At 42.8% G+C, this 72,089-nt stretch overlaps 1 protein-coding gene across 2 annotated transcripts; it reads left to right on the top strand.

Annotated features, from left to right (window-relative positions):
• Positions 1-60,790: 60,790 nt before the first annotated feature.
• LOC127336307 (uncharacterized) lies at positions 60,791-64,709 on the top strand. 2 transcript variants are annotated; one of them, XM_051363102.2, is made up of 3 exons: positions 60,798-61,338; positions 63,761-63,852; positions 64,378-64,709. In XM_051363102.2, exons 1-2 carry the CDS (start codon positions 60,888-60,890, stop codon positions 63,826-63,828), a joined length of 519 nt encoding a protein of 172 aa, XP_051219062.1. In that variant the 5' UTR covers positions 60,798-60,887; the 3' UTR covers positions 63,829-63,852; positions 64,378-64,709. The 2 variants fall into 2 exon arrangements, with proteins under 2 accessions (XP_051219063.1, XP_051219062.1); XM_051363103.1 differs by lacking the exon at positions 63,761-63,852 and having other exon boundaries at positions 60,791-61,338.
• Positions 64,710-72,089: the final 7,380 nt, after the last annotated feature.

Genomic DNA, 72,089 nt, shown 5'->3' with positions numbered 1-72,089 from the left:
TTCTAGTGCATCATTCATCGCTAGGAGCTTACATGGTATTGGTGCTTTGATCTCCCCACTGATACGTCCAAAACGTATCTACTTTCCCGAACACTTTTGCTATTGTTTTGCCTCTAATTTGTGTATTTTGGATACAACTAACACGGACTAACGCTGTTTTCAGCAGAACTGTTCTGGTGTCTCGTTTCTGTGCAGAAATCCAACTTTCGGGAAAATCCTCGAAATTTATGCAGAAGGCCCTATTTTCCCAGAATACTGACGGAGCCAGAAGGACAAGTAAGGTGGAGGCCCGAGGGCCCCGCACCATAAGGCGGCGCGGCCTAGGGGGGGCCCGCGCGGCCCTATGGTGTGGCCCCCTCGGCCGGCCTCCGACGCCCTCCTTCGGACTATATAATGCATTCGACCTAAAAACGCACGGGGAGAAGTCGAAGTCGCCAGAAAGCCTCCAGAACGCCGCCACATCGCGAAACTCCGTCGCGGGAGCCAGAAGTCTCCGTTCTGGCACTCCGCCGGGACGGGGAATTGGAGGAGATCATCGCCATCATCACCGCCAACGCCTCTCCATCAACCAGCCATGTTTCCCCCATCCATGTGTGAGTAATTCCCCCGCTGTAGGCCGAAGGGGATGGTAGGGATTGGATGAGATTGGTCATGTAATAGCATAAGATTGTTAGGGCATAGTGCCTAGTGTCCGTAATTGGTACTTTGATGATATTGTTGCAACTTGTTATGCTTAATGCTTGTCACTAGGGCCCGAGTGCCATGATCTCAGATCTGAACATGTTATTGTTTCATCATGATATTCATTGTTTATTGATCTTACCTGCAAGTTGTATACACATGTCGCTGTCCGGAACCGATGGCCCCGAAGTGACAGAAATCGGGACAACCGGAGGGAATGGTAGTGATGTGAGGATCACATGTGTTCACGGAGTGTTAATGCTTTGCTCCGGTACTCTATTAAAAGGAGTACCTTAATATCCAGTAGTTTCCCTTGAGGCCCGGCTGCCACCGGCTGGTAGGACAAAAGATGTTGTGCAAGTTTCTCATTGCGAGCACGTACGACTATAATTGGAACACATGCCTATTGATTGCTTTGTACTTGGACACCGTTTTATTATTATCTGCAAATGCCCTGCTATGATTGTTACATGAGTTTCTCTCATCCATGCAACGCCCGTCATCCGTCCCCGTGCCTACAGTATTTTAATCCTGCTGTTTACTAAAATCACTACTGTTGTCTTTGTTACTCTGCTGCTGTTATTTCACTACTGCTACTGCTATAAAACTGTTACTACTGATAAACTCTTGCGAGCAAGTCTGTTTCCAGGTGCAGCTGAATTGACAACTCCGCTGTTAAGGCTTCCAAGTGTTCTTTGTCTTCCCTTGTGTCGAATCAATAAATTGGGTTATACTACCCTCGAAGACTGCTGCGATCCCCTATACTTGTGGGTTATCAAGACCGTTTTCTGGCGCCGTTGCCGGGGAGCATAGCTTTATTTGGAAGTTCACTTGGATTAATATTGTTCGCTGCAAATTCTCCATCATGGGTAAACCTCGCGATTCTAAAGTCGCCATATTACCATCCACTACAAGAAAAGGTACAATTCTGAGTACCTCTGCTACACTTGATTCACCATCTGTGATAAGTCAACTTGTTTCACCGCCACAAGCTGGTACGTCTGCTGAATCTGAAAACTCTCATAATATTGATAATGTTTCTGTTGTGCTTGATGATAGTGGTTCATTGGGATCCTTTCTAGATGCTACAATTGCTAGGTCTAGACAAATTGAAAATGCTGAAACTCCTAATGAAAATGCCACTACACCTGTTAGTTCACCTGAACTTGATTATTCTAGTGATGATCCTGATGAAGATTATGTGGAGCTTAATGATGATTTTATTGATAAATGCAATTCTATTACTGATGCAAGAAACATTAAAAAGTTTCTCGCACAATATACTGTTAAACATAAGCTATTTCCTGATCCTAAATTTGCCACATCTCCTATATGCATTAAGGATAAAGATTATGATTTTTCTCTTGATCTATCTCATATAGCTATTGTAGAGAAAACACCCTTTTGTGGTACTGAAAAAGAAAGTGTTGTAGAACACATGATTGAACTTTCTTCTATGAGTAGCTTGTTTTCTGATGATGTCAAGATGCGTACTTACTTTGTCGCTAAAATTTTTCCTTTCTCATTAAAGGATGACGCTAAAACCTGGTATAATAATTTGCCTCCTGGTTCTATTAAAAATCCAACTGAGTTGCGTGATGTTTTCTTTCGAAAATACTTTCCTGCTAGTGCTCAACATGCTGCTTTACAGAGAATTTACAGATTTGATCAGGGAGATGAAGAGAAATTGCCTGCGGCATGGGCAAGATTTTGTTCTCTTATCAGAGCTAGACCTGGACATGATTTAGAAAAGAATGATCTACTTGATATATTTTATAGTGGACTAACCATTGAATCTAGAGCATATTTGGATAGTTGTGCTGGTTGTGTTTTCAGGAAAAGAACTCCAGAAGAAGCTGAAGATTTATTGGATAGAATAAGCCGAAATCATGATGATTGGGAAACACCTGAACCAACTCCAACGCCAATATTGAAGAAGAGGGGTTTAATTGAATTGAATGATGAAGATATGCGGGAAGCTAAGAAGTCTCTCAAGGAGAAAGGTATTAAATCCGAAGATGTGAAGAATCTACCTCCTATAGAAGATATATGTGAGATAATTCCCCCTTCACCCATGATTGAGGTAAACTCCCTTCAACGCTTTACTAGGGAAGATATTCCGTATTCAAAACCTCCTGCGCAATGCTTAGATGAGTTTGATAATTATATTGTTAAGCAAGAAAATTTTAATATGAGAGTAGAAAATCATCTAATGGAAAATTCTCAAGCTATTAGCAATTTGCATGATATTGTGGAGAGAACCTCCAATGATGTTAAGGTGCTTGTTAAACATTTTCAAATGATTCAAACTCAAATTGATCAACTCACTAAAGTGCAAAATGACTTGCTAAATAATAATTCTAAAGAGAAACATGCTTATGAAGTAACAACTAGAGGTGGTGTCTCTACCCAGGATCCTCTATATCCTGAAGGGCACCCCAAAAGAATTGAACAAGATTCTCAACGAATTGAACCTAGTGCTCCTTCTAAGAAGAAAACGAAGAAGAAACATAAAAATGTTGTAGAATCCTCTGAACCTGTTAATGATCCTAATAGTATTTCTATTTCTGATGCTGAAACTGAAAGTGGTAATGAACATGATAATGATAATGATAATGATAAGAATGATGCTTCTGATAAAGAAGAGGTAGAAGATGAACCTGAAAAGCATGATAAAAATAAAAAGTATACTAAAGAAGATTTTATTGCTAAGAAACATGGTAATGAAAGAGAACCTTGGGTGCAAAAGCAAATGCCTTTTCCTGCTAAGAAATTAAAATCAAAGGAAGAAGAACACTATAATAAATTTTGCGATTGGATGAAACCTTTATTCTTGCAAATCCCTTTGACTAATGCTATTAAATTGCCTCCTTATTCAAAGTATATGAAAGATATTGTTACTAACAAAAGGAAAATCCCCAATGAGGAAATTTCCACTATGCTTGCTAATTACTCTTTCAATGGCAAGGTTCCGAAGAAGTTGGGCGACCCAGGTATACCTACTATTCCTTGTTCTATCAAGAATAATTATGTTAAAACTGCTCTATGTGACTTGGGAGCCGGTGTTAGTGTTATGCCTTTTTCTCTTTATAAGAGGCTCTATTTAGATAAGTTGATACCTACTGATATATCTTTGCAAATGGCTGATAAATCTACTGCTATTCCTGTTGGTATATGTGAGGATGTTCCTGTTCAAGTTACTAGTAACTGCTTGATATTAACTGATTTTGTTGTGTTGGAAATGCCTGAAGATGATAATATGTCTATTATTCTTGGGAGACCTTTTCTTAACACCGCAGGGGCTGTTATTGATTGCAATAAAGGGAAGGTTACTTTCAATGTTGATGATAAGGAGCATACTGTTTATTTCCCCAAGAAGATTGATAAAGTATGTGGAGTCAATACTATTTCTAATGTGAGAACTATCAAAGTTGGAACTATTGATTGTCCTATATATGAGCCTAAAGAAGGTTATCAAAATCTTATGATTGGATCCATACCAATACAATTCAAGGTAACATGATTGATTTGAGGTTTATTTCTTCATATGCTATGTAAAATTTATTCGGTGGCAAGACTTGATCAACCTTGTTAACGAATACTTTTTATATGCATAGAGGCGGTAAACAACATCTCTTTCTCACTCCACTTGTCTTACTTGCTGTAGCACTTTTGATTTGCAAAGTTCCTTACTTAATTAGAGTTTCCAAAAAATTTCTTGGCTAGTAATAATAAACTTAATACCCAGAAATGTGCATTTTTCAAAGTTTTCAAAAATTCACAAAAATTATACCGTTGGTCCTATTTTTCGAAGAGGCACCTGGGAGCACCAGAGGATGACCTGTGGGGCACCCCAGGGTGCCACACCATAGGCCGGCGCGGCCAAGGAGGGGGGCGCGCCACCCTGTGGTGTGGGCCCCTCCTTGCCCCACTACTTCATCTCTTTCTCCCAGCATCTTCTTGATGTCTATGCCCCCCTCCTTTTCCTGTAGACAGTGTTGGGCCTCCAAGAGCAGAGGTTTGTAGAACAGCAGCAAGTTTTCCCTTAAGTGGATCACCCAAGGTTTATCGAACTCAGGGAGGAAGAGGTCAAAGATATCCCTCTCATGCAACCCTGCAACCACAAAGCAAGAAGTCTCTTGTGTCCCCAACACACCTAATAGGTGCACTAGTTCGGTGAAGAGATAGTGAAATACAGGTGGTATGAATAAGTAGCAACGGCACCAGAAAAGTGCTTTGCCCAGGACAGTAAACAAGCAGTAGTAACGCAGCAGTAGTAACGCAGTAAAACAGTAAACAAGCAGCGATAGCAGTATTTAGGAACAAGGCCTAGGGATCATACTTTCACTAGTGGACACTCTCAACATTGATCACATAACAGAATAGATAAATGCATACTCTACACTCTCTTGTTGGATGATGAACACATTGCGTAGGATTACACGAACCCTCAATGCCGGAGTTAACAAGCTCCACAATTCAATGTTCATATTTAAATAACCTTAGAGTGTAAGATAGATCAATACAACTAAACCAAGTACTAACGTAGCATGCACACTGTCACCTTCATGCTAAGAAAGGAGGCATAGATCACATCAATAATATCATAGCAATAGTTAACTTCATAATCTACAAGAGATCATAATCATAGCATATGCCAAGTACTAACACGGATGCACACACTGTCACCATTACACCGTGCAGGAGGAATAAAACTACTTTAATAACATCACTAGAGTAGCACATAGATAAATTGTGATACAAAACTCATATGAATCTCAACCATGTAAAGCAGCTCATGAGATTATTGTATTGAGGTACATGGGAGAGAGATGAACCACATAGCTACAGCGGAGCCCTCAGCCTCGGGGGTGGATTACTCCCTCCTCATCATGGAGACAGCGATGGCGGTGAAGATGGCGGTGAAGACGGCGGTGGAGATGGCTCCGGGGGCAATTCCCCGTCCCTACAGGTGCCGGAACAGCGACTTCTATCCCCCGAATTGGACTTTCGCGATGGCGGCGGCTCTGGATGGTTTTCTCTGTTTCCGTCGAACTTGTCGATGTTTTTAGGTCAGGGACGAATATATAGGCGGAGAGGCGGCGCAAGGAGGCGGCTGGGGCCCCCACACCATAGGCTGGCGCGGCCAGGGGGCCACCCGCGCCGCCTTATGGTGTGGGCCCCCTGCTGCCCGCCTCCGACTCTCCTTCGGTGTTCCGGAAGCTTCCGGGAATTCTAAGACTTTCGGTGTTGATTTCGTCCGATTCCGAAAATATTTCCTTACTAGGATTTCTGAAACCAAAAACAATGTTAGAAACCGCAACTGGCCTTTCGGCATCTCGTCAATAGGTTAGTTCCGGAAAACGCATAAATATGACATAAAATGTGAACAAAACATGTCGGTATCATCAATAATGTGGCATGGAACATAAGAAATTATCGATACGTCAGAGACGTATCAGCATCCCCAAGCTTAGTTCCTGCTCGTCCCGAGCAGGTAAACGATAAACAAAGATAATTTCTGGAGTGACATGCCATCATAACCTTGATCATAATATTGTAAGCATATGTAGTGAATGCAGCGATCAAAACAATGTATATGACATGAGTAAACAAGTGAATCATATAGCAAAGACTTTTCATGAATAGTACTTCAAGACAAGCATCAATAAGTCTTGCATAAGAGTTAACTCATAAAGCAATAATTCAAAGTAAAAGCATTGAAGCAACACAAATGAAGATTAAGTTTCAGCGGTTGCTTTCAACTTGTAACATGTATATCTCATGGATATTGTCAACATAGAGTAATATAATAAGTGCAATATGCAAGTATGTAGGAATCAATGAACAGTTCACACAAGTGTTTGCTTCTTGAGGTGGAGAGAAATAGGTGAACTAACTCAACAATAAAAGTAAAAGAATAGTCCTCCATAGAGGAAAAGCATCGATTGCTATATTTGTGCTAGAGCTTTGATTTTGAAAACAAGAAACAATTTTGTCAACGGTAGTAATAAAGCATATGTATCATGTAAATTATATCTTACAAGTTGCAAGCCTCATGCATAGTATACTAATAGTGCCCGCACCTTATCCTAATTAGCTTGGACTACCGGGATCATCGCAATGCACATGTTTTAACCAAGTGTCACAAAGGGGTACCTCTATGCCGCCTGTACAAAGGTCTAAGGAGAAAGCTCGCATTGGATTACTCGCTATTGATTATTCTCAACTTAGACATCCATACCGGGACAACATAGACAACAGATAACGGACTCCTCTTTTACGTATAAGCATGTAGCAACAATTAATTTTCCCATATGAGATTGAGGATATATGTCCAAAACTGAAACTTCCACCATGGATCATGGCTTTAGTTAGCGGCCCAATGTTCTTCTCTAACAATATGCATGCTCTAACCATAAGGTGGTAGATCGCTCTTACTTCAGACAAGACGAACATGCATAGCAACTCACATGATATTCAACAAAGAATAGTTAATGGCGTCCCCAGAAACATGGTTATCGCACAACAAGCAACTTAATAAGAGATAAAGTGCATAAGTACATATTCAATACCACAATAGTTTTTAAGCTATTTGTCCCATGAGCTATATATTGTAAAGGTGAAGAATGGAAATTTAAAGGTAGCACTCAAGCAATTTACTTTGGAATGGCGGAGAAATACCATGTAGTAGGTAGGTATGGTGGACACAAATGGCATAGTGGTTGGCTCAAGGATTTTGGATGCATGAGAAGTATTCCCTCTCGATACAAGGTTTAGGCTAGCAAGGCTATTTGAAACAAACACAAGGATGAACCGGTGCAGCAAAACTCACATAAAAGACATATTGTAAACATTATAAGACTCTACACCGTCTTCCTTGTTGTTCAAAACTCAATACTAGAAATTATCTAGACTTTAGAGAAACCAAATATGCAAACCAAATTAGCAAGCTCTAGGTGTTTCTTCATTAATGGGTGCAAAGTATATGATGCAAGAGCTTAAACATGAGCACAACAATTGCCAACTATCACATTTATCCAAGACATTATAGCAATTACTACATGTATCATTTTCCAATTCCAACCATATAACAATTTAACGAAGCAGTTTCAACCTTCGCCATGAAAATTAAAAGCTAAGAACACATGTGTTCATATGAACCAGCGGAGCGTGTCTCTCTCCCACACAAGCATTTATTCAAACAAAAACAAAAACAAAAGCATACAGACGCTCCAAGTAAAGCACATAAGATGTGACCGAATAAAAATATAGTTTCAAGAGAAGGAACCTGATAATTTGTCGATGAAGAAGGGGATGCCTTGGGCATCCCCAAGCTTAGACGCTTGAGTATTCTTGATATATGCAGGGGTGAACCACCGGGGCATCCCCAAGCTTAGAGCTTTCACTCTTCTTGATCATAGTATATCATCCTCCTCTCTTGACCCTTGAAAACTTCCTTCACACCAAACTTCTCATAAACTTCATTAGAGGGGTTAGTACACAATCAAAAACTCACATGTTCAGAGGTGACACAATCATTCTTAACACTTCTGGACATTGCTCAAAGCTACTGGAAGGTAATGGAACAAAGAAATCCACCCAACACAGCGAAAGAAGCAATGTGAAATAAAAGGCAGAATCTGTCAAAACAGAACAGTCCGCAAAGACGAATTTTTAATAAATACTTCCGTTGCTCAGATCAGAAAACTCAAAACTAATAAAAGTTGCGTACATATCTGAGGAAGACGCACGTAAATTGGCATATTTTTCTGAGTTACCTACAGAGAAAACAGCCCAGATTCGTGACAGATAGAAATCTGTTTCTGCGCAGAAATCCAAATCTAGTATCAACCTTCGATTAGAGGCTTCACTTGGCACAACAAAACACAAAACTAAGATAAGGAGAGGTTGCTACAGTAGTAAACAACTTCCAAGACACAAATATAAAACAAAGTACTGTAGCAAAATAACACATGGGTTATCTCCCAAGAAGTTCTTTCTTTATAGCCATTAAGATGGGCTCAGCAGTTTTAATGATGCACTCGCAAGAAATAGTATTTGAAGCAAAAGAGAGCATCAAGAGGCAAATTAAAAACACATTTAAGTCTAACATGCTTCCTATGCATAGGAATCTTGTAAATAAACAAGTTCATGAAGAGCAAAGTAACAAGCATAGGAAGATAAAACAAGTGTAGCTTGAAAAATTTCAGCATATAGAGAGGTGTTTTAGTAACATGAAAATTTCTACAACCATATTTTCCTCTCTCATAATAACTTTCAGTAGCATCATGAGCAAACTCAACAATATAACTATCACATAAAGCATTCTTATCATGAGTCTCATGCATAAAATTATTACTTTCCACATAAGCATAATCAATTTTATTAGTTGTAGTGGGAGCAAATTCAACAAAGTAGCTATCATTATTATTCTCATCAAGTGTAGGAGGCATAGTATAATCACAACAAAATTTACTCTCCATAGTAGGTGGCACCAAAAGACCACTATCATTATAATCATCATAAATAGGAGGCAAAGTATCATCAAAGAAAATTTTCTCCTCAATGCTTGGGGGACTAAAAAGATCATGAAAACCAGCTTCCCCAAGCTTAGAACTTTCTATATTATTAGCAACAATGGTGTTCAAAGTGTTCATACTAATATTACTACCAGCATGCAAATAAGATTCCATAGGTTTTTTAATTTTCGCATCAAACAATCCATGTTTTAAATCAGGAAATAGAATAAGAAGCTCATTCTTGTCCATTATGCCAAACTAGTGTAAACAAGAAACAAAAAGATGCAATTGCAGAATCTAAAGGAAATAGCTTCGAGTACTTACAACAGCGGAAAATAGCTTGGTAGCCGAGGTCCGGAGTGTGAGTACCTTTTACCTTTCCTCCCCGGCAACGGCGCCAGAAAATAGCTTGATGTCTACGCCCCCTCCTTTTCCTGTAGACAGTGTTGGGCCTCCAAGAGCAGAGGTTTGTAGAACAGCAGCAAGTTTTCCCTTAAGTGGATCACCCAAGGTTTATCGAACTCAGGGAGGAAGAGGTCAAAGATATCCCTCTCATGCAACCCTGCAACCACAAAGCAAGAAGTCTCTTGTGTTCCCAACACACCTAATAGGTGCACTAGTTCGGCGAAGAGATAGTGAAATACAGGTGGTATGAATAAGTAGCAACGGCACCAGAAAAGTGCTTTGCCCAGGACAGTAAACAAGCAGTAGTAACGCAGCAGTAGTAACGCAGTAAAACAGTAAACAAGCAGCGATAGCAGTATTTAGGAACAAGGCCTAGGGATCATACTTTCACTAGTGGACACTCTCAACATTGATCACATAACATAATAGATAAATGCATACTCTACACTCTCTTGTTGGATGATGAACACATTGCGTAGGATTACACGAACCCTCAATGCCGGAGTTAACAAGCTCCACAATTCAATGTTCATATTTAAATAACCTTAGAGTGTAAGATAGATCAATACAACTAAACCAAGTACTAACGTAGCATGCACACTGTCACCTTCATGCTAAGAAAGGAGGCATAGATCACATCAATACTATCATAGCAATAGTTAACTTCATAATCTACAAGAGATCATAATCATAGCATATGCCAAGTACTAACACGGATGCACACACTGTCACCATTACACCGTGCAGGAGGAATAAAACTACTTTAATAACATCACTAGAGTAGCACATAGATAAATTGTGATACAAAACTCATATGAATCTCAATCATGTAAAGCAGCTCATGAGATTATTGTATTGAGGTACATGGGAGAGAGATGAACCACATAGCTACAGCGGAGCCCTCAGCCTCGGGGGTGGATTACTCCCTCCTCATCATGGAGACAGCGATGGCGGTGAAGATGGCGGTGAAGACGGCGGTGGAGATGGCTCCGGGGGCAATTCCCCATCCCGGCAGGGTGCCGGAACAGCGACTTCTGTCCCCCGAATTGGACTTTCGCGATGGCGGCGGCTCTGGATGGTTTTCTCTGTTTCCGTCGAACTTGTCGATGTTTTTAGGTCAGGGACGAATATATAGGCGGAGAGGCGGCGCAAGGAGGCGGCTGGGGCCCCCACACCATAGGCTGGCGCGGCCAGGGGGCCACCCGCGCCGCCTTATGGTGTGGGCCCCCTGCTGCCCGCCTCCGACTCTCCTTCGGTGTTCCAGAAGCTTCCGGGAATTCTAAGACTTTCGGTGTTGATTTCGTCCGATTCCGAAAATATTTCCTTACTAGGATTTCTGAAACCAAAAATAGCAGAAAACCGCAACTGGCCTTTCGGCATCTCGTCAATAGGTTAGTTCCGGAAAACGCATAAATATGACATAAAATGTGAACAAAACATGTCGGTATCATCAATAATGTGGCATGGAACATAAGAAATTATCGATACGTCGGAGACGTATCACTTCTCTCTCCCGAAAAAACTCGAACCAGCTTTCTCTCACTCGCGTTTTTGCTCAAGAGCTCAGGATTTTTCGATCTCTTTGCTCAGCCCAGATTTCTGTCTGAAATTTGGCACATTTGCTCTCCGGTATGTGACTCCTCCGCCTATCCAAGTAGAATTTTGTTTGGTTGAGTATATCTTGAATATTTTGCTGCTGTAGGTAACATGTTTAGTGAGCTTGCATGCTTGTTCTAAGTTGTATAAACTAGTTTTGATGCATGATTAGTACTCTAGCAAGTTCCTATAGTAGTTCCCCTTGATTATATGTCACCAAATCAAGTTTTATATCACTTGTTGAAAAATTTCAGAAAAGAAAGATGAAGAAGTTCAACTTTGGATAATTGTTCAAGAGAGGAACAACCAGCACCGGGAGGCCTTCTAGGGCCGCCACCCGAATTAGGCGATCGTACAATGAGGACATCATTGCGCCTAGCTTCGCGCCCGAAGAGGACAACGGGGCTCCTAATGCTTCGTCTTTTCCATGCTATGATTTTCTGAGAAATGCAGGCATATTGGATGATTTCTTCACCCTTGTCAATAGGGCGGGCTTAACCACCTACGTGGGAGATGAAAGGGAGCAATACTACATGCTCACCAAAATTTTCATCGAGAGCTTCAAGTTCAACAACACGCAATACGAGCCGACAGTTGCATTCAAGATCTATGGTAATCCTGTTACTATGGAATTGGAAGATTTTTGTCGTGCATTGGATATTGCCCCTGTAGGTACAGCAAGGAGGATTGATGACAACCCCCGGGACTTGTTGGAGCTCTATCGAGGGATCACCGATGATGATTGTCGCACCATTCAGCGTGGCAAGATAAGGAATATTCAACTCCCCGCCATTAAGTATTTTGCATATTACATTGCTACTAGCATTCTTGGTAGGGAGAACACTAGCAATATTTCTAGTTACCATCTTGCTTTCTTGAATATTGCACTTACTGGACGGACATCTTATCATCTTGGTTCTCTTATTGCTCGCCGCCTGTCTAATAGGGGGCCTATTTTTGGAGGAACTATTGCACTGCGCGTTTTAACACATTTAAGACTTCCTCTTGATCCTAATGATGTGCCATTGACCCCTAGGAGACTCGATATTGCTGCTATGAAGAGTCATCATTTGTTACCGCCGATTCTACTTTAGATAATATGGTCTATAGAATGTTGTTTGCTGACGGGGATGAGAAGGAAATCCCTCTTCCCCAGCCAGGTTTGTTCAGTATTGACAGGCAATCATGGTCGCGCACTAAGGAGAAGGTGGATGAACATATGAAGATACAAGACTTCCACCAGCAACATGACTCCGAGGACACCGAGCCCTCCTACGACTACACCGTCACGTATCCAGGTGCTTCTTCTAGCACATGCCCGGAATATGATCCATCTTCGTCGTACTACGGAGATACTACCTCATAGTCTCGATGAGATTGAACTCCACTTAGGCCAAAAGCCTAAGCTTGGGGGGAGGTATACTAGCATCACTCATTCTTTGCATATTATGATTGCTGGATACTTGTATATACTTGTTTTGTTTGTTTGAGTGGTTTTCTAATGAGAGGAAGATGATATTTGGGGAAGTGCTGCCTGAAAACAGATTCTGGACTGTTACCGTAAAAATTCTCAAAAATAGCCAGAACAGTATTTTGCGAAGCTAATTTTTGTGCATGTTCCCCAGATTGTTATCTAACTTTCATTAGTTGAACACTTTTCGATTTGAGCAGTACAAGAATTTATTAAAAATCGGGTACTGTACTGCTGTCAAGTTTGACGAATTTCTGCTACTTTGTGTTTATGTGAGTTTTCTAGCTTGCTATTTCTTGTTTTTGCTTTGTTTCTTTCCCAAAACACAAAAAGACCAAAAATATTTCTGTTGTTTCTCTTTACCATTTGTTTGCTTTGGTTTCTTGCATTTGTTTCGCTTTATTTGCTATTGCTAGTTTGCTATAAGAAAACCCAAAAAGATTTTGCTTTGTTTGCTTGTTTCCTTTTGTTCTTGTTTCTAATTCGAAAACACCAAAAATATTTTCTGTTCTTCTTTGGTTTGTAAAGTTCATCATGAGTTCAATGGTCTTCGGTGGCTGGAGCGTGGTTTTCATTTCATATTATCCAAGCTACACAAGTGAAAGGCAATAATGACGATCTACGACAATTGGATTGTGGTGAGGGGCTGGTATGAACTCTATTTGTTTTCATTTTTGTACATATACTCATCCATGTGAGCATGCTTAGTTGGTTCATGTGAGGTATATGTTATTTGAGAAAGTCTAGTAGTTTATGGGTGTGTTTGGATCCCAGCCAAAACCAACCGTTCCAAAATATTGGCTTGCCCTTGAAATTTGGAAGGCATTTGGATTGTAGCCAACGATTGGCTCGCCCAGCCAGCCAACCAACTTCCCGTGTATTTCTCGCCAACGAGCGGGCAATTCTTGGGCGCTCAAAAGCTCCGCCAAAAAATTGGCAGGGTGGTTTGCCCTTCTGATTTGGTGGGTCCCATGTATTTTTCATTTTTTTATTGCTGCTAAGTGTCTGTGGTTCTGATTCTAATTAATTGCTGGCCTCCACACATTAGCGAGAGCACGCACCGTGATAGGCCGCGCGTGTCGCAACTTCCAGCCTGTGTTAACGTTTTGCTATTTTTTTTCTTTTTGACTGCGTATTAGTATAGATCTACTCAATTTCTACAATATATAGTTATACGGTGACAAAAGGAAAGATCTATGTCTACTAAATTAGGTTGCAAACCAATCACTGAGCTATTCTGCCAATATTTTGGACAATATGATGGCTACAATCCAAACAAAACAGCTAGCCAAAATTTTGGTCATGCCCTAGCATTGGTCATGCCAAAATTTTGGTGGGGCTAGTTTGGGCTCAAACCAAACATACCCTATGATCTCTCATGTTTAGCTCCAATTTATTAATATGAGTAGCATGGCATGGATGTTTGCTTGCATTGTTTTATTCATAAGTAAGTATGGCATTGTGGTATCCTCCTCTGAATAATTCATTTATATCGACTTGGCACATGCTCACGCATGCATATGACTGAACCAAAGTCAATTAAGCCTCGATGATTTATATTGCTTCAGAGTTCTTGTATCACTTTTATGCCTCAGTTAATTTATTTTGCCGCAAGCATGATTATGACAGTTACTGCTCTCTTGATTTGTCGCTCCCTAGTCTTTTGCTAGCCTTCACTTGTACTGAGCGGGAACGCTGCTCGTGCTTCCAAACACTTGAAAACCAAGTTGTTCCAAAGTGTCCACTATAAATACCTATGCATGGCATTTCAAACCATTCCAAGTAAATTCTCATGCGCTACCTTTAAAACCTTCAAAATGCTTCTCAATTTGTGTTTATGTTTCATAGCTCATGAGGAAGTATGTGGTGTTTAGCTTTCAACCTTGTCATTTACTTTTGACGGACTCTCATATGGACTAGTGGCACATCCGCTTATCCAATAATTTTGCAAAAAGAGCTGGCAATGGGATTCCCAGTCCCAAATTAATTAACTTAAATAGACACTCCTCCATGGTTTGTGATTGTTGGACGGCACCCGAAGGATTTGGTTAGCCATGGCTTGTGTAAGCAAAGGTTGGGGGGAGTGTCATCATCATAATAAAACTAAAATAAAAAGGTACTCCTTCATGGTATGAGATTGTTGGCAGGCACCCGAGGATTCGGTTAGCCATGGTTTGTGTAAGAAAGGTTGGAAGGAGTGCCACATAAACATGCAAATAATTCATGGGAGCCGCTCTTGAAAGTCCGGTTGGCGAGGTAGTTGGTGTACCCATTACCATTCGTTGACAACGACAAATACCTCTCAAAATAATTTTACTCCTGATTTCAAAAATGAAAAGCTCTAGCGCATGTTAATCCCTGCTTCCCTCTGCGAAGGGTCAATCTTTTACTTTTATGTTGTGTCTCCATTATTTCTTTGAGCACTATCTTGAGAGCACAACTGTCATTCTTAGTATAATATGCTTGTCTCAAAATATGATTGATTGTGGTATAACTTTGATGCTTTTATCTTTGACAATCACTACTTCTAGTCTTTCTATGAACTCCAGAGGTGCCTGGGCATTTATGTTTTGCCGATCAAATACGGGCAAGCGAGATACCACTTTATCATACTCTCTTATGAACATTGCAATCCTGCTTATATACATGATTCATGATGCTTATTATTAATTGTTGGTACCTCTCCATGATTGACATAGCTGTTAGATGATTTTATTTGCATGTATCTCATTATGAACGGTTTAAGTATTAGCCATAGCATGAGAATATATACATCATATGAGCTAATGTGTTCGTGAAAGTTCTTTTATCGCTCAGTTGTTAACTGAATTGCTTGAGGACAAGCAATAAGCTAAGCTTGGGGGGAGTTGATACGTCCAAAACGTATCTACTTTCCCGAACACTTTTGCTATTGTTTTGCCTCTAATTTGTGTATTTTGGATACAACTAACACGGACTAACGCTGTTTTCAGCAGAACTGTTCTGGTGTCTCGTTTTTGTGCAGAAATCCAACTTTCGGGAAAATCCTCGGAATTTATGCAGAAGGCCCTATTTTCCCAGAATACTGACGGAGCCAGAAGGACGAGTAAGGTGGAGGCCCGAGGGCCCCACACCATAAGGCGGCGCGGCCTAGGGGGGGCCCGCGCGGCCCTATGGTGTGGCCCCCTCGGCCGGCCTCTGATGCGTGTGGTTGACACGTCCGTTGGGAACCCCAAGAGGAAGGTGTGATGCGCACAGCGGCAAGTTTCCCTCAGTAAGAAACCAAGGTTTAATCGAACCAGTAGGAGTCAAGAAGCACGTTGAAGGTTGATGGCGGCGGGATGTAGTGCGGCGCAACACCAGGGATTCCGGCGCCAACGTGGAACCTGCACAACACAAACCAAGTACTTTGCCCCAACGAAACAGTGAGGTTGTCAATCTCACCGGCTTGCTGTAACAAAGGATTAACCGTATTGTGTGGAAGATGATTGTTTGCAGAAAACAGTAAAACAAGATTGCAAGAGATTGTATTTCAGTATAGAGAATTGGACCGGGGTCCACAGTTCACTAGAGGTGTCTCTCCCATAAGATAAACAGCATGTTGGGTGAACAAATTACAGTTGGGCAATTGACAAATAAAGAGGGCATGACCATGCACATACATATTATGATGAGTATAGTGAGATTTAATTGGGCATTACGACAAAGTACATAGACCGCTATCCAGCATGCATCTATGCCTAAAAAGTCCACCTTCAGGTTATCATCCGAACCCTCCGGTATTAAGGTGCTAACAACAGACAATTGCATTAAGTATTGCGCGTAATGTAATCAGTAACTACATCCTCGAACATAGCACCAATGTTTTATCCCTAGTGGCAACAGCACATCCATAATCTTAGAGATTTCTGTCACTTCCCCAGATTCACGGAGCCCAGATTCACGGAGACATGAACCCACTATCGAGCATAAATACTCCCTCTTGGAGTTACAAGCATCTACTTGGCCAGAGCATCTACTAGTAACGGAGAGCATGCAAGATCATAAACAACACATGGACATAACTTTGATAATCAACATAACAAGTATTCTCTATTCATCGGATCCCAACAAATGCAACATATAGAATTACAGATAGATGATCTTGATCATGTTCGGCAGCTCACAAGACCCGACAATTAAGCACAATGGGGAGAAGACAACCATCTAGCTACTGCTATGGACCCATAGTCCAGGGGTAGACTACTCACACATCACTCCGGAGGCGACCATGGCGGCGTAGAGTCCTCCGGGAGATGATTCCCCTCTCCGGCAGGGTGCCGGAGGCGATCTCCTGAATCCCCCGAGATGGGATTGGCGGCGGCGGCGTCTCTGGAAGGTTTTCCGTATCGTGGCTCTCGGTACTGGGGGTTTCGCGACGGAGGCTTTAAGTAGGTGGAAGGGCAGGTCAGGGGGCCACACGAGGGGCCCACACTATAGGTCGGCGCGGCCAAGACCTGGGCCGCGCCGCCCTATAGTCTGGCCACCTCGTGGCCCCACTTCGTCTCCTCTTCGGTCTTCTGGAAGCTTCGTGGCAAAATAGGACCCTGGGCGTTGATTTCGTCCAATTCCGAGAATATTTCGTTACTAGGATTTCTGAAACCAAAAACAGCAGAAAACAGCAACTGGCACTTCGGCATCTTGTTAATAGGTCAGTTCCAGAAAATGCACGAATATGACATAAAGTGTGCATAAAACATGTAGATAACATCAATAATGTGGCATGGAACATAAGAAATTATCGATACGTCGGAGACGTATCAGCATCCCCAAGCTTAGTTCTGCTCGTCCCGAGCAGGTAAAACGATAACAAAGATAATTTCTGGAGTGACATGCCATCATAACTTTGATCATACTATTTGTAAAGCATATGTAGTGAATGCAGCGATCAAAACAATGTATATGACATGAGTAAACAAGTGAATCATATAGCAAAGACTTTTCATGAATAGTACTTCAAGACAAGCATCAATAAGTCTTGCATAAGAGTTAACTCATAAAGCAATAATTCAAAGTCAAAGCATTGAAGCAACACAAAGGAAGATTAAGTTTCAGCGGTTGCTTTCAACTTATAACATGCATATCTCATGGATAATTGTCAACATAGAGTAATATAATAAGTGCAATATGCAAGTATGTAGGAATCAATGCACAGTTCACACAAGTGTTTGCTTCTTGAGGTGGAGAGAAATAGGTGAACTGACTCAACATTAAAAGTGAAAAGAATGGTCCTCCATAGAGGAAAAGCATCGATTGCTATATTTGTGCTAGAGCTTTGATTTTGAAAACATGAAACAATTTTGTCAACGGTAGTAATAAAGCATATGAGTTATGTAAATTATATCTTATAAGTTGCAAGCCTCATGCATAGTATACTAATAGTGCCCGCACCTTGTCCTAATTAGCTTGGACTACCGGGATCATCGCAATGCACATGTTTTAACCAAGTGTCACAAAGGGGTACCTCTATGCACTTTGTACAAAGGTCTAAGGAGAAAGCTCGCATCGGATTTCTCGCTATTGATTATTCTCAACTTAGACATCCATACCGGGACAACATAGACAACAGATAATGGACTCCTCTTTTATGCATAAGCATGTAGCAACAATTAATTTTCTCATATGAAATTGAGGATATTTGTCCAAAACTGAAACTTCCACCATGAATCATGGCTTTAGTTAGCGGCCCAATGTTCTTCTCTAACAATATGCATGCTTAACCATAAGGTGGTAGATCTCCCTTACTTCAGACAAGACGAACATGCATAGCAACTCACATGATATTCAACAAAGAATAGTTGATGGCGTCCCCAGAAACATGGTTATCGCACAACAAGCAACTTAATAAGAGATAAAGTGCATAAGTACATATTCAATACCACAATAGTTTTTAAGCTATTTGTCCCATGAGCTATATATTGTAAAGGTGGAGAATGGAAATTTAAAGGTATCACTCAAGCAATTTACTTTGGAATGGCGGAGAAACACCATGTAGTAGGTAGGTATGGTGGACACAAATGGCATAGTGGTTGGCTCAAGTATTTTGGATGCATGAGAAGTAATCCCTCTCGATACAAGGTTTAGGCTAGCAAGGTTATTTGAAACAAACACAAGGATGAAGTGGTGCAGCAAAACTCACATAAAAGACATATTGTAAACATTATAAGACTCTACACCGTCTTCCTTGTTGTTCAAACTCAATACTAGAAATTATCTAGACCTTAGAGAGACCAAATATGCAAACCAAATTTTAGCATGCTCTATGTATTTCTTCATTAATGGGTGCAAAGTATATGATGCAAGAGCTTAAACATGAGCACAACAATTGCCAAGTATCACATTATCCAAGACATTTTAGCAATTTACTACATGTATCATTTTCCAATTCCAACCATATAACAATTTAACGAAGAAGAAATTTCGCCATGAATATTATGAGTAGAGCCTAAGGACATACTTGTCCATTTGCAACAGCGGAGCGTGTCTCTCTCCCACAAAGTGAATGCTAGGATCCATTTTATTCAAACAAAACAAAAACAAAAACAAACCGACGCTCCAAGCAAAGCACATAAGATGTGATGGAATAAAAATATAGTTTCAGGGGAGGAACCTGATAATGTTGTCGATGAAGAAGGGGAGGCCTTGGGCATCCCCAAGCTTAGACGCTTGAGTCTTCTTAGAATATGCAGGGGTGAACCACCGGGGCATCCCCAAGCTTAGAGCTTTCACTCTCCTTGATCATATTGCATCATACTCCTCTCTTGATCCTTGAAAACTTCCTCCACACCAAACTCGAAACAACTCATTAGAGGGTTAGTGGACAATAAAAATTAACATGTTCAGAGGTGACACAATCATTCTTAACACTTCTGTACAATGCATAAAGCTACTGGACATTAATGGATCAAAGAAATTCATCCAACATAGCAAAAGAGGCAATGCGAAATAAAAGGCAGAATCTGTCAAAACAGAACAGTTCGTATTGACGAATTTTATCGAGGCACCAGACTTGCTCAAATAAAAATGCTCAAATTGAATGAAAGTTGCGTACATATCTGAGGATTACTCACGTAAATTGGCATAATTTTCTGAGTTACGTACAGAGAAAACATCCCAGATTCGTGACAGCAAAGAAATCTGTTTCTGCGCAGTAATCCAAATCTAGTATGAACTTTACTATCAACGACTTTACTTGGCACAACAAAACACTAAACTAAGATAAGGAGAGGTTGCTACAGTAGTAAACAACTTCCAAGACACAAAATAAAAACAAAAATACTGTAGTAAAAACCATGGGTTGTCTCCCATAAGCGCTTTTCTTTAACGCCTTTCAGCTAGGCGCAGAAAGTGTAAATCAAGTATTATCGAGAGATGAAGTGTCAACATCATAATTTGTTCTAATAATAGAATCAAAAGGTAACTTCATTCTCTTTCTAGGGAAGTGTTCCATACCTTTCTTGAGAGGAAATTGATATTTAATATTACCTTCCTTCATATCAATGATAGCACCAACAGTTCGAAGAAAAGGTCTTCCCAATATAATGGGACAAGATGCATTGCATTCAATATCCAAGACAACAAAATCAACGGGAACAAGGTTATTGTTAACGGTAATGCGAACATTATCAACTTTCCCCAAAGGTTTCTTTGTAGAATGATCAGCAAGATTAACATCCAAATAACAATTTTTCAGCGGTGGCAAGTCAAGCATATTATAAATTTTCTTAGGCATAACGGAAATACTTGCACCAAGATCACATAAGGCATTACAATCAAAATCTTTAACCTTCATCTTAATGATGGGCTCCCAACCATCCTCTAGCTTTCTAGGAATAGAGGCTTCGCGTTCTAGTTTCTCTTCTCTAGCTTTTATGAGAGCATTTGTAATATGTTGCGTGAAAGCCAAATTTATAGCACTAGCATTAGGACTTTTAGCAAGTTTTTGTAAGAACTTTATAACTTCAGAGATGTGGCAATCATCAAAATTCAAACCATTATAATCTAAAGCAATGGGATCATCATCCCCAATGTTGGAAAAAATTTCAGCAGTTTTATCACGGGCAGTTTCAGCAGTTTTAGCAGTTTCAGGCAGTTTCTCGCGCTTTGCATTAGAAGTGGAAACATTGCTAACACTAATTCTTTTATTAGTATTAGTAGGAGGTGCAGCAACATGTGTAGCATTAGCATTACTTGTGGTGGTAATAGTCCAAACTTTAGCTACATTTTTCTCTTTAGCTAGTTTTTCATTTTCTTCTCTACCCCACCTAGCACGCAATTCAGCCATTAATCTTATATTCTCATTAATTCTAACTTGGATGGCATTTTCTGTAGTAACAATTTTATTTTCAATATCCCTATTAGGCATAACTTTCGATTTCAAAAGATCAACATCAGCAGCAAGACTATCGACTTTAGAAGCAAGTATATCAATTTTCCCAAGCTTTTCTTCAACAGATTTGTTAAAAGCAGTTTGTGTACTAATAAATTCTTTAAGCATGGCTTCAAGTCCAGGGGGTGTGTTCCTATTATTGTTGTAAGAATTCCCATAAGAATTACCATAGCCGTTGCCATTATTATAAGGATATGGCCTATAGTTGTTACTAGAATTGTTCCGGTAAGCATTGTTGTTGAAATTATTATTTTTAATGAAGTTGACATCAACATGTTCTTCTTGTGCAACCAATGAAGCTAATGGAACATTATTAGGATCAATATTAGTCCTATCATTCACAAGCATAGACATAATAGCATCAATCTTATCACTCAAGGAAGAGGTTTCTTCGACAGAATTTACCTTCTTACCTTGTGGAGCTCTTTCCGTGTGCCATTCAGAGTAGTTGATCATCATATTATCAAGAAGCTTTGTTGCTTCACCAAGAGTGATGGACATAAAGGTACCTCCAGCAGCTGAATCCAATAGGTTCCGCGAAGAAAAATTCAGTCCTGCATAAAAGGTTTGGATGATCATCCAAGTAGTCAGTCCATGGGTTGGGCAATTTTTAACCAGAGATTTCATTCTTTCCCATGCTTGTGCAACATGCTCAGTATCTAATTGTTTAAAATTCATTATGCTACTCCTCAAAGATATAATTTTAGCAGGGGGATAATATCTACCAATAAAAGCATCCTTGCATTTAGTCCAGGAATCAATACTATTCTTAGGCAGAGATAGCAACCAATCTTTAGCTCTTCCTCTTAATGAGAAAGGGAACAATTTTAATTTTATAATGTCACCATCTACATCTTTATATTTTTGCATTTCACATAGTTCAACAAAATTATTGAGATGGGCAGCAACATCATCAGAACTAACACCAGAAAATTGCTCTCGCATAACAAGATTCAATAAAGCAGGTTTAATTTCAAAGAATTCTGCTGTAGTAGCAGGTGGAGCAATAGGTGTGCATAAGAAATCATTATTATTTGTGGTTGTGAAGTCACACAACTTAGTATTTTCAGGGGTGGCCATTTTAGCAACAGTAAATAAAGCAAACTAGATAAAGTAAATGCAAGTAACTAATTTTTTTGTGTTTTTGATATAGCAAACGAGATAGCAAATAAAGTAAAACTAGCAACTAATTTTTTTGTATTTTGATTTAGTGCAGCAAACAAAGTAGTAAATAAAACTAAGCAAGACAAAAACAAAGTAAAGAGATTGGGAAGTGGAGACTCCCCTTGCAGCGTGTCTTGATCTCCCCGGCAACGGCGCCAGAAATTTGCTTGATGCGTGTGGTTGACACGTCCGTTGGGAACCCCAAGAGGAAGGTGTGATGCGCACAGCAGCAAGTTTCCCTCAGTAAGAAACCAAGGTTTAATCGAACCAGTAGGAGTCAAGAAGCATGTTGAAGGTTGATGGCGGCGGGATGTAGTGCGGCGCAACACCAGGGATTCCGGCGCCAACGTGGAACCTGCACAACACAAACCAAGTACTTTGCCCCAACGAAACAGTGAGGTTGTCAATCTCACCGGCTTGCTGTAACAAAGGATTAACCGTATTGTGTGGAAGATGATTGTTTGCAGAAAACAAGAAACAAGATTGCGATGATTGTATTTCAAGATAGAGAATTGGACCGGGGTCCACAGTTCACTAGAGGTGTCTCTCCCATAAGATAAACAGCATGTTGGGTGAACAAATTACAGTTGGGCAATTGACAAATAAAGAGGGCATGACCATGCACATACATATTATGATGAGTATAGTGAGATTTAATTGGGCATTACGATAAAGTACATAGACCGCTATCCAGCATGCATCTATGCCTAAAAAGTCCACCTTCAGGTTATCATCCGAACCCCCTCCAGTATTAAGTTGCTAACAACAGACAATTGCATTAAGTATTGCGCGTAATGTAATCAGTAACTACATCCTCGAACATAGCACCAATGTTTTATCCCTAGTGGCAACAGCACATCCATAATCTTAGAGATTTCTGTCACTTCCCCAGATTCACGGAGACATGAACCCACTATCGAGCATAAATACTCCCTCTTGGAGTTACAAGCATCTACTTGGCCAGAGCATCTACTAGTAACGGAGAGCATGCAAGATCATAAACAACACATAGACATAACTTTGATAATCAACATAACAAGTATTCTCTATTCATCGGATCCCAACAAACGCAACATATAGAATTACAGATAGATGATCTTGATCATGTTCGGCAACTCACAAGACCCGACAATTAAGCACAATGGGGAGAAGACAACCATCTAGCTACTGCTATGGACCCATAGCCCAGGGGTAGACTACTCACACATCACTCCGGAGGCGAGCATGGCGGCGTAGAGTCCTCCGGGAGATGATTCCCCTCTCCGGCAGGGTGCTGGAGGCGATCTCCTGAATCCCCCGAGATGGGATTGGCGGCGGCGTCTCTGGAAGGTTTTCCGTATCGTGGCTCTCGGTACTGGGGGTTTCGCGACGGAGGCTTTAAGTAGGCGGAAGGGCAGGGCAGGGGGCCACACGAGGGGCCCACACTATAGGTCGGCGCGGCCAAGACCTGGGCCGCGCCGCCCTATAGTCTGGCCACCTCGTGGCCCCACTTCGTCTCCTCTTCGGTCTTCTGGAAGCTTCGTGGCAAAATAGGACCCTGGGCGTTGATTTCGTCCAATTCCGAGAATATTTCGTTACTAGGATTTCTGAAACCAAAAACAGCAGAAACAAAGAATCGGCACTTCGGCATCTTGTTAATAGGTTAGTTCCAGAAAATGCACGAATATGACATAAAGTGTGCATAAAACATGTAGATAACATCAATAATGTGGCATGGAACATAAGAAATTATCGATACGTCGGAGATGTATCAGCCTCCGATGCCCTCCTTCGGACTATATAATGCCTTCGACCTAAAAACGCACGGGGAGAAGTCGAAGTCGCCAGAAAGCCTCCAGAACGCCGCCACATCGCGAAACTCCGTCGCGGGAGCCAGAAGTCTCCGTTCTGGCACTCCGCCAGGACGGGGAATTGGAGGAGATCATCGCCATCATCACCGCCAACGCCTCTCCATCAACCAGCCATGTTTCCCCCATCCATGTGTGAGTAATTCCCCCGCTGTAGGCCGAAGGGGATGGTAGGGATTGGATGAGATTGGTCATGTAATAGCATAAGATTGTTAGGGCATAGTGCCTAGTGTCCGTAATTGGTACTTTGATGATATTGTTGCAACTTGTTATGCTTAATGCTTGTCACTAGGGCCCGAGTGCCATGATCTCAGATCTAAACATGTTATTGTTTCATCATGATATTCATTGTTTATTGATCTTACCTGCAAGTTGTATACACATGTCACTGTCCGGAACCGATGGCCCCGAAGTGACAGAAATCGGGACAACCAGAGGGAATGGTAGTGATGTGAGGATCACATGTGTTCACGGAGTGTTAATGATTTGCTCCGGTACTCTATTAAAAGGAGTACCTTAATATCCAGTAGTTTCCCTTGAGGCCCGGCTGCCACCGGCTGGTAGGACAAAAGATGTTGTGCAAGTTTCTCATTGCGAGCACGTACGACTATAATTGGAACACATGCCTATTGATTGCTTTGTACTTGGACACCGTTTTATTATTATCTGCAAATGCCCTGCTATGATTGTTACATGAGTTTCTCTCATCCATGCAACGCCCGTCATCCGTCCCCGTGCCTACAGTATTTTAATCCTGCTGTTTACTAAAATCACTACTGTTGTCTTTGTTACTCTGATGCTGTTATTTCACTACTGCTACTGCTATAAAGCTGACCTACTTGATAAACTCTTGCGAGCAAGTCTGTTTCCAGGTGCAGCTGAATTGACAACTCCGCTGTTAAGGCTTCCAAGTGTTCTTTGTCTCCCCTTGTGTCGAATCAATAAATTGGGTTATACTACCCTCGAAGACTGCTGCGATCCCCTATACTTGTGGGTTATCACCCACCATCATTAATATTATTAGTGTATCTTATTCTCTCCATGTCCATCTTTTCAAGGAGACTAAAAAAATTGGTATAAGAGCCAAGCATCTTATATTTAGCAAAGACCTTTCTAGCCTCTCTTGCTATACCACCAAATTCTCTAAGAAGGGTTTCTAAAACAAAATCTTTCTTTTCCCCTTCTTCCATATCACCGAGTGTAAGAAACTGATGCGTGTGGTTGGCACGTCCGTTGGGAACCCCAAGAGGAAGGTGTGATGCGCACAGCGGCAAGTTTCCCTCAGTAAGAAACCAAGGTTTAATCGGACCAGTAGGAGTCAAGAAGCACGTTGAAGGTTGATGGCGGCGAGATGTAGTGCGGCGCAACACCAGTGATTCCGGCGCCAACGTGGAACCTGCACAACACAACCAAGATACTTTGCCCCAACGAAGCAGTGAGGTTGTCAATCTCACCGGCTTGCTGTAACAAAGAGTTAACCGTATTGTGTGGAAGATGATTGTTTGCAGAAAACAGTAGAACGATATTGCAAGAGATTGTATTTCAGTAAAGAGAATTGGACCGGGGTCCACAGTTCACTAGAGGTGTCTCTCCCATAAGACGAACAGCATGTTGGGTGAACAAATTACAGTTGGGCAATTGACAAATAAAGAGAGCATGACCATGCACATACATATCATGATGAGTATAGTGAGATTTCATTGGGCATTACGACAAAGTACATAGACCGCCATCCAACTGCATCTATGCCTAAAAAGTCCACCTTCAGGTTATCATCCGAACCCCCTCCAGTATTAAGTTGCTAACAACAGACAATTGCATTAAGTATGGTGCGTAATGTAACTAGTGACTACATCCTTGAACATAGCACTAATGTTTTATCCCTAGTGGCAACAGCACAACACAACCTTAGAACTTTCTCACATCGTCCCCGGTGTTTATGCAGGCATGAACCCACTATCGAGCATAAGTACTCCCTCTTGGAGTTACAAGCATCTACTTGGCCAGAGCATCTACTAGTAACGGAGAGCATGCAAGATCATAAACAACACATAGCATAACTTTGATAATCAACATAACAAGTATTCTCTATTCATCGGATCCCAACAAACGCAACATATAGAATTACAGATAGATGATCTTGATCATGTTAGGCAGCTCACAAGATCCGACAATGATAGCACAATGGGGAGAAGACAACCATCTAGCTACTGCTATGGACCCATAGTCCAGGGGTAGACTACTCACACATCACACCGGAGGCGACCATGGCGGCGTAGAGTCCTCCGGGAGATGATTCCCCTCTCCGGCAGGGTGCCGAAGGCGATCTCCTGGATCCCCCGAGATGGGATCGGCGGCGGCGGCGTCTCTGGAAGGTTTTCCGTATCGTGGTTCTCGGTACTGGGGTTTTCGTCACAGAGACTTTTTATAGGCGAAAGGGCAGGTCAAGAGGCGGCACGGGGCCCCACACCACGGGCCGCGCGGCCAAGGGGGCCGCGCCGCCCTATAGTGTGGCCCCTCCGTGGCCCCTCTTCGTCTCTCCTTCGGACTTCGGAAGCTTCGTGAGAAAATAGGCCCCTGGGCTTTGATTTCGTCCAATTCCGAGAATATTTCCTTACTAGGATTTCTGAAACCAAAAACAGCAAAACAAAGAATCGGCACTTCGGCATCTTGTTAATAGGTTAGTTCGAGAAAATGCACGAATATGACATAAAGTGTGCATAAAACATGTAGATAACATCAATAATGTGGCATGGCACATAAGAACTGCTCGATACGTCGGACACGTATCAGCATCCCCCAGCTTAGTTCTGCTCGTCCCGAGCAGGTAAAACCATAACACAGATAATTTCTGGAGTGACATGCCATCATAATCTTGATCATACTATTTGTAAAGCATATGTAGTGAATGCAGCGATCAAAACAATGTATATGACATGGGTAAACAAGTGAATCATAAAGCAAAGACTTTTCATGAATAGCACTTCAAGACAAGCATCAATAAGTCTTGCATAAGAGTTAACTCATAAAGCAATAATTCAAAGTAGAGATATTGAAGCAACACAAAAGAAGATTAAGTTTCAGCGGTTGCTTTCAACTTGTAACATGTATATCTCATGGATATTGTCAACATAGAGTAATATAATAAGTGCAATAAGCAAGTATGTAGGAATCAATGCATAGTTCACACAAGTGTTTGCTTCTTGAGGTGGAGAGAAATAGGTGAACTGACTCAACATTGAAAGTAAAAGAATGGTCCTCCATAGAGGAAAAACATCGATTGCTATATTTGTGCTAGAGCTTTGATTTTGAAAACATGAAACAATTTTGTCAACGGTAGTAATAAAGCATATGCATCATGTAAATTATATCTTATAAGTTGCAAGCCTCATGCATAGTGTACTAATAGTGCCCGCACCTTGTCCTAATTAGCTTGGACTACCGGATCATCACAATGCATTGTTTTTACCAAGTGTCACAAAGGGGTACCTCTATGCCGCCTGTACAAAGGTCTAAGGAGAAAGCTCGCATTGGATTTCTCGCTATTGATTATTCTTCAACTTAGACATCCATACCGGGACAACATAGACAACAGATAATGGACTCCTCTTTTATGCATAAGCATATAACAACAATTAATAATTTTCTCATTTGAGATTTGAGGATTGTTGTCCAAAACTGAAACTTCCACCATGGAGCATGGCTTTAGTTAGCGGCCCAATGTTCTTCTCTAACATATGCATGCTTAACCATATGGTGGTAGATCTCTCTTACTTCAGACAAGACGGACATGCATAGCAACTCACATGAAATTCAACAATGAATAGTTGATGGCGTCCCCAGTGAACATGGTTATCGCACAACAAGCAACTTAATAAGAGATAAAGTGCATAATTACATATTCAATACCACAATAGTTTTTAAGCTATTTGTCCCATGAGCTATATATTGCAAAGGTGAATGATGGAATTTTAAAGGTAGCACTCAAGCAATTTACTTTGGAATGGCGGAAAATACCATGTAGTATAGGTAGGTATGGTGGACACAAATGGCATAGTGGTTGGCTCAAGTATTTTGGATGCATGAGAAGTATTCCCTCTCGATACAAGGTTTAGGCTAGCAAGGCTTATTTGAAACAAACACAAGGATGAACCGGTGCAGCAAAACTCACATAAAAGACATATTGAAAACATTATAAGACTCTACACCGTCTTCCTTGTTGTTCAAACTCAATACTAGAAATTATCTAGACCTTAGAGAAACCAAATATGCAAACCAAATTTTAGCATGCTCTATGTATTTCTTCATTAATGGGTGCAAAGCATATGATGCAAGAGCTTAAACATGAGCACAACAATTGCCAAGTATCACATTACCCAAGACATTTATAGCAATTACTACATGTATCATTTTCCAATTCCAACCATATAACAATTTAACGAAGGAGAAACTTCGCCATGAATACTATGAGTAGAAACCAAGGACATACTTGTCCATATGCTACAGCGGAGCGTGTCTCTCTCCCATAAAGTGAATGCTAGGATCCATTTTATTCAAACAAAACAAAAACAAAAACAAACCGACGCTCCAAGAAAAAGCACATAAGATGTGATGGAATAAAAATATAGTTTCAGGGAGGAACCTGATAATGTTGTCGATGAAGAAGGGGATGCCTTGGGCATCCCCAAGCTTAGACGCTTGAGTCTTCTTGATATATGCAGGGGTGAACCACCGGGTGCATCCCCAAGCTTAGAGCTTTCACTCTCCTTGATCATGTTGCATCATACTCCTCTCTTGATCCTTGAAAACTTCCTCCACACCAAACTCGAAACAACTCATTAGAGGGTTAGTGCACATTATAAATTGACATATTCAGAGGTGACACAATCATTCTTAACACTTCTGGACATTGCATAATGCTACTGGACATTAGTGGATCAAAGAAATTCATCCAACATAGCGAAAGAGGCAATGTGAAATAAAAGGCAGAATCTGTCAAAACAGAACAGTTCGTATTGACGAATTTTAAAATGGCACCAGACTTGCTCAAATGAAAATGCTCAAATTGAATGAAAGTTGCGTACATATCTGAGGATCATGCACGTAAATTGGCTTAATTTTCTGAGTTACCTACAGGGAGGTGGACCCAGATTCGTGACAGCAAAGAAATCTGGAACTGTGCAGTAATCCAAATCTAGTACTTACTTTTCTATCAACGGCTTAACTTGGCACAACAAAACTCAAAACTAAGATAAGGAGAGGTTGCTACAGTAGTAAACAACTTCCAAGACACAAAATAAAAACAAAGTACTGTAGGTAAAAACATGGGTTGTCTCCCATAAGCGCTTTTCTTTAACGCCTTTCAGCTAGGCGCAGAAAGTGTGTATCAAGTATTATCAAGAGACGAAGTTTCAACATTACCTTGGGCTTTACCCTTACCTTTCTTATTGTTCTTCTTTCCCTTTGGTTTAGGAAATGTATGAGTTTCCCCCGGTATAGAGGTGAATTTCAGAGTGCCTTCTCCAACATCAATGACTGCTCCCAATAGTTTCAGCAGGATCTTCCGAGTGTGAGTTTTCCTGTTTCAACAACAAGATAATCAATGGATATTGTTCTTCCAAGAATGGTTGTATGCACACCTGCGGCTATTCCTTTAGGAATTATAGTAGAGTTATCAATGAGAGTTATTTCTTCTCCTCCTTCCTCGACTCCCCAAAGTTTCAAATATTTATAAATACTTTCAGGCATAAGGCAAAATTCATACATAATATCACAGTAGGCATGGAGAGTTCGATCACCGATGACAATTTTAACGGCAGGATCCCACATTGAGAGTTTAGAGTTCACTAAAACTTGTTCAAGACGATTACGAATGTGGCAATAATTATCATTCAAGCGAGATGTACTTATCTCGAGATTATTTAATCTACTATAAATGCTAGTGAGGACTGAATCAAAGTTATTAGCTGAATCATGTGATGCAACCAACTTCTTTATGGCATTAAAAGCTTGATCCCCATTGCAATGAAGGAAATCTCCTCCCACTAAAGTATCTAAAGCATATCTATAGCGAACCATAAGACCAAAATAAAAATTACTGAGGAGCAAACTTAGAGTCATTTGAGGTTCAGTTTTACGATATGAAGTAAAAATTCTAGACCAAGCATCCTTAAAACTCTCCTCATCCCCTTGTTTAAAAGTGAAAACTAATTCTTCAGGCGAAGAAGTAACAGGTTCAGAGCTAGACATGGTAACAAAAGTAACTAATTTTTTTTTTTGTATTTTAATATAGAGTGCAAGACAATAAAGCAAACTAGATAGAATAAATGCAAGTAAACTAATTTTTTTGTGTTTTTGATATAGCAAACAAGATAACAAGTAAAGTAAAACTAGCAACTAATTTTTTTGTATTTTGATTTAGTGCAGCAAACAAAGTAGTAAATAAAACTAAGCAAGACAAAAACAAAGTAAAGAGATTGAGAAGTGGAGACTCCCCTTGCAGCGTGTCTTGATCTCCCCGGCAACGGCGCCAGAAATTTGCTTGATGCGTGTGGTTGGCACGTCCGTTGGGAACCCCAAGAGGAAGGTGTGATGCGCACAGCGGCAAGTTTCCCTCAGTAAGAAACCAAGGTTTAATCGGACCAGTAGGAGTCAAGAAGCACGTTGAAGGTTGATGGCGGCGAGATGTAGTGCGGCGCAACACCAGTGATTCCGGCGCCAACGTGGAACCTGCACAACACAACCAAGATACTTTGCCCCAACGAAGCAGTGAGGTTGTCAATCTCACCGGCTTGCTGTAACAAAGAGTTAACCGTATTGTGTGGAAGATGATTGTTTGCAGAAAACAGTAGAACAAGTATTGCAGTAGATTGTATTTCAGTAAAGAGAATTGGACCGGGGTCCACAGTTCACTAGAGGTGTCTCTCCCATAAGACGAACAGCATGTTGGGTGAACAAATTACAGTTGGGCAATTGACAAATAAAGAGAGCATGACCATGCACATACATATCATGATGAGTATAGTGAGATTTAATTGGGCATTACGACAAAGTACATAGACCGCCATCCAACTGCATCTATGCCTAAAAAGTCCACCTTCAGGTTATCATCCGAACCCCTCCAAAGATTAAGTTGCTAACAACAGACAATTGCATTAAGTTTGGTGCGTAATGTAACTAGTGACTACATCCTTGAACATAGCACTAATGTTTTATCCCTAGTGGCAACAGCACAACACAACCTTAGAACTTTCTCACATCGTCCTGTGTTAATGCAGGCATGAACCCACTATCGAGCATAAGTACTCCCTCTTGGAGTTACAAGCATCTACTTGGCCAGAGCATCTACTAGTAACGGAGAGCATGCAAGATCATAAACAACACATAGCATAACTTTGATAATCAACATAACAAGTATTCTCTATTCATCGGATCCCAACAAACGCAACATATAGAATTACAGATAGATGATCTTGATCATGTTAGGCAGCTCACAAGATCCGACAATGATAGCACAATGGGGAGAAGACAACCATCTAGCTACTGCTATGGACCCATAGTCCAGGGGTAGACTACTCACACATCACACCGGAGGCGACCATGGCGGCGTAGAGTCCTCCGGGAGATGATTCCCCTCTCCGGCAGGGTGCCGGAGGCGATCTCCTGGATCCCCCGAGATGGGATCGGCGGCGGCGGCGTCTCTGGAAGGTTTTCCATATCGTGGTTCTCGGTACTGGGGTTTTCGTCACAGAGACTTTTTATAGGCGAAAGGGCAGGTCAAGAGGCGGCACGGGGGCCCCACACCACAGGGCCGCGCGGCCAAGGGGGGGGCCGCGCCGCCCTATAGTGTGGCCCCTCCGTGGCCCCTCTTCGTCTCTCCTTCGGACTTCTGGAAGCTTCGTGAGAAAATAGGCCCCTGGGCTTTGATTTCGTCCAATTCCGAGAATATTTCCTTACTAGGATTTCTGAAACCAAAAACAGCAGAAAACAGCAACTGGCACTTCGGCATCTTGTTAATAGGTTAGTTCCAGAAAATGCACGAATATGACATAAAGTGTGCATAAAACATGTAGATAACATCAATAATGTGGCATGGAACATAAGAAATTATCGATACGTCGGAGACGTATCAGAAACATGTGTTGGATTATAGGATTGAGATTAACAAATTTAGTTTCCAACATGCGAACTAAAGCAGCAGCAGCAATTTCATAAGTAGGAGCAAGGTCTACCAAGTGTCTATCTTCAAAATCTTCAACGGTACTAACATGATTGAAAAATTCTTCTATATTATTTCTCCCAATTATAGACCCGCGTCCTACCGGCATGTCTTTTACGGTAAAATTAAAAGGAAACATAATGAAATAAGTAAAGTAAATGCAAGTAGCTAATTTTTTTGTGTTTTTGATATAACAAACAAGATAGTAAATAAAGTAAAACTAGCAACTAATTTTTTTGTATTTTGATTTAGTGCAGCAAACAAAGTAGTAAATAAAACTAAACAAGACAAAAACAAAGTAAAGAGATTGGGATGTGGAGACTCCCCTTGCAGCGTGTCTTGATCTCCCCGGCAACGGCGCCAGAAAAAGAGCTTGATACGCGTACAGCACGCGTCCGTTGGGAACCCCAAGAGGAAGGTGTGATGCGTACAGCGGCAAGTTTTCCCTCAGTATGAAACCAAGGTTTATCGAACCAGTAGGAGCCAAGAAGCACGTTGAAGGTTGATGGCGGCGAGATATAGTGCGGCGCAACACCAGGGATTCCGGCGCCAACGTGGAACCTGCACAACACAACCAAAGTACTTTGCCCCAACGAAATAGTGAGGTTGTCAATCTCACCGGCTTGCTGTAACAAAGGATTAGATGTATAGTGTGGATGATGATTGTTTGCAGAGAACAGTAGAACAATTGCAGTAGATTGTATTTCAGATGTAAAGAATGGACCGGGGTCCACAGTTCACTAGAGGTGTCTCTCCCATAAGATAAATAGCATGTTGGGTGAACAAATTACAGTTGGGCAATTGACAAATAGAGAGGGCATGACCATGCACATACATGATATGATGAGTATTGTGAGATTTAATTGGGCATTACGACAAAGTACATAGACCGCTATCCAGCATGCATCTATGCCTAAAAAGTCCACCTTCAGGTTATCATCCGAACCCCTTCCAGTATTAAGTTGAAAACAACAGACAATTGCATTAAGTATGGTGCGTAATGTAATCAATAACTACATCCTCGGACATAGCATCAATGTTTTATCCCTAGTGGCAACAGCACATCCATAATCTTAGAGGTTTCTCTCACTCCCCCAGATTCACGGAGACATGAACCCACTATCGAGCATAAATACTCCCTCTTGGAGTTACTAGCATCAACTTGGCTAGAGCCTCTACTAATAACGGAGAGCATTGATGACCCACAAGTATAGGGGGTGTATCGTAGTATCTTCGATAAGTAAGAATGTCAATCCCAACGAGGAGCAGAAGGTGTTGACAAGCAGTTTCGATGAAGGATTCACTGTAAATGCTCACAGACAAGTATTCAGGGGGGTTTGATGTAATAGTTGAATAAAGTACGAGTATGTAAAGTGCGAGAGTAATAATTGCAGCGAGTGGCCCAATCCTTTTTAGCACAAAGGACAAGCCGGTTTGTTTACTTATAATGACCAAACGTTCTCGAGGACACACGGGATTTTAGTCTAGTGCTTTCGCTACATACGGCTAAATAATCTTCATTGTTGTGATAAGTGTTGTGTGGGTGAACCTATGCTAATGTACCGCCCTTCCTAGGACTAATACATACTTGTGATTATACCCCTTGCAAGCATCCGCAACTACAAGAAAGTAATTAAGAAATAAATCTAACCACAGCCTTAAACTCTGAGATCCTGCGATCCCTCCTGCATCGATATACCAACGGGGGTTTAGGTTTCTGTCACTCCGGCAACCCCGCAATTGGCAAACGAATACAAGATGCATTCCCCTAGGCCCATAAATGGTGAAGTGTCATGTAGTCGACGTTCACATGACACCACTAGAAGAATAACACCACAACTTAAATATCACACCATTGAATATTACTCATCCATAGTTCACTACTAACATTTAGACTTCACCCATGTCCTCAAGAACTAAACGAACTACTCACGAGACATCATACGGAACATGATCAGAGGTGATATGATGATGAATAACAATCTGAACATAAACTTGGTTCAATGGTTTCACTCAATAGCATCAACAACAAGTAGAAATCGATACCGGGAGAGTTTCCCCTATCAAACAATCAAGATCAAACCCAAATTGCTATGGCGGTGACGGTGTCCAGCGGTGATGATGGCGGTGATGATGGTGGAGATGATGATGATGGTGATGGCGATGATGTCCAGCTCGATGACGGTGACGATGGCGTCGATTTCCCCCTCCCGGAGGGAATTTCCCCGGCGGATTCCTGCCCGCCGGAGAGCTCTTTTCTCTCTGGTGTTCTCCGCCCCGCAGAGGCGGCTGTAACTCTTCGCGAGGTACCCTCTGTGGCTTAGGTCTTCGGGACGAAGGGTTTGGCGAAGAAAAAGAGGCGAAAGGGGCCGTGGGCCCTCCACACCACATGGCGGCGCGGCCAGGGCCTGGGCCGCGCCGCCCTAGGGTGTGGGCCCACCCTGGCTCCTCCTGGCTCCTCCTTCTGGCTTCCTCCGTCATCTTGAAAAATAGGATTTTTGGTATAATTTCCTTCCAGAGTTGATCTTCCGAAATATTGCGTTCTGACGGTGCTTTTTCCAGCAGAATCCTGGCTCCGGTGTTCGATCCTCCAATAATGATGAAACATGCAAAATAGATGAAATAACATAAGTAATGTGTCCCAATATGAAATATATCAATGAATAACAGCAAATTATGATATAAAATAGTGATGCAAATTGGACGTATCAACTCCCCCCAAGCTTAGACTTCGCTTGTCCCCAAGCGAAACTGAGCTCGATAGACATGACCACATGTTTATGGAGTGAAGAGTCGATAAATAAAATACGGACAAGAAGCATCATATTCATTCACACAGGACATTATAGTAGACAACCTCTTATAACTCATATTGAAACAAGTATAGGGTAATCACAAGTAAAGGTGCATGAGAAATCATGATTGGTGATGGCAAACTTCGTTCTTGGTCGAGAACAACTAATGCAGTTTATATTTATCTTATTGAGCAGCGCTCTCATGTTAGAGTTTATAAGGCACAACTTGCATACTCAATCATAATGGTCTTCTCATGATCATTGATAACTTGCAAAGCTATATTCATTCAGATAAAACTTGTACTAAACAAGGAAGAATAAAAGACATGATGTAGCAAATCACAATATAATGGTTTGATCACAACTACTCAAATGCTTGCTTGAGATGGAGGGAAATAGGTTTACTGACTCAACATAAAGTAAAAGACAGGCCCTTCGCAGAGGGAAGCAGGGATTAAATCATGTGCTAGAGCTTTTTCAGTTTTGCAATCATATAAAGAGAATAAAAGTAACATTTTGACAAGTGTTTGTTGTTGTCAACGACTGGTAGCGGGTACTCTAACCCCCTTGCCAGACAACCTCCTAAGAGCGGCTCCCATATTATTTTCATTTTGTGTGGCACTCCTTCCAACCTTTCTTTCACAAACCATGGCTAACCGAATCCTCGGGTGCCTGCCAACAATCTCATACCATGAAGGAGTGCCTTTTTATTTTAGTTTTATTATGATGATGACACTCCCCCCAACCTTTGCTTACACAAGCCATGGCTAACCGAATCCTTCGGGTGCCGTCCATCAATCACATACCATGGAGGAGTGTCTATTTAGTTTAATTAATTTGGGACTGGGAATCCCATTGCCAGCTCTTTTTGCAGAATTATTGGATAAGCGGATGAAACCACTAGTCCATTGGTGAAAGTTGCCCAACAAGATTGAAAGATAAAACACCACATACTTCCTCATGAGCTATGAAACATTAACACAAATAAGAGATACTAAGTTTTGAATTGTTTAAAGGTAGCACATGAAGTATTTACTTGGAATGGCAGAAAATACCATGTAGTAGGTAGGTATAGTGGACACAAATGACATAGGTTTGGGTTAAGGTTTGGATGCACGAGAAGTATTCCCTCTCAGTACAGGTCTTTGGCTAGCAAGGTTAATTAGCAAGCATAAGAGTCGAGGGAAACAAACAAATATACATGTGATAGAAACAATCATGCATCTTCCTTGTAAGCACAAACAATTTTAACTTCAGAATAATAAGCTATGAGCTAACAAGAAAGACAATGAAACATCTACATGTATTTCTCTTTTCTATTTAAACCTTAAAGTGTTGTTGCTATTGACCAATGCTAAGTTTGCCAAAACCAAATAGATTTATTCAATGCTCCCAAAGTGATACCAATACTAACAACAAGGTGAATCATATAGTAAAGATTGCAAACTAAAATAAGATGTGCAATATGTAAATGATAAGTCTTCTCATTAATATTCCATAACGATAACTCACACCAAGGGATACATAGACAACCAACTAAAGGAGAGATACTTCCAAACGCAACCCATCTTATATGATAACTTCCCTACTCATGATATGACACTACTTGACAATAAAAGTAAAAGGTAGTGATAATGTGATACCGCGGCACTCCCCCAAGCTTGGAACAAACCAAGGGGATGCCAATACCGATGATGAATTACTCCTGCGGAGATGGTGGTGATGAATTCCTCCCGAGCTTCTTAATAAGCTCCTTCGTCTTCGCTTCTCAGCTTGATAATTCTTCACTAAGATTCGAAGAGATTCATGGTTATCCGAAGTTGGCGATGACGACCTTCAATAGCGAATCGAGTGTTATACAATAACTCTACGGAGAAGGCCGTTCTCCTACTGGAGTATCTCCACTTCTCTTTTGAGCCCGATATTGATCACAAAACTCATCGGTAACCCGTAGAACTTCTTCCATCATGGGGAAAGAGTCGAGGCTGAGAGCGGGTGGTAGAGGTCCCTGCAAGTTATGAGAAAAAGAACGTCGAGTGTCAACAGATCCCACCAAGATTTGCTTGCTCCCTCCGGCTTGCTGATCTTGTCTTGATGGCACCTCCTTCTCTTCCTCCGAAAGCCCCTTGCCCTTGTTGTCGGAGGCCATGGTGCTTCTAAACCGAAAACAGATCCCGGCGAAACAGCTCGAAACAAAACACGTCGAAAACACGATATACGGACCTCCAGGGTCCGGGAGATTATATAGCAAATATTTTCGCGAAATAAGGAAAATACCAGATCGAACCAGAGTCGGAAAGGAGCGACGGGCGGCCAAACCATAGGCCGGCGCGGGCCCAGTCAGCCGCGCCGCCTATGGTGGCACCCCCTCGTGCGTCCTTTCCACTCCGTTTCGAACTCGTAATTTCTCATATTTTCCAAAAACAGCAAAAATATAGTTCGGAAGGTAAATTGCGTACTTTTCATTACCAGTACTGTTACCTATTCAAAGTCGAGTTCTGGCGGACTGTCAATTTGCCCTTTGATGAAATCTTCCGGTGTCTCCACTTGAATAATATCAACATCAACATTATAGGAATCACCTGAGATATAATGCTTGAGTCTTTGTCCATTCACCACTTGCGTAGCATTGCCTTGGAGAGAGCTAATTTTGATTGCTCCTGAACGATACACCTCCTCGACAACATATGGTCCTTCCCATTTCGAGAGTAATTTCCCTGCAAAGAATCTGAGACGAGACCGATACAATAGGACTTTATCCCCAATATTAAATTCTCTTTTGATAATCCTCCTATCATGCCATTTTTTAAGTTTCTCTTTAAAGAGCTTAGCATTTTCATAAGCTTCACTTCTCCATTCATCTAGAGAACTCAATTGCAACAACCTCTTATCACCTAAGTTTAGGATCTTTATTTAATTCTCTAACAGCCCAATAAGCTTTGTGCTCTAGTTCTAAAGGTAAATGACAAGCTTTCCCATAAACCATTTTATAAGGTGACATTCCCATGGGATTTTTATAAGCAGTTCTATAAGCCCAAAGTGCATCCTTCAATTTACTAGCCCAATTCTTTCTAGTTTTATTAACAGTCTTTTGCAAGATAGATTTAATCTCTCTATTTGATAATTCTACTTGACCACTAGTTTGAGGATGATAAGCAGAAGCAATTCTATGATTAATACCATACCTAGCAAGAGTTTTTCTAAAACCTCCATGAATAAAATGAGAACCTCCATCAGTCATAATATATCTAGGTACTCCAAATCTAGGAAAAATAATATCTAAGAGCATTCTTAAAGAGGTCTCACCATCAGCGCTTTTTGTAGGTATAGCTTCCACCCATTTAGTAACATAATCAACAGCAACAAGTATATGAGTGTTACCTTCTGAAGACGGAAAAGGTCCCATGAAGTCAAATCCCCAACAATCAAACGGTTCAATAACAAGAGTATAATTCATAGGCATTTCATTGCGTCTGGAGATATTACCAACCCTTTGGCATTCATCACAAGATAAAATAAACTTTCTCGCATCCTTGAAGAGAGTCGGCCAATAAAAACCTGATTGTAGAACCTTTTGCGCGGTTCTTTCTCCGGCGTGATGTCCTCCATAAGCACTACCATGACATTTACTCAATATCTCCTGTTGTTCATATTCGGGGACACATCTTCGCATAATACCATCCACTCCTTCTTTATATAAGTGTGGGTCATCCCGTAAATAATGCCTCAAATCATAAAAGAATTTCCTCCTTTGCTTTGAGCTGAAAAGGTTGGAGGCAAGTACTTGGAAACAATAAAGTTAGCATAATCAGCATACCAAGGACTGTCTCATGAGCTAACCTTTATTACAGCCAATTGTTCATTTTTAAAACTATCATTAACAGAACAGGATCATAAGCAATATTTTCCAATCTAGACAAATTATCAAGAACAGGATTATCAAGACCTTTCCTATCTACAATATGTAAATCAAATTCTTGCAAAAGAAGTACCCATCTAATAAGCCTTGGCTTAGCATCTTTCTTTGTCATTAGGTATCTAATTGCAGCATGATCAGTATGAATAGTAACTTTTGAATCAACAATATAAGATCTAAATTTATCACAAGCAAAAACTACAGCTAATAATTCCTTTTCAGTTGTAGCATAATTTCTTTGAGCAGCATCAAGAGTTTTACTAGCATAATGAATAACATTCAGTTTTTTATCTACTCGCTGTCCAAGAACAGCGCCTACAGCAAAATCCCTAGCATCACACATAATTTCAAAGGGTAAATTCCAATCGGGGTTCAACTATAGGAGCAGCTTGTTAAGGCTTTCTTAAGAGTTTCAAACGCTTCCTTACAATCATCATCAAAAACAAATGGTACATCTTTTTGAAGAAGATTAGTAAGAGGCTTTGAAATCTTAGAGAAATCTTTAATAAATCTCCTATAAAACCCAGCATGACCAAGAACACTACGAATACCTTTAACATCCCTCGGATAAGGCATCTTCTCGATTGCTTCAACTTTAGCTCTATCAACTTCAATACCTCTCTCAGAAATTTTATGTCCCAATACAATTCCTTCATTAACCATAAAGTGGCATTTCTCCCAATTAAGAACAAGGTTAGTTTCTTCACATCTCTGCAAAACTTTATCAAGGTTTCGCAAGCAGCTATCAAAAGAATTCCCATAGATGGAAAAATCATCCATGAATACCTCTACAATACTTTCACAAAAACCATGAAAAATAGCAGACATGCATCTTTGAAAAGTAGCAGGAGCATTACATAAACCAAAAGGCATGCGTCTATAAGCATAAGTTCCATAGGGACAGTAAAAGTGGTTTTCTCTTGATCTTTAGCTTTAACAAAGCAATTTGTGAAAACCCGAATAACCATCAAGAAAGCAAAAATGAGTATTTTTAGATAATCTTTCTAGCATTTGATCAATAAAGGGTAAAGGGTAATGATCTTTTTTAGTAACTTTATTAACTTTTCGAAAATCAATGCACATTCTATACCCTACAACTACTCTTTGAGGAATGAGCTCATCATTATCATTAGGCACAACAGTCATACCTCCTTTCTTGGGAACACAAGGCACAGGACTAACCCATCTACTATCGGCAATAGGATATATAATACCAGCTTCAAGGAGTCGTAGTACCTCATTCCTTACCACTTCTTTCATCTTTGGAATTAGACGACGCTGAGGTTCAACAACAGGCTTTGCATCATCTTCCATATTAATAGCATGTTGGCAAATAGAAGGAGAAATCCCCTTCAAATCATCAAGAGTGTAGCCAATAGCGCCTTGATGCTTCTTCAATATTTCCAATAACCTTTCTTCCTCAATCTCTGAAAGCTTAGAACTAATAATAACAGGATATATTTTCTTATCATCAATATGAGCATATTTAAGATTATCGAGGTAAAGGCTTTAAATCAAAAACAGGATCTTCCTTAGGTGGCGGTGTTGTACCCAAATCTTCCACCGGTAAATCATGCTTGAGAATAGGTTGACGAAGAAAAATTTCCTCAAGCTCATCTCTTTCTTTCCTAAAAATTTCGCTCTCGCTATCCTCCAAATGTTGCTGCAAAGGATTATTAGGAACAAGAACAATAGATGCACATTGCTCCATTTTAATATCATTACTAGGCAAATCAGCTTTATAAGGAGTTTTAGTAAATTTAGAGAAGTTAAACTCATAAGATTCACCAGCAAATTTAGTCAAAATTTTCTCTTTCTTGCAATCTATAATAGCTCCACAAGTATTTAGAAAAGGTCTACCAAAGATAATAGGACAATAATCACTAGCAATGAGAACCAAGTACCAAAAAGTCAGCAGGATATTTAATCTTACCGCATAAAACTTCCACATCTCGAACAATACCAATTGGAGAAATAGTTTCTCTATTAGCCAGCTGAATAACCACATCAATATCTTCAAGTTCACAAGAATCAATTTCGTGCATAATCTCCGTGTAAAGCTCATACGGAATAGCACTAACACTTGCACCAATATCACATAATCCATAATAGCAATGATCACCAATTCTAACAGATAGCATAGGAACACTAGCTTGTTTGGGTTTATTAGGATGTGAAACAATATGTGAAGCATCTTCACAGAAAATAATATGACCATCCTCCACATTTTCAGTCACAAGATCTTTAACTATTGCAACAAAGAGGTTCAACTTTTATTTGTTCTTCAGGTTCTACAGGTTTCTTTTCACTTTTATGAACCGCACTATTTATAACAGAGTACTCCTTCATTTTAGCAGGGAAAGGAGTTTTTTCAATATAAGCTTCAGGAATAACATGATCAGCAGTTTCAACTACAACACATTTATTAATAGATGAATCAATTTTATCTTTATACGGTTCATGATACTTATCAAAATTCTTCTTTGGCAATTCATAATGAGAGGCAAAAGCTTTAAAAAGATTTACAGCAACTTGAGAATCAAGACCATATGTAGCACTCATATTACGAAATTTATCAGTATCCATAAAAGCTTCAATGCATTTATAATCATAAATTATACCTGATTCTCGATCTTTGTCGTTCTCCCATCCTTCAGTATTTTCTTGGATTCGATCAAGAAGGTCCCTTTTAAACTCTTCTTTGTTGCGTGTAAATGATCCAACAAGAAGTATCCGGCAAGGTCTTGTCTTGAAAAGAAAGTCTTGCATAGAAATTATCAATAATAACATTACCAGGAAGCTCATGAATGGGGCATTTGAGCATTAAAGACTTCAATCTCCCCCAAGCTTGGGCAATACTCTCTCCATCATGAGGCCAAAAATTATATATGCGATTCCGATCCTTATGAATTTCACTTGGAGGATAGAACTTAGAATAAAACCGGGGCACAATATCATTCCATTCAAGAGAATCCCCATTATCCAGTAATTTATACCAATGCGCCGCTTTACCAGACAGCGATAAAGAGAATAGTTTCTTCCTCACTTCATCCATAGCAATACCTGCACATTTGAATAACCCGCATAATTCATGCAAAAACAGTAAATGATCACCGGGATGGACAGTTCCATCCCCTTCATAGCGGTTATCCATAACACGTTCAATAATTTTCATAGGTATTTTATATGGTATTACTTCCTCACCTGGCGCTTCATCCACTACCGTTGCAGTAGTAGTAGATTTCCCAAATAGAAATTGAAGAGAAGATCTCTCCATAATGACTTATAGCAAGAAAGCGTAAATAAAATCAGCACAACAAGATAAGGTTTTCCTTACCAATTCCACTTACCAATAGCGCTTCACTCCGGCAACGGCGCCAGAAAATAGTCTTGATGACCCACAAGTATAGGGGTGTATCGTAGTATCTTCGATAAGTAAGAATGTCGATCCCAACGAGGAGCAGAAGGTGTTGACAAGCAGTTTCGATGAAGGATTCACCGTAAATGCTCACGGACAAGTATTCGGGGGGTTTGATGTAACAGTTGAATAAAGTACGAGTATGTAAAGTGCGAGAGTAATAATTGCAGCGAGTGGCCCAATCCTTTTTAGCACAAAGGACAAGCCGGTTTGTTTACTTATAATGACCAAACGTTCTCGAGGACACACGGGATTTTAGTCTAGTGCTTTCGCTACATACGGCTAAATAATCTTCATTGTTGTGATAAGTGTTGTGTGGGTGAACCTATGCTAATGTACCGCCCTTCCTAGGACTAATACATACTTGTGATTATACCCCTTGCAAGCATCCGCAACTACAAGAAAGTAATTAAGAAATAAATCTAACCACAGCCTTAAACTCGAGATCCTCGCGATCCCTCCGCATCGATATACCAACGGGGTTTAGGTTTCTGTCACCCGGCAACCCCGCAATTGGCAAACGAATACAAGATGCATTCCCCTAGGCCCATAAATGGTGAAGTGTCATGTAGTCGACGTTCACATGACACCACTAGAAGAATAACACCACAACTTAAATATCACACCGTTGAATATTACTCATCCATAGTTCACTACTAACATTTAGACTTCACCCATGTCCTCAAGAACTAAACGAACTACTCACGAGACATCATACGGAACATGATCAGAGGTGATATGATGATGAATAACAATCTGAACATAAACTTGGTTCAATGGTTTCACTCAATAGCATCAACAACAAGTAGAAATCGATACCGGGAGAGTTTCCCCTATCAAACAATCAAGATCAAACCCAAATTGCTATGGCGGTGACGGTGTCCAGCGGTGATGACGGCGGTGATGATGGTGGAGATGATGATGATGGTGATGGCGATGATGTCCAGCTCGATGACGGTGACGATGGCGTCGATTTCCCCCTCCCGGAGGGAATTTCCCCGGCGGATTCCTGCCCGCCGGAGAGCTCTTTTCTCTCTGGTGTTCTCCGCCCCGCAGAGGCGGCTGTAACTCTTCGCGAGGTACCCTCTGTGGCTTAGGTCTTCGGGACGAAGGGTTTGGCGAAGAAAAAGAGGCGAAAGGGGCCGTGGGCCCTCCACACCACATGGCGGCGCGGCCAGGGCCTGGGCCGCGCCGCCCTAGGGTGTGGGCCCACCCTGGCTCCTCCTGGCTCCTCCTTCTGGCTTCCTCCGTCATCTTGAAAAATAGGATTTTTGGTATAATTTCCTTCCAGAGTTGATCTTCCGAAATATTGCGTTCTGACGGTGCTTTTTCCAGCAGAATCCTGGCTCCGGTGTTCGATCCTCCAATAATGATGAAACATGCAAAATAGATGAAATAACATAAGTAATGTGTCCCAATATGAAATATATCAATGAATAACAGCAAATTATGATATAAAATAGTGATGCAAATTGGACGTATCAAGCATGCAAGATCATAAACAACACATAGATATAAATTGATAATCAACATAACATAGTATTCTCTATTCATCGGATCCCAACAAACACAACATATAGCATTACAGATAGATGATCTTGATCATGTTCGGCAGCTCACAAGACCTGACAATTAAGCACAATGAGGAGAAGACAACCATCTAGCTACTGCTATGGACCCATAGTCCAGGGGTAGACTACTCACACATCACTTCGGAGGCGACCATGGCGGCGTAGAGTCCTCCGGGAGTTGATTCCCCTCTCCGGCAGGGTGCCGGAGGCGATCTCCTGAATCCCCCGAGATGGGATTGGCGGCGGCGGCGTCTCTGGAAGGTTTTCCGTATCGTGGCTCTCAGTACTGGGGGTTTCGCGATGAAGGCTATTTGTAGGCGGAAGGGCAGGTCAAGGGGCATCACGAGGGGCCCACACCATAGGGTGGCGCGGCCAGGGCTTAGGCCGCGCCGCCCTATCATCTGGCCGCCTCGTGGCCCCACTTCGTTAGCTCTCCGGTCTTCTGGAAGCTTCGTGTGAAAATAGGCCCCTGGGCGTTGATTTCGTCCAATTCCGAGAATATTTCCTTACTAGGATTTCTGAAACCAAAAACAGCAGAAAACAACAACTGGCTCTTCGGCATCTCGTTAATAGGTTAGTTCCAGAAAATGCATAAATATGACATAAAGTATGCATAAAACATGTAGATATCATCAATAATGTGGCATGGAACATGAGAAATTATCGATACGTCGGAGACGTATCATGCACTAACCCTCTAATGAGTTGTTTTGAGTTTGGTGTGGAGGAAGTTTTCAAGGATCAAGAGAGGGAGATGATACAACATGATCAAGGATAGTGAAAGCTCTAAGCTTGGGGATGCCCCGGTGGTTCACCCCTGCATATATCAAGAAGACTCAAGCGTCTAAGCTTGGGGATGCCCAAGGCATCCCCTTCTTCATCGACAACATTATCAGGTTCCTCCCCTGAAACTATATTTTTATTCCATCACATCTTATGTGCTTTGCTTGGAGCGTCGGTTTGTTTTTGTTTTTGTTTTGTTTGAATAAAATGGATCCTAGCATTCTTTGTGTGGGAGAGAGACACGCTCCGCTGTTGCATATGGACAAATATGTCCTTAGGCTTTACTCATAATATTCATGGCGAAAGTTTCTTCTTCGTTAAATTGTTGTATGGTTGGAAACGGGAAATGTTGCATGTGGTAGTGTATAATAAAATACTTGTAGAACATTGAGCTTTGATAACTTGATTCTTTGCAAATGTTTTGAGGTATTTAGATGGTAAGGCTTGCTGGATAAATAAGTTAAAATTAGTAGTGGATTGTTGTCTTTAAGCTTGTGCCGTACTACAAACTCTATTTAAATAGTTGAAGGCGTAGTTGGACTTGATAGCTTTCCATGTCCGAGAGTTCATCGTAATAACTAAGTTGTCTTTGAAGGTCGAGGGAGCTAGCGGGGTACTTGTGCCACCGTGAACGGCCCTCCTTGGAGTAAATTTTAATCATGCTCTTAATGATGAACCTGCTAGTTGTTTGCAATAAGCTTGTGAGTTCTTTTTGACTAATGTTAAGCTACGGTTTTTGGCACTTCCACCATCCAAATTTGCTAGCCTCTTCGGTACTGTGCATTGCCTTTTGCTCATATTGAGAATTGTGCATACTTCGCCGGTACATCCAAACCCGTGGGAGAACTTTCTCTTGTTCTCCTACACATAAGCCCATACATCTCCTCAAAACAGCCACCATACCTACCTACCACAGCATTTCCATAGCTGTTCCGAGATATATTGCCATGCAACATCCATTTTACATTACATGCCATGTTGTCATTTATTATTTATATATTGCTTTGCATGATCATATACAGCTGATGTGTGGTTTACCCATGTTACGCTAGATCATTGCACATCCTGCTACACTGGCAGAGGCATACAGTTTCATACATCATGTTTCATTCATTATGAGTTATTTGTACCAAAAAGTGTGTTGTCATAATTAGGATGTTGCCCCTAAAAATGAAAAGAGCCGTGGAGGCCATCAAAAAGAAAAAAAAAGAGAGAAAGAAAAAAAATGAAAAGAAAGAAAAAAAGAAAAAAAAAGGGAAAAAGGAAAAAAGAGAATAAAGAAAAAGGGGGCAGCATTACTATCTTTTATCCACACTTGTGCTCATGTTTTAGCACCCGCATTATTCATAGTCATCATTTGTGCTCATGTTTAGCACCTACATTCATATGAGAGAGTTTTCATGTTTTACTAGTATAACTATGTGGGGAATTTACACTATAGAACTTGGGTTGTATATTCCAATGATGAGCCTCCTCAAAAGTGCTCTAGGTCTTCGTGAGCAACCAAGTTGGATGCACCCCCACTAGTTCCAATGGAGAGCTTTCATACACATATAGCTCTATGTGCATCCGTTGCATGGCGATCACTACTCCTTGCATAGCTTCGATCATAAGGCTTCCTCTTGTCTAATGGTCATTTACAGCTTTGCAAGCCTTTCTTCCATTTGGCCTTCCAAACCCCCATTAATGTTCTTTATGCCGTAACATCCTGGTGCTAATACCTAATGCTTGCGCTCACCGGTTGAGTAGACTTCGAAACAGTTAATTCATGACGTTCATGTTTATGTTTACTTGACTGAATCCTTCTTATGTTGTGAAAATTTACTTGATGCTTGGAATGAAGGATAGAACTTCTATGCTGGATACTTAATACATCTTTAATGAACTTTGTACGGTTGCATGTCTTTAAAGCAATAGTTTATGAAAACTTCTAGCTTGTCTAACTCTTGCATTATCATCTCTTATATCAATATAGACACTTGCTTTGAATGATTTGATCTCAGCTCATATGCTTTACAATAGTATGATCAAGGTTATGATGGCATGTTACTCCAGAAATTATCTTTTTTTATCGTTTACCTGCTCGGGACGAGCAGAAACTAAGCTTGGGGATGCTGATACGTCTCCGACGTATCGATAATTTCTTATGTTCCATGCCACATTATTGATGATATCTATATGTTTTATGCACACTTTATGTCATTATTATGCGTTTTTCGGAACTAACCTATTGACGAGATGCCGAAGGGCCAGTTCCTGTTTTCTGCTGTTTTTGGTTTCAGAAATCCTAGTAAGGAAATATTCTCGGAATCGGACGAAATCAACGCCCAGCATCCTATTTTTCCATGAAGCTTCCAGAACACCCGAGAGTCGCCAGAGGGGAGCCCTGGTGGGCCCAGGAGGTAGGCCGGCGCGGCCCAGGCCCTGGCCGCGCCGCCTTACCATCTCACCGCCTCTTCGACCCTCTGACGCCGCCTCTTCGCCTATTTAAGCCCCCTCGACCTAAAACCTCGACACGAAAAGCCACGGTACGAGAAACCTTCCAGAGCCGCCGCCATCGCGAAGCCAAGATCTGGGGGACAGGACTCTCTGTTCCGGCACGCCGCCGGGACGGGGAAGTGCCCCCGGAAGGCTTCTCCATCGACACCACCGCCATCTTCATCAACGCTGCTGTCTCCGATGAGGAGGGAGTAGTTCTCCATCGAGGCTCGGGGCTGTACCGGTAGCTATGTGGTTAATCTCTCTCCCTATGTACTTCAATACAATAATCTCATGAGCTGCCTTACATGATTAAGATTCATATGATGATGCTTGTAATCTAGATGTCATTATGCTAGTCAAGTGGATTTTACTTATGTGATCTCCGGAGACTCCTTGTCCCACGTGTGTAAAGGTGACAGTGTGTGCACCGTGTGGGTCTCTTAGGCTATATTTCACAGAATACTTATTCACTGTTATGAATGGCATAGTGAAGTGCTTATTTATATCTCTTTATGATTGAAATGTGTTTTGTATCACAATTTATCGGTGTGCTACTCTAGTGATGTTATTAAAGTAGTTTATTCCTCCTGCACGGTGTAATGGTGACAGTGTGTGCATCGTGTTAGTACTTGGCGTAGGCTATGATTGTGATCTCTTGTAGATTATGAAGTTAACTATTGCTATGATGGTATTGATGTGATCTATGCCTCCTTTCGTAAGTGAAGGTGACAGTGTGCATGCTATGTTAGTACTTGGTTGGGTTATGTTGATCTGTCATGCACTCTAAGGTTATTTAAATATGAACATCGAATATTGTGGAGCTTGTTAACTCCGGCATTGAGGGTTCGTGTAATCCTACACAGTTAGTGGTGTTCATCATCCAACAAGAGGGTGTAGAGTCTAGCATCTATTTATTTATTCTGTTATGTGATCAATGTTGAGAGTGTCCACTAGTGAAAGTATAATCCCTAGGCCTTGTTCGCAAATACTGCTATCGCTGCTTGTTTACTGTTTTACTGCGTTTCTACTGCCTGCCATATTACCACCATCAACCACACGCCAGCAAGCACTTTTCTGGCACCGCTACTACTGCTCATACTTATTCATACCACCTGTATTTCACTATCTCTTCGCCGAACTAGTGCACCTATTAGGTGTGTTGGGGACACAAGAGACTTCTTGCTTTGTGGTTGCAGGGTTGCATGAGAGGGATATCTTTGACCTCTTCCTCCCTGAGATCGATAAACCTTGGGTGATCCACTTAAGGGAAACTTGTTGCTGTTCTACAAACCTCTGCTCTTGGAGGCCCAACACTGTCTACAAGAATAGAAGCTCCCGTAGACATCAGAGCCCCTCGAGGGCCGTGTTGTAGGCGGTGAAGTTGCAGACAACCTACGGCTTGCTGTACAGGTAGAAGGGGCTGCGCTCTGCCGTCGCCATCGCGTCCTCCACCCGGACCCCCTCGCAGTAGAGGTGCCCGTCGCCGAGATCTGGAAGGAGGTCTTCTCCGGCTACGAGTGGAGCTCTTCACCACCACCACAACCACCACAACCACCACCAAGATTGGAGCTTCTCCCTGAACTTGGTTCGTCAGATCGAGCAATGCCCCTCTAGATCCAGCCATCGGAGGAGGAAACAATGCATTTTTAAGTTGACCTCACGCGGTTGGAGATGGTGGCGAGGCGCGCGATTGAGAGGGGTAGCGGTGACGCGCGCTAGGGAGACTAGGCGGCGGCGTCCACGCGCGCTAGGGAGACTGGCGACGGCGACACGTGAGAGGGAGAGATGCGGCAGCGTGAGAAGAGCAGGTGGAGCGAGGCGAGCGGCGGTGTGCTCTGAGGGCATCTCCAGCGACGCGATGCAAACGGACGCTGAGTGTCCGCCGTGACCGTAAATGTGTCGTGCACCACCTCCAGCGGCGCGACGCAAAGTGACCGGGCCATCCGCGGAGACGCCAACCTGGCCCAAATATGCGCCAGGTTTGCGTCTCGGTTGACGCTGCGCGGACGCGCAAAGTGTCCGCTCGCCTCTCCACCGGACCCGCCTGGCAGCGAGTCTGCACCGAGGGTACCGCTTTGGCGGTCAGCGCTTCCGCGTCTGCGCCGTAGGCTTCGCCATCAATGGCGCGGCTGCCTGTTCTGCGCGCGCACTGGCGGGCGGCGGCTGGGCTTCTGCGCCGCCTTCAATGGCATCGTATCCCGCGCGCGGCCGCCCTTAAAAGTCCACCGGCCGCGTCGCTCCTTCACCCACACCACACATCCACTCGCACCACCACCGCCGCAGCGCCATGAGGAAGAAAAAACGACTTCGAGGCCTCCGGCAGCGGCACCAAGAAGATCCCGCTCCCCGTCACGGTGGCAAGGCTCATGCACGGCAAATGGATGTCGTGCGACGACGCCTGGTCCGGCGTGCAGCTGCCTGGCGGCTGGCGGCTCAGCTGCCGCCGGGTGCCCATCCTTCCAGTACCTGCGCGTGAGCCTGATCGGACGGCGGAGATCCGGCGCAGGAGGCGGTATCTGCCGGCGGACCTCCGCACCGATCCGGCGTACGCCATCGACTCGGAGCTTTGGCGTACGTACCTGTCCATGGAGACGGACAGGAGACGAAGGGCAGGCTTCATGGGCGACAGGGATTATCCCTTCGGCCCTGCACCGCCGGCTCGTCGTCAGCAGGCGCGGACGCGTCGTCAGCAGGCGCGGCACAACGACGCCGACGACCGCGAGGACGATGACGAAGCATACGCCGTGTACGACGACGACAACTACGTCGAGGCGCTCGTTGATACGTCTCCGACGTATCGATAATTTCTTATGTTCCATGCCACATTATTGATGATATCTACATGTTTTATGCATACTTTATGTCATATTTATGCATTTTCTGGAACTAACCTATTAACGAGATGCCGAAGAGCCGATTCTTTGTTTTCTGCTGTTTTTGGTTTCAGAAATCCTAGTAAGGAAATATTCTCGGAATTGGACGAAATCAACGCCCAGGGGCCTATTTTCACACAAAGCTTCCAGAAGACCGGAGAGCTAACGAAGTGGGGCCACGAGGTGGCGACACCATAGGGCGGCGCGGCCCAAGCCCTGGCCGCGCCGACCTACGGTGTGGGCCCCTCGTGATGCCCCTTGACCTGCCCTTCCGCCTACAAATAGCCTTCGTCGCGAAACCCCCAGTACCGAGAGCCACGATACGGAAAACCTTCCAGAGACGCCGCCGCCGCCAATCCCATCTCGGGGGATTCAGGAGATCGCCTCCGGCACCCTGCCGGAGAGGGGATTCATCTCCCGGAGGACTCTACACCGCCATGGTCGCCTCCGGAGTGATGAGTGAGTAGTCTACCCCTGGACTATGGGTCCATAGCAGTAGCTAGATGGTTGTCTTCTCCTTATGTGCTTCATTGTCGGATCTTGTGAGCTGCCGAACATGATCAAGATCATCTATCTGTAATGCTATATGTTGTGTTTGTTGGGATCCGATGAATAGAGAATACTATGTTATGTTGATTATCAATTTATATCTATGTGTTGTTTATGATCTTGCATGCTCTCCGTTATTAGCAGAGGCTCTGGCCAAGTTGATGCTAGTAACTCCAAGAGGGAGTATTTATGCTCGATAGTGGGTTCATGTCTCCGTGAATCTGGGGGAGTGAGAGAAACCTCTAAGATTATGGATGTGTTGTTGCCACTAGGGATAAAACATTGATGCTATGTCCGAGGATGTAGTTATTGATTACATTACGCACCATACTTAATGCAATTGTCTGTTGTTTTCAACTTAATACTGGAAGGGGTTCGGATGATAACCTGAAGGTGGACTTTTTAGGCATAGATGCATGCTGGATAGCGGTCTATGTACTTTGTCGTAATGCCCAATTAAATCTCACAATACTCATCATATCATGTATGTGCATGGTCATGCCCTCTCTATTTGTCAATTGCCCAACTGTAATTTGTTCACCCAACATGCTATTTATCTTATGGGAGAGACACCTCTAGTGAACTGTGGACCCCGGTCCTATTCTTTACATCTGAAATACAATCTACTGCAATTCTTCTACTGTTTTCTGCAAACAATCATCATCCACACCATACATCTAATCCTTTGTTACAGCAAGCCGGTGAGATTGACAATCTCACTGTTTCGTTGGGGCAAAGTACTTTGGTTGTGTAGTGCAGGTTCCACGTTGGCGCCGGAATCCCTGATGTTGCGCCGCACTACATCTCGCCGCCATCAACCTTCAACGTGCTTCTTGGCTCCTACTGGTTCGATAAACCTTGGTTTCATACTGAGGGAAAACTTGCCGCTGTACGCATCACACCTTCCTCTTGGGGTTCCCAACGGTCGCGTGCTGTACACGTATCAAGATCAAGTTTTTAAGCGCCGTTGCCGGGGAGATCAAGACATGCTGCAAGGGGAGTCTCCACATCCCAATCTCTTTACTTTGTTTTTGTCTTGCTTTATTTTATTTACTACTTTGTTTGCTGCACTAAATCAAAATACAAAAAAATTAGTTGCTAGCTTTACTTTATTTGCTATCTTGTTTGCTATATCAAAAACACACAAAAAATTAGTTCCTTGCATTTATCTTATTTACCTTTAGTTTATTTCATCATTTTTCCTCCTAAGTTCACCCTAAAAGACATACCGGTAGGACGTGGGTCTATAATTGGGAGAAATAATATAGAAGAAATTTTCAATCATGTTAGTACCGTTGAAGATTTTGAAGATAGACACTTGGTAGAACTTGCTCCTACTTATGAAATTGCTGCTGCTTCTTTAGTTCGCATGTTGGAAACTAAATTTGTTAATCTCAATCCTATAATCCAACACATGTTTCTTACACTCGGTGATATGGAAGAAGGGGAAAAGAAAGATTTTGTTTTAGAAACCCTTCTTAAGGAATTTGGTGGTGTAGCGAGAGAGGCTAGAAAGGTCTTTATTAAATATAAGATGCTTGGTTCTTATACCAATTTTGTTAGTATCCTTGAAAAGATGGACATGGAGAGAGTAAGGTACACTAATAATATTAATGATGGTGGGGAGATTAAGACAACAATACCTTGTAAGCTCCTAGGAATGAGTGACGCTCTAGAAAGTAACTATGGTTGGCTTGTACCTGAAAATTTGTTTGACGAGGATAGCAAACCTAAGAATAATGAAAAGGGAGCCTCTGAAACTCACATAGAAAAGATAAAATGCATAGTTGAGAAAACTCCACACCCCACTGTAGATGCACCATTTTTTGATAATACTTCATACACACTTTCTGCGCCTAGCTGAAAGGCGTTAAAGAAAAGCGCTTATGGGAGACAACCCATGTTTTTACTACAGTACCTTTATTTTTATTTTGAGTCTTGGAAGTTGTTTACTACTGTAGCAACCTCTCCTTATCTTAGTTTTGTGCATTGTTGTGCCAAGTAAAGTCGTTGATAGTAAGGTTCATACTAGATTTGGATTACTGCGCAGAAATAGATTTCTTTGCTGTCACAAATCTGGGCCAAATTCTCTGTAGGTAACTCAGAAAATTATGCCAATTTACGTGAGTGATCCTCAGATATGTACGCAACTTTCATTCAATTTGAGCATTTTCATTTGAGCAAGTCTGGTGCCTCAATAAAATTCATCTTTACGAACTGTTCTGTTTTGACAGATTCTGCCTTTTATTTCGCATTGCCTGTTTTGCTATGCTTGATGGATTTTTCGATTCCATTGACTTTCAGTAGCTTTGTGCAATGTCCAGAAGTGTTAAGAATGATTATGTCACCTCTGAACATGTATATTTTGATTGTGCACTAACTCTCTAATGAGTTGTTTTGAGTTTGGTGTGGAGGAAGTTTTCAAGGATCAAGAGAGAGAGATGATACAACATGATCAAGGAGAGTGAAAGCTTTAAGCTTGGGGATGCCCCGGTGGTTCATCCCTGCATATATCAAGAAGACTCAAGCGTCTAAGCTTGGGGATGCCCAAGGCATCCCCTTCTTCATCGACAACATTATCAGGTTCCTCCCCTGAAACTATATTTTTATTCCGTCACATCTTATGTGCTTTGCTTGGAGCGTCGGTTTGTTTTTGTTTTTGTTTTGTTTGAATAAAATGGATCCTAGCATTCATTGTGTGGGAGAGAGACACGCTCCGCTGTTGCATATGGACAAATATGTTCTTAGGCTTTACTCATAATATTCATGGCGAAGTTTCTTCTTCGTTAAATTGTTATATGGTTGGAATTGGAAAATGATACATGTAGTAACTGCTATAATGTCTTGGATAATGTGATACTTGGCAATTGTTGTGCTCATGTTTAAGCTCTTGCATCATATACTTTGCACCCATTAATGAAGAAATACATAGAGCATGCTAAAATTTGGTTTGCATATTTGGTCTCTCTAAGGTCTAGATAATTTCTAGTATTGAGTTTGAACAACAAGGAAGACGGTGTAGAGTCTTATAATGTTTACAATATGTCTTTTATGTGAGTTTTGCTGCACCGCTTCATCCTTGTGTTTGTTTCAAATAAGCCTTGCTAGCCTAAACCTTGTATCGAGAGGGAATACTTCTCATGCATCCAAAATCCTTAAGCCAACCACTATGCCATTTGTGTCCACCATACCTACCTACTACATGGTATTTCTCCGCCATTCCAAAGTAAATTGCTTGAGTGCTACCTTTAAAATTTCTATCCTCTACCTTTACAATATATAGCTCATGGGACAAATAGCCTAAAAACTATTGTGGTATTGAATATGTACTTATGCACTTTATCTCTTATTAAGTTGCTTGTTGTGCGATAACCATGTTCCTGGGGATGCCATCAAATACTCTTTGTTGAATATCATGTGAGTTGCTATGCATGTTCGTCTTGTCTGAAGTAAGGTAGATTTACCACTTAATGGTTAGAGCATGCATAATGTTAGAGAAGAACATTGGGCCACTAACTAAAGCCATGATCCATGGTGGAAGTTTCAGTTTTGGACATATATCCTCAATCTCATATGAGAAAATTAATTGTTGCTACATGCTTATGCATAAAAGAGGAGTCCATTATCTGTTGTCTATGTTGTCCCGGTATGGATGTCTAAGTTGAGAATAATCAATAGCGAGAAATCCGATGCGAGCTTTCTCCTTAGACCTTTGTACAGGCGGCATAGAGGTACCCCTTTGTGACACTTGGTTAAAACATGTGCATTGCAATAATCCCGGTAATCCGAGCTAATTAGGACAAGGTGCGGGCACTATTAGTATACTATGCATGAGGCTTGCAACTTGTAAGATATAATTTACATAACACATATGCTTTATTACTACCGTTGACAAAATTGTTTCTTGTTTTCAAAACCAAAGCTCTAGCACAAATATAGCAATCGATGCTTTCCTCTTTGAAGGACCTTTCTTTTACTTTTATTGTTGAGTCAGTTCACCTATTTCTCTCCACCTCAAGAAGCAAACACTTGTGTGAACTGTGCATTGATTCCTACATACTTGCATATTGCACTTGTTATATTACTTTACATTGACAATATCCATGAGATATACATGTTATAAGTTGAAAGCAACCGCTGAAACTTCATCTTCCTTTGTGTTGCTTCAATACCTCTACTTTGAATTATTGCTTTATGAGTTAACTCTTATGCAAGACTTAGTGATGCTTGTCTTGAAGTACTATTCATGAAAAGTCTTTGCTATATGATTCATTTGTTTACTCATGTCATTTACATTGTTTGGATCGCTGCATTCATTACATATGCTTACAATAGTATGATCAAGGTTATGATGGCATGTCACTCCAGAAATTATCTTTGTTATCGTTTACACTGCTCAACGAGCAGAAACTAAGCTTGGGGATGCTGATACGTCTCTGACGTATCGATAATTTCTTATGTTCCATGCCACATTATTGATGATATCTACATGTTTTATGCATACTTTATGTCATATTTATGCATTTTCTGGAACTAACCTATTAACGAGATGCCGAAGAGCCAGTTGCTGTTTTCTGCTGTTTTTGGTTTCAGAAATCCTAGTAAGGAAATATTCTCGGAATTGGACGAAATCAACGCCCAGGGGCCTATTTTCACACGAAGCTTCCAGAAGACCGGAGAGCTAACGAAGTGGGGCCACGAGGTGGCGACACCATAGGGCGGCGCGGCCCAAGCCCTAGCCGCGCCGACCTATGGTGTGGGCCCCTCGTGACGCCACTTGACCTGCCCTTCCGCCTACAAATAGCCTTCGTCGCGAAACCCCCAGTACCGAGAGCCACGATACGGAAAACCTTCCAGAGACGCCGCCGCCGCCAATCCCATCTCGGGGGATTCAGGAGATCGCCTCCGGCACCCTGCCGGAGAGGGGATTCATCTCCCGGAGGACTCTACACCACCATGGTCGCCTCCGGAGTGATGAGTGAGTAGTCTACCCCTGGACTATGGGTCCATAGCAGTAGCTAGATGGTTGTCTTCTCCTTATGTGCTTCATTGTCGGATCTTGTGAGCTGCCGAACATGATCAAGATCATCTATCTGTAATGCTATATGTTGTGTTTGTTGGGATCCGATGAATAGAGAATACTATGTTATGTTGATTATCAATTTATATCTATGTGTTGTTTATGATCTTGCATGCTCTCCGTTATTAGTAGAGGCTCTGGCCAAGTTGATGCTAGTAACTCCAAGAGGGAGTATTTATGCTCGATAGTGGGTTCATGTCTCCGTGAATCTGGGGGAGTGAGAGAAACCTCGAAGATTATGGATGTGCTGTTGCCACTAGGGATAAAACATTGATGCTATGTCCGAGGATGTAATTATTGATTACATTACGCACCATACTTAATGCAATTGTATGTTGTTTTCAACTTAATACTGGAAGGGGTTCGAATGATAACCTGAAGGTGGACTTTTTAGGCATAGATGCATGCTGGATAGCGGTCTATGTACTTTATCGTAATGCCCAATTAAATCTCACAATACTCATCATATCATGTATGTGCATGGTCATGCCCTCTCTATTTGTCAATTGCCCAACTGTAATTTGTTCACCCAACATGCTATTTATCTTATGGGAGAGACACCTCTAGTGAACTGTGGACCCCGGTCCTATTCTTTACATCTGAAATACAATCTACTGCAATTCTTCTACTGTTTTCTGCAAACAATCATCATCCACAGTATACATCTAATCCTTTGTTACAGCAAGCCGGTGAGATTGACAACCTCACTGTTTCGTTGGGGCAAAGTACTTTGGTTGTGTTGTGCAGGTTCCACGTTGGCGCCGGAATCCCTGGTGTTGCGCCGCACTACATCTCGCCGCCATCAACCTTCAACGTGCTTCTTGGCTCCTACTGGTTCGATAAACCTTAGTTTCATACTGAGGGAAAACTTGCCGCTGTACGCATCACACCTTCCTCTTGGGGTTCCCAACGGTCGCGTGCTGTACGCGTATCACTCGTGTACCATAGCGAGGAGGTGAAGGACGACAGCGACGACTACGTCGTTGTAGTCTTCCACGAATGGCAGCAGGCCTTCGCGGAGGGCCGGAACTTCGACTTCCCGGACAACATGACGGACGACGAGATGGCGAAGGTCGCCGTCCTCGTCTCCGAGTACGACGCGCCTGTGCAGTCGCCGATGCCTCGCTACGCCACCGCCGTCATGCCGCCGGGCCTGTCGGCGGATAAAGCACTACGACAGGCGCTCCTGGAGTCGGCGGCGCCTCCGCCACCGCCGTCACAACCGCAGCACTGGGCGCCTCAACCGCCGCTACAGCCGCAGGCCTGGGCGCTTCCACCGCCGCCACAGCCGCAGCACTAGGCGCCTCCACCGCCGCCACAGCCGCAGCCTCCTCAACCTCTAGCACCGGCGGTGGCGCACCCGGCGTACGCTCCCCCGGATGGCAACTGGCCTTGGGTCATACCGGAGCTCATCGTGCTCGACAGCGACGAGGAGCAGCACAACGACGAGGAGCAGTAGGCGTTTAGGTTTATTTTTTATGTTTTAAGTATGTAAATTATGTTTCATGTTTAAAAAAATGATTCGTCTTAAAAAATGCGTCGTGCCGCTGGAGCCACCCCGACGCTAACGGACGCGCGGTCGATTTCGACCAAAAGGGTCGACGTAAACGGACGCGCGCGGACGCTAAAATGCGTCGCGCCGCTGGAGATGTCATGAGCGAGTGGGCGGTCTAGGCATCGACCGAGTGGGTGGTGAAGGGGCAAAATGGGGAAGTCAGTATATTTCGTAGTGCAAAAAATTTTGAGTGTGACATTGGCCAACGTCTTGTATTAAAAAACGGAGGGAGTACAAACCACGGAGGGAGTACATACCGGGTGCATATGCACCCAAGATCAGTTTGGAGTTTTGCATAAGGGCATCTCCAGCGGCGCGACGCAAACGGACGCTGAACGACCGTTTGTGTCCGCCGTGACCGGAAATGCGTCTGGGGTATGTTCCAGCGGGGCGACGCAAAGTGACCGGGCTGTCCACGGAGACGCAAACCTGACCCAAATATGCGCCAGGTTTGCGTCTCGGCGGACGCTCGGCGGACGCGCAAAGTGTCCGCTCGCTTCCCCACCGGGCCCGCCTGGCAGCGGCACAACTGCTTCGTCTTCCGCGGTATTACTTTTGGGCGGCGCGCTGCAGCCTTTGCAGGGGCCGCGTTAATGGCGTGCCTCGGCTTCCGCGAGCGTGCGCAGCTAGTAGGCGTTGCACTGGCAGGCCATTGAAGGCGAGATGGCGTCGGAGCCTTAAACGGACGCTGCCGGCGCCCATTTCCCCGACCAAAACCATTGGCAAAATCTCACAGTAGCCACCACACCGACGCCATGGGGAAGAAATGTTGGCCGTTCCGGAAGACGAAGAACGACCATGAGGCTAGCGGCTCGCGTTCCGGCAAGAAAGCACGGGTCGGCCGGTACGTCCGCGTTGACCTCGCTCGGCAGCTATGGGAGGAAAACCGGCCGGTACCATGGCCGGACGCGAACTTGCCGGGAGGGGGCTGGTACCTGAACTCCCGGCGCGGGCCGGTCCCCCCCCCCCCCCCCCCGTGCCGCGCTCGGGCCGAGAGCGGCGCGACGAGGTGCGGCGCCGCCGCGCGGTGTTGCCGCCGGATCTGCGGGAGGATCTGGCGTACGCGCTAAACTCCTACAACTGGATTTCCTTCGGGGCGTGGGAGTTCGACGCGCGGCGCCGCGCTGCCTACCTCGCCGACGTAGACTACTTCGAGCGCGAGATCACCGCCGAAGAAGAAGAGAACGACCACGAGGACGCGGACGAGGACGGTGACGAGGACGAGGACGGCGACGTCACCATGCCGCAGTACGACCACGACGACGGCGGACCGGCGTGGGATCCGGAGAACCAGCCGCCGGACATTTCAGAGGAGGAGGCCATTGCCATGGCACTCGCCAACAGCGAGTAGGACGAGCTCAACGAGCTCGCTTTGTGGGACGGGCTCGCAATCCAGCTCCGCGAGTCAGCGCTCGCGCAGGGGAGGCCGGCTACTCCTCCAGCCACGCCGACGCGTTCCAACGTCCGCGCTCCGCCTGCTGCTCCAGCGTGGGATCCTTGGCCACAACCTCCTGCCCGTGCGGCGGTACCTCCTCCACCGCCGGCGTACGCGCTTCCATGGCCGACGCCGCAGCTGATTGACCTCGTCAGCGACGACGACCAGTAGACAGCGCCTATTTTAGCACCCCTTTCTGGTTTTTTTATGTCCTTTTTATTATCATGTAAATTATGGCGTATGAATGAAAAAAAAAATTATGCGTCGTGCCGCTGGAGCCACCCCCGACGCAAACGGACACCCGGACACTTTCGACCATTTCGCCCGACGCAAACGGTCCGTTTGGACGTCCGAAATGCGTCGCGCCGCTGGAGATGCCCAAACATAATCCCCCATATTGGACCCGTGCAAAATTTGGGTCATTTCAAAAGCCAGGAAAACCATATTGGACCCATCATCCAGCCAAGGTTTGTAGGCCACGCAACAACATCACCTCTACGGATATCCATGTGACAGCTGCCTTAAGAGGGGTCAAATGAGTCCATGGAATTGACTTTGGCTCCCCTGAACATGAGGAACTGTCAGAAAGTTTGAATAGTACTGGATCAACTCATAAATCACTAATCATTAGTGAGGATCTACTTCTGCATGTTTCATGTAAATAATAGACAAGAAGGCGGTTGTACATAGATAAATTTGTACTAGGATTGACAAACAAATCACAACATATCGAAATTAGAAGTCAACTGTGGTTCCCGATGAAAATAAGATATTACTGAATTGGTAGGCAGGTTGCTCGACTGCGGTGTAAATATCAGCCCTGCATTTTTTGCTGTATTAGTGCAGTGTACTTAGAAAGGGGCGAGGGGTAGTCATTCAGGAGAATGAGCACTAGCCAGTTAGCACATGAAATGCATAATCAGAAACTACCATACTTCGTATGATCAGCCCTTCCAAGGAAATCTTGCCAGGAAACGTCATCAGTACGGAGTCCTTTTATCGGTGTGGATCCCCTTGCAGGGATCACGATAGCCATAGGTCCGGGCATTGGCCTGCACAACCCTACTGTAGGATTAAAAAAATGATGCGTGAGAAATAAATTGTTGTTATGAGTTATGATCAATGTATGTGGACCTGAACAACGCACCTATACAACGGCAGTTCCTTGTCATCACGAAGGATGCAATCCTAGTAAGCAAAAATACTATTGTATCAATATTGACAGAATTTTGCATTTATATATGGAAGAAAACGAATCAAGGCATGGGAATCTGTCGTCAAATAAGTGTATTTCTATCTTTTGTTATAAGTCTATTATTTTAAAATTTGACCAACTTTATAGGAAAAAGTGACAACATTTAGGACATTCTTGAAATGTAGTTTCATGTCATACCAATTTGATGTCATATATGACGCTACTCTCTCTGACGCTAATTACTTGCAACAGATTTATACATAATGTAGGCTAAAATCTATCTAGGTTCAATGAACCTACGATAAATATTTAGAACTGGAGGGAGAACTATGGCCAAAGTTTTAAAATTTTGACTCCATATAGGAGTTACACGTAGGGCCTTTTTTATTTGTACGATAGGAAAAACGTAGAAATAGAGAAAAAAATGGGATTGCTATGTCATGTTCATTCTAATCTTACATGAACTCATAATTAGATTTTCTACGAAATCTAATGCAAATGATTTCTTAAGAAAAAAAATCTATAAAAACCAATTATACAAATCAATTAACTATTATAGAAAACATTTCTATAAAGTTAATCCTACAAATTTAATATGCAAATTCATTGAACCAAAGAGATCGTATACTTGTTCGAAGACCGAGGTAATAATACTCACTCTGTTCCATGAAAACTATTTTAAATTTATCTAAAATTTAAATGTATTTAGACACATCTATTATGTAAATACATGTAAATTTAGGCAAATCTAAGACAAGTTTGCAAATAGAGATCCTTTCACACGTCTGACTAAATTTGTTTGCATCTTCCTTCACCAGGAATGGACCACGCGTGCCAGCCACCGATGACAGGCGGGCCCTAGCGTCGTCCTCCTTCTCCGTCTTGCTCCCCGGTCGCGTATCGACTCTTCCCACTATCCCCAGCCATGGCTCGCCTCCTCGCGCGGACCCTAACCCTGGCTCGTCCGCCAGCTCCGCGGTCCTCCCTGCGCCCGCTCCGCGTCCGCGGGCTCTCGGCCAAGGTGGAGCTGATCGAGATCGACCTGTCCGAGGAATCCTCCTCCTCCTCCTCGTCCGGCGCCGCGGACGAGCCGATGGGGATGCGGCGCCTCAACGACGCCATCCACGGCGTAATAGTGCGCCGGGCCGCTCCGGAGTGGCTCCCCTTCGTACCGGGAGGGTCGTACTGGGTGCCGCAGATGCGGCGCCCGCTCGGGGTGTCCGATCTCGTCGGCACCGTCGCCTACAGCGCCAGCGGCGCCGTGGATACGTCGGCCATGGCCAGGGCCGCAGTGGATAGGGCTACGCTGACCAAGGACGAGGCCATGTGCTTCACCACGCCGCGGGGATGGCCCTCGGAGGCCTACTTCGTCGAAGGTGAGGCATATCTTGATGGGGGTTGCGGAATGAAATGCTTTATGCCATTGTGGCTTTCGTTGTCTTTATCTGAGGCGTTTAACTCCTATCCACTATGCCGCTAGCTAAAAACTTGATCTTTTCTGATTATAATTATGGATGATTTTGCGATTCATAACACGTACTTAGAATTTTGATCATTTCACAACTAAAACCAATCCTAGCCAGCCATGATAGACAGTACATACCATTAGCCTTGCCTCGGTATATATAATGTGAAAATGTTTGCTGGGAGCATTTGATATGTATTGGATGCTTTAGTTGAGGCTGTGTATAGCTTCTCCACAATGTGAAATTCGAAGATATGCTACCTGATGCGACATGTAAGGATGAACTGTTTTAATAGGTTTAGACAATTATCAGGATCGTTCCATAGTGGATGGCACAGTTTATGGGATACAGAAAACAACTGAGATATCATCTGTCTTGTTACATTTCATTCTTTTGCCAGCACCATTCTCTTGTTCTGTTTTGTTGGTTCATCAAATTCAGCTGCATAGTTCTAGTAGGATGATTGCATAGACACTAAAAATTGATTTTTTTTTCTGGAACACAAATCTAAATACATGTCATTTTGGTGTGGTGATAGTGATTGTTTTCTTCCCTGTTTTGTTTGAGATCAATATTCCTTTTGTTAGTCTATGCAGGGCATGATGATTCTGGTAGCTGACTGTACTTACTATTGCAGTTTTAGTTTAAGTAGCCTATGTCTTTGGATGTTTTCGCCTGATGGAGCAACACAGCTTGTAATCCACAATCAAATACTGGAACTTTTTTATTTTGGTGGTTAAAGTAAATAAATTCAGACAAATTCAAAGAAGTGCAGAAAGATCAGATCCCATGACTTTATAATGTATGTATGCCGCCGATGTTCTAGATTCCTCTACATAACTGTTAGGAAAAGGACCTGTTTCATCAGGCAGTCATTTACGTTGATCTAGCTTCTTCATATTCTCTCTTGCAAGGTTCTAGAAATCCTAGTAGTATAACTAGGCTAGTAAAGGTTTAAGGCTACTATTTGTTGAGGTCGTATACTCACAGGTGCTCTTCCTGTTTCTTATCCTTTATTTGTGTCCATTATATATAGGTCTTGAATGTTGTTGGCCTGAAAAACACATCTTTTAATCTTTCTCTATCGAAGAGAAGTGAAGCGTTAAAACTTGAATCTTTTTCCAGAAAACATTGACTTCTGGTAGAATCTCTTGTTCTACTTATGCAGCATCTAATTATTTTTAAGTCGACAAAACATTGCTGTACTTGACGGAGAATATTAGCGACATGAAGGTTCTTATATTTTTATTTGTCTAGAAAATGGTTTTGAGTGGATCGGTAGACAGTAGCAGACTGCATGAGAATGTTATGTCGCAGTGCCCAGCAGGTTGACTGCAGGAGAGAACGATATCCTAGTGCCCGTGAGCATTTAGACTTACGAAAGCAGACTTCTTCTTTTCCACTCTAGGTAGAGCTTGCTGATATTGGTCTGTCATGTGATGCACTTTCTGTCGTTTAACCATCATAGGTGAAACATTGAAACATCGTTTGTATAGTCGTACCAAAATGAAGAAAACATGGGCCGGTCTAGTCATATACAACCTCCGTTCGGAGATAAGTGACTCAGCTTTACATCCGTATCTAGACAAAGATGAGTCACTTATTTCCGAACGGAGGGAGTATTCTGTAACTTTTTTTTTTTTTTTGAGCTGAAAACTGTAGGGGTATTCTGTAACTTAGGAGGAGTTGTTTGTTAAATATTCTGTAACTTGCCATGGATGCGCAAGACAGAAGCTGCCAGGGAAATTTTTTGGTCCAAGAATCACTGGTCTGATACCATTTGTCAGATCCCGATTGGATCTGATGAGCTAGGGATCAAGTAAAACACGAATTTGAGAGAATTGAGCGATAAACTAGGTAAATTGCAAGATAAATAGCAGGAAAATAAGAACTAAAAAATAAGTCAAAGACAAATCTAGGGTTTATATTTCTCTTGGTTGTTTTCAACAATACACGAGTTGGCTTATAAAAAACATGCCACCCTCTGGGTTAACAGAAAATGACCAAATAACCCTCATTGTCAATAATTCACTAATACCCCCATAATATCTGTATCCTTACATCCTAGTCCCTGACACTTTTTGTTATTTAGGGTATAGTTCTAGCTACTGCTCCCCTGTGGCCCAAAATGGTTATAATCGTGTATTGAATTAGATTTACATTTTGGAAGAGATGATGGACTGATGGTAGTTTGGTTGCATTGGTTCCAGATTGCCCATGTGTTACTAGATGCATGTGCATCCCAGAATTTGATTGTTAGATTGGGACTTCCTGTTTTGGCTCTACTCTTCAGTATTATTTGGTAGGCTAATAATTAATTTCTATTAAAAAGGGAAACTTTGGCATCCGGTGAAGAGGTCAAGGAAAGATGCTACTCAAACTGATGATGAGGATAGCTAATTCGCCCTTGCAACCCTACCTGGAGTAAGTTTATTCACATTCCTCTAAAAAATACTTTGCAGTTACTATATCCATCTAGCTGTGACTGGTATCCTCAAGTTTATTCACATTCCTCAAGAAGGTATTTCGTGTCTTATTGCTGTAAATTATGTCGCCACCTACTCCTGATATTATCATTTTCATGCATATTATGATGATGTTAACACTAATACCTTTTTTGTTGGAAAGAATACAATAGTACAGTGCATTCGCGATAGAAAAGATATCTTGCTGGCTCTGATTCACTACCTGGATGGTGACTATTGCCACTTTTGTGCAAGTTTTATTACAGGAAGTGTTTATATCAGTCTATCTGAAAACACGTATGCAGTAATCAAGTATAAACCTTTCATAGTAAGAGAGAGCGTGACTTGTGAACGAACATTCCAATTGAATACCTGCAAGTAGTAGTTTGATAGGGCATCATTTTCCCTGCACCCTGAATGAGCCTTTGTCTGTTCTGAACCTCATTCGTAAGCAACTCTGAGCCTAAGATGTTACGCTGTGCAGGTCCACCAGGTCCACACAGGAAGGCTCAGCTTGGAGAAGTAAACCTCTGCTGATGGCTCGTGGATGTACATATAGACGATATAGACAGCCAGGGATCCCAGTGATAATAACGAGCCGCCTCATCACCCGCCTCTTCGTCGGTAGATCATGCGCGCTTAAGATGAATATGATTTGTATTTCGCACAGCCGCGTGTCTGTGTCCTTGACTGCTCTCTGGGCTGTAGTTTATGATGTACCAACTAGTCTGGGTTGTTTTCCACTTGTACGAATACCTATCGGCTCTTCGGGTTGTCAGTGTCAATGGGTAATATCAATATGGATATTTTACTGAACATGTCGTCCATTGCCTCTTATGTTAGACATCGTCAGATATTTATGTTGATGACTACCTGGAGTTTGACCGCAGATCACGCGTAGGCATGTTACACATAGAAAAAGAAGAAAAGAAAGGGTGAACAATAGTCTAGCTGCCTGTGTCATTTGCATACCCGCTGCTCCAAATAACTGTAACGTGATTTGCATCATTATTATCTTAACAAATGTTTGAAGCTGTTAGTCCGCCTGTGTCATTCGTACGGCCAAAATGTGCGTTCGTCTGAATTGTTTGGTTTCCGATTGCATCTTCATTTTCCGTGTTTGCGACCATTAGGGCGATGTGGATGTCACATGATTTTGTCAATTCGATGGTTTGCTTTCTGAATTAGGTTCCCATTTATAGTGCTATGAAGTCTAAATTAGTAGTAGTAATTTTCTGCTACATGAGGCTTGGCAGGTGGCGCATCGCATCACTCACCTACGAGTTCACAGTTGATTTTGACGGGATCGTTGTCATTGCTGTTGGTATTCTGGGAGCACCAAACATGTACTAGCGTAGCTAGCTTTCCGTAGCTTTGACGCCGAAATTCTTTATCAGATGTAATGTAATGTAAGTAGCCGTTTCCTTGAAGAAACGTCATCGAGCTTTTGATTCAAACATACTGCTTGAACTTGCTGTGTCCTTCCAACAACTCAGTTGTGCCGAAGAAACCCATGATGTTCCATTGAGTTTTCATACGATGGAACGCCTGAAACTTTTGCGGGAAACAGTTCCATTTCCATGTCACAAGCCGCAAGATGGTGGCCGTCTGAATCGTGAAGCGGCGCCCGTTGAAAGGCGAGGCGAGTGTGCGCGATGATCACGGCGCACTTTCAGTTTCAGACAAGCGGTAGGTCGCTCTGAGGATCCAACATTTGGGGTCGACTGATTGATTCGTACGAGCGCCGGCAGGCAGCAGCTATTCCCCGAACATGCACGCGTTGGGAAGAGCATTATGCGATCGCCCCATTATTGTGACACGACATGGCATGGAGACACCAAATCCATACCATTATCCGTCTCGAGTCCCAAAGTCAGCATTTCTCATGTGTGTGTAGACATGCATCATGGGCTTTTGATTTGCCATTGGAGCTAAGCTAGGAGCCCTAGGACGCTGGCGCCATGTTCCCCCACAGTGCTCGCTCGCGCCTTTTCTCTTTAGCTGTCGCCGATCGATTCTCCGATCAATCATGGCCTTCAAACTCTGAACTGTTCTGAATGTGAAGTGGCGAGAGATTTGGGAAGGAGGGGTTTGTTTTCCCCGGTGCCTGAGAGCTATAAGTAGTCTGATGGCGATGGGGCTCCTCGCTTTTCCCACTTTTTTACGCTCCAGTTTTAGGTTCTTCTCTGAAGAAAACGGAGACGATTCTACATGACAGATAATACTGCACAGTTGAGTAGCTAGCCACCATAGTACCCTACTCTTCTACTAGTAACGCGCTTCAGGTTCAGGTTGTCTGATCCTGCTTGTAGTGGTCTGCCTAACCAATACTACATACACTAGTGACTTACTAGTGACTAGTCTTTAGTGTTTATAAACTTCACATCCCCCAATATATGCACACTTGGCACAGGTCTACATCTACGCTTAAACTATCCGGTGAGCTTGGAATCTGAATACAAAACATAACTTTCTGAGATTTAAATGTGTCAAGCCATGCTTCTTAGGGCATCTCCAGCGGCGCGACGCAAACGGACACTGAGCGACCGTTTTCGTCCGTCGTGACCGGAAATGCGTCGTGCACCACCTCCAGCGGCGCGACGCAAAGTGACCGGGCCGTCCGCGGCGCCAGGTTTGCGTCTCCGCGGACGCTCGACGGTCGCTTGGAGCGTCCTCCATTTCTTACCCGGTCCCGCATGTCAGGGACAGCGAAATCGACCGCTTCGATTTGCTTCTTGTTCCCCTTCTTTCTTGCCCTAGTGCTGCGCCCACCCCTAGCGCCGCCGTCCGGCCGTAGTGCCGCAGTAGTCGCCGTCGGCTCCGTTCTTGCCGCGCGGGAGAGCAGGAGCGTGCTCCGTCGCGTACCTGCCGGCTGTTTTCGGGCGAAACGCTCCCGGTTGCGCCGCCCTTCCGCGCCGCCCACGACCTGTTCGGTCAATTGCGTCGGTAGGTTTCTTACTCGTGTTTTCGGCGCTATCGTGCGCGGCCATTGATCCGCAGTTTGTACCCATGCAGATGGGCATGTGGCAGATGTTGGACAAATTCCGCGCGGAGGTCGTCGACTCCTCTTCCGACGAGGAGTCCGATGAGTCGACGCAGACTTTGACAACAATTGCGGCCTCCATGATCCACGAGTTCACCTCTAACCCGGGGCCGCAGCACCGGGGCTCTGTGAAGGGGCGCTCCAAAAACCTGCCGTGCAACAGAGTGGAAGGGCAGGCCCGCCTCCACAAGGAATACTTCCACCTCACCAATCCGATCTTCCCGGAAAAACTGTTCCGGCGCCGATACAGGATGTCAAGGGACCTATTCTTGGTCATTCTACGAGGCGTCAGATGAAGGAGATATGCCCTAGAGGCAATAATAAAGTGGTTATTATTTATATATTTATGTTTATGATAAATGTTTATATATCATGCTATAATTGTATTAACCGAAACATTAGTACATGTGTGATATGTAGACAAACAAAGAGTCCCTAGTATGCCTCTTAAACTAGCTTGTTGATTAATGGATGATTAGTTTCATAATCATGAACATTGGATGTTATTAATAACAAGGTTATATCATTGTATGAATGATGTAATGGACACACCCAATTAAGCGTAGCATAAGATCTCGTCATTAAGTTATTTGCTATAAGCTTTCGATACATAGTTACCTAGTCCTTATGACCATGAGATCATGTAAATCACTTATACCGGAAAGGTACTTTGATTACACCAAACGCCACTGCGTAAATGGGTGGTTATAAAGGTGGGATTAAGTATCCGGAAAGTATGAGTTGAGGCATATGGATCAACAGTGGGATTTGTCCATCCCGATGACGGATAGATATACTCTGGGCCCACTCGGTGGAATGTCGTCTAATGTCTTGCAAGCATATGAATAAGTTCATAAGAGACCACATACCACGGTACGAGTAAAGAGTACTTGTCAGGAGACGAGGTTGAAACAAGGTATAGAGTGATACCGAAGATCAAACCTCGGACAAGTAAAATATCGCGTGACAAAGGGAATTGGTATCATATGTGAATGGTTCATTCGATCACTAAAGTCATCGTTGAATATGTGGGAGCCATTATGGATCTCCAGATCCCGCTATTGGTTATTGGTCAGAGTGAGTACTCAACCATGTCCGCATAGTTCACGAACCGTAGGGTGACACACTTAAAGTTGGATGTTGAAATGGTAGAACTTGAATATGGAATGGTGTTCGAATATTTGTTCGGAGTCCCGGATGAGATCCCGGACATCACGAGGAGTTCCGGAATGGTCCGGAGAATAAGATTCATATATAGGATGTCATTTTATGTGATTTAAAATGATTCGGAAGGTTCTATGGAAGGTTCTAGAAGGTTCTAGAAAAGTCTGGAAGAAACCACCAAGGAAGGCGGAGTCCCGGTGGGACTCCACCTCCCATGGCCGGCCAACCCTAAGGGGGAGGAGTCCCAAGTGGACTCTCCAAGGGGGGCCGGCCACCCCCTCCCAAGGAAGGTGGAACTCCCACCTCTAGTGGGAGTCCTAGCTTGGGTAGGTTTCATGAGTTATGGAAGGTTTTGGTTTGGGGTCTTATTCGAAGACTTGTAGACCAACTCTTGGGTGTTCCACCTATATAATGAGGGCCAAGGGGAGGGGGTCGGCCACCCTAAGACCACAGCCTGGCCGCCCCCCTCAAGTGGCCGGCCACCCCCTCCCAAACCCTAGCCGCCCCCTTCTCCTCCATAAGCTCCCGCACGCTTAGCGAAGCTCCGCCGGAGTTCTCCACCGCCACCGACACCACGCCGTCGTGCTGTCGGATTCAAGAGGAGCTACTACTTCCGCTGCCCGCTGGAACGGGAGGTGGACGTCGTCTTCATCAACAACCGAACGTGTGACCGAGTACGGAGGTGCTGCCCGTTCGTGGCGCCGGTGATCAAGATCTTCTACGCGCTTTTGCAAGCGGCAAGTGAACGTCTACCGCAGCAACAAGAGCCTCATCTTGTAGGCTTTGGAATCTCTTCAAGGGTGAGACTCGATAATCCCCTCGTTGCTACCGTCTTCTAGATTGCATCTTGGCTTGGATTGCGTGTTCGCGGTAGGAAATTTTTTGTTTTCTATGCAACATTATCCTATAGTGGTATCAGAGCCGTGTCTATGCATAGATGGTTGCACGACTAGAACACAATGGTTTTGTGGGCGTTGATGCTCTTGTTATCTTTAGTTTGAGTACTTTGCATCTTTGTGGCATAGTGGGATGAAGCGGCTCGGACTAACTTTACATGACCGCGTTCATGAGACTTGTTCCTCGTTCGACATGCAACTTGTATTGCATAAGAGGCTTTGCGGGTGTCTGTCTCTCCTACTATAGTGAAGATTCAATTTACTCTTCTATTGAAAACATTAGTATCAACGTTGTGGTTCATGTTCGTAGGTAGATTAGATCTCTCTCGAAAACCCTAAACCACGTAAAATATGCAAACCAAATTAGAGACGTCTAACTTGTTTTTGCAGGGTTTGGTGATGTGATATGGCCATAATGTGATGATGAATATGTATGAGATGATCATTATTGTATTGTGGCAACCGGCAGGAGCCTTATGGTTGTCTTTAAATTTCATGTTGAGTAGTATTTCAAAGTAGTTGTAATAGTTGCTACATGGAGGACAATCATGAAGACAGCGCCATTGACCTTGACGCTACGCCGACGATGATGGAGATCATGCCCGAAGATGATGGAGATCATGTCCGTGCTTTGGAGATGAAGATCAAAGGCGCAAAGACAAAAGGGCCATATCATATCACATATGAACTGCATGTGATGTTAATCCTTTTATGCATCTTATTTTGCTTAGATCGCGACGGTAGCATTATAAGATGATCCCTCACTAAAATCTCAAGATAATAAAGTGTTCATCCTTAGTAGCACCGTTACCAAGACTTGTCGGTTCGAAGCATCTCGTGATGATCGGGTGTGATAGAATCAACAAGTACATACAACGGGTGCAAGACAGTTTTGCACATGCGGATACTAAGGTGGCCTTGACGAGCCTAGCATGTACAGACATGGTCTCGAAACACGTGATACCGAAAGGTAGAGCATGAATCATATGGTTGATATGATGAACACTTTGAGTGTTCACCATTGAAATCACACCTTGTCTCGTGATGATCGGACTTAGGTGCGGTGGATTTGGTTCGTGTGATCACTAAGACAATGCGAGGGATATTGTTTTGAGTGGGAGTTCACCTAGATTTTTAATTATGTTGAATTAAAATTTGAACTCAATTTGTCATAAACTTAGTCTAAACTTTTGCAAATATATGTTGTAGAGATGGCGTCCCCAATCAATTTTAACCAGTTCCTAGAGAAAGAAAAACTTAAGAGCAACGGTAACAACTTCACCGACTGGTTCCGTCATGTGAGGATCTTCCTCTCTGGCGGAAATCTGCAATATGTGCTTGATGCACCGCTAGGTGACCCTCTTGCAGAAACTGAAACCGATGAAGTAAAAGCTGTTTACGAGACTCGGAAAACTCGGTACTCTCAAGTTCAGTGTGCCATCCTGTGCAGTCTGGAATCCGATCTTCAAAAACGTTTTGAGCACCACGATCCTCATGAGTTGATGAAAGAGCTGAAAGCTATTTTTGAGACTCATGCAGCCGTGGAATGCTATGAAGCATCGAAACATTTCTTCAGCTGTATGATGGAAGAAGGCAGCTCCGTTAGTGAGCACATGCTCGCCATGACCGGGCATACGAAGAAACTCAGTGACTTGGGAATAGTGATTCCTAACAGACTGGGGATTAATCGTGTCCTTCAATCACTGCCACCAAGTTAGAATAACTTTGTGTTGAACTACAATATGCAGAACATGAACAAGGAGTTACCTGAACTCTTTGGCATGCTAAAAGCTGCTGAGATTGAGATCAAGAAAGAGCACCAAGTGTTGATGGTCAACAAGACCACCAGTTTCAAGAAACAGAGCAAGTCTAAGAGAAAATTCAAGAAGGGTGGCAAGAAAGCTGCCACGCCTCCTATGAAACCTAAGAACGGCCCTAAGCCTGATGCTGAGTGCTATTACTGCAAGGAGAAGGGACACTGGAAGCGTAATTGCTCCAAGTATCTGGCTGATCTGAAGAGCGGCCTTGTCAAGAAGAAGAAAGAAGGTATATCTGATATACATGTTATAGATGTTTATCTCACTGGTTCTCGTTCTAGTACCTGGGTATTTGATACTGGTTCGGTTGCTCATATTTGTAACTCGAAACAGGAACTAAAGAATAAACGAAGACTACTGAAAGATGAAGTGACGATGCGCGTTGGAAATGGATCCAAGGTCAATGTGATCGCTGTCGGCACACTTCCTCTACATCTACCTTCGGGATTAGTTTTAAGCCTAAATAATTGTTATTTTGTACCCGCGTTGAGCATGAACATTATATCTGGATCTTATTTAATGCAAGACGGTTATTCATTCAAGTCTGAGAATAATGGTTGTTCTATTTTTATGAATAATATCTTTTATGGTCGAGCACCAGAAAAGAATGGCTTATTTCTGTTAGATCTCGATAGTAGTGATACGCATATACATAACATTGATGCTAAGCGAATTAAATTGAATGATAATTCTACTTATATGTGGCATTGTTGTCTTGGTCATATTGGAGTGAAACGCATGAAGAAACTCCATACCGATGGATTACTTGAATCACTTGACTTTGAGTCACTTGATAGATGCGAAGCATGTCTAATGGGAAAAATGACTAAGACTCCATTTTCTGGTATGATGGAGCGAGCTACTGACTTATTGGAAATCATACATACCGATGTATGCGGACCAATGAGTGTAGCATCGCGCGGTGGTTATCGTTATGTTCTGACCTTCACAGATGATCTGAGTAGATATGGGTATATCTATTTCATGAAACATAAATCCGAAACTTTCGAGAAGTTTAAGGAATTTCAAAGTGAAGTAGAAAATCAACGTAACAAGAAGATTAAATTTCTACGATCTGATCGTGGAGGTGAATATCTGAGTTATGAGTTTGGCATGCATTTAAAGAAATGTGGAATACTTTCACAATTGACACCGCCGGGAACACCTCAACGAAACGGTGTGTCCGAACGTCGTAATCGAACTCTCTTAGATATGGTTCGTTCTATGATGTCTCTTACTGATTTGCCGTTATCATTTTGGAGTTATGCATTAGAGA

Source organism: Lolium perenne, chromosome 2, assembly GCF_019359855.2.
Source record: "Lolium perenne isolate Kyuss_39 chromosome 2, Kyuss_2.0, whole genome shotgun sequence".
Lineage (NCBI taxonomy): Eukaryota > Viridiplantae > Streptophyta > Magnoliopsida > Poales > Poaceae > Lolium > Lolium perenne.
This window is presented reverse-complemented; position numbering and strand designations above follow the sequence as displayed.

Coding starts and splice junctions, on each gene's coding strand:
- LOC127336307 (XM_051363102.2), top strand. CDS start 60,888: ATGGCTCGCCTCCTCGCGCGGACCCTAACCCTGGCTCGTCCGCCAGCT. Junction 61,339..63,760: donor GGAGGCCTACTTCGTCGAAG/GTGAGGCATATC, acceptor TCTATTAAAAAG/GGAAACTTTGGCATCCGGTG.